At 41.0% G+C, this 72,089-nt stretch overlaps 1 protein-coding gene across 1 annotated transcript; it reads right to left on the bottom strand.

Annotated features, from left to right (window-relative positions):
* Positions 1-15,456: 15,456 nt before the first annotated feature.
* On the bottom strand, positions 15,457-62,242 carry tox3 (TOX high mobility group box family member 3). Its single transcript, XM_033630627.2, has 7 exons — positions 61,438-62,242; positions 35,715-35,780; positions 25,303-25,554; positions 18,716-18,979; positions 18,380-18,610; positions 18,120-18,200; positions 15,457-17,874 (listed from the first exon to the last, which is right to left on the bottom strand). The coding sequence occupies exons 1-7, from the start codon at positions 61,537-61,539 to the stop codon at positions 17,074-17,076; spliced, it is 1,797 nt and encodes a 598-aa protein (XP_033486518.1). The 5' UTR covers positions 61,540-62,242; the 3' UTR covers positions 15,457-17,073.
* Positions 62,243-72,089: the final 9,847 nt, after the last annotated feature.

The raw sequence follows: 72,089 nt of genomic DNA, 5'->3' as shown, positions 1-72,089 counted from the left end.
GTCATAAGCTGCGTCTTGGTGTAGCAATAACAAGCAGTAGCACAGCACAAACAGAGGCATGAATTATGTATTTACATGTGCGCACACATGCCCCTCACACACACATGCAGTACGGCACGCGCAGACGTGCGTGTGCACACACACACACACACACACACACACACACACACAAAACAAATCACGTCAAATAAATGCTTGATTATAATGTATGAAATGTTTCTGATCAGTCAGCTGAAAAACTAATTCCATTTTCTCATTAGAAGTCTCTGCCTGAGGCTCATTCTCATGTCAGTGTTTATTACTCTGAAAACAGAAAATTAAAATCATCAGCTTGGTCAGAATCCTGAGCTGTGAATCACTATTTACGACTGAGAGAGAGGAAGAGAGAGAGAAAAGGAGTAAAAAAATATTAAAGACTGGACAACAATTGAAAGAAACCATCTCATTTTACTGAGGCAGTGGATACATAGCCCACATGACCTTTCCTTCTCCAGAGATTTGTTGCCATGCAGTCGTCCATCGTGTTTCTAATTTGGCAGGTAGCTACAGTATAGGTTAGTGAATAGTTCCCATTAAGGTGGTGAGTATATTTTGGCAGGTTGATGAATGGGTTTTAGTAACGAAGTGATAGCAGAAAATGACCATTTTTATGACCAGCTAAAAATAAAGCCATTTGTGTTCTTTAGGAGTCTCAAATGCAACTGAATGTATTTGCACATCAACATAACTCATCATTAACACATAGATTAACTTCAGCCGTTATAAACCAAACCAAACCACCTCTGTGTAACTGTATTGTCAGGAGACCAGAAACATTACAGAAAAAACACAAGTTTATAAATTCCAAACTACAGAGATTAGCATTAGCAGGAAGGGAACCATAATTGCAGCATATTTACAAAATTCAGAGCACGGTCTTTCTTAAAAGTCATCGAATTCTGGCGCTTAGGTAGTGACTTGCGGCACCAGAAAACGCAACAGTACAAGGACGAAAGATAAGATGGCGAAAGTCTGAGTGGAGCGGGTGGAAGGGGTGGTGGATGGGCCTAAGAAACACCAACTTTCACACTAGAGAGCGGTGATCACGTCCCCTAAGATTCTAAAGCCAAACCCTGTTCTTTTTTCCTTAACCTAACCACTTGTTTGTTGTTGAAGGGAAAAAAAATGTCAATTCACGGTGTTGTACTGACGTAGCGTTTATTTTGAAAGAGACTGTATGTAAGTGTTAAATTTCCTGTGAAAACGGGAAGTGTATTTTGAAAGAAGGCAATGCATGTAACAGGCAGAACTTGACATGGTATCCCAGAACGTCAACAACCAACACACCAGGGTACGTTACACGTTGTATGTGAACGTACGGGACGAGGTCAGAGTGAGAATGTGTGAGAATGTGTTAAAATTCCAGGCAGAAATATGCAAAAAAAAAAAAAAAAACTCAACTAATTACATATAATGTGTAAGTGGTCTCTCCTCTTTGCTACCACAGAATACAGTTTCTCTGTGAACCTGATGGTGAATACTGGACTTACATTCATCATCGTTTCTTGCCTTAAAAGTTGCTGGAAACACAATGACAGGTTGCTACAAAACACCCAACACCCATGTTTGGTGTTAAAAAAGCCACTGGAAACACAGAGATGTCTCGCTAAATCACAACCGGGTTTGTTGTTTGTGCTCTGTGGTCTGCAGTTTGGCAGCTGTCTCGACATGCTGTCATGTCATTCACCACCCCTCAAACTCCCAATGCCAAAGTCAGCACATACACTACCTCACTTTAGAAAATGGATATTATGGGTATAAAACATGCACATGTAAAGTATTCATGGTATGCAGAAACATACAATGCCAAGATTTTTGTGCAACACATTCTCACTCCGACCTCGTCAAATATCGGCATTCCACAAACTTTCCATGTTGAGATATGATGTCCAAGGCAGGGGTCGCGTTAACTGGATATTCTCGGCCATTGACCGTTTTTTACAACAATGACCGGAAAATCTGAAGGCCGTCTGTCATTTTGACCGGTTGCAATTACCACCCCTGCCCACTAGTGTTTTCACACTACAGAGAAAAAGCGTTGCGTTGTAGCGTTGTTGTTGTTGACATAACGCCCTGGACACACCGGACGCGGAACCAAAGCGCAGCACCCAGCAGCGGAGGCAGTTTTCAGTCAGCGCCCATGTTAACCTATTTGACTGTCCGCACAGGCCGCTGAGCAGAGCGGAGCGCCCGCGGAGTAGAGGCAGCGCTTCAGTTCGGCGTCTGGTCTATTTTTCATGCGAGCTGCGAGCGCGTCTGTCAAGCTGGATAGAGCGGATCATACCAAACAGGAAGTCGGATACAGAAAAGACGAGAGAATCCGGCCAATTTTCAAAATAAAATAACAGCTCGCACTGAGTGAGGAACGTGAGGAGGAAATACCGTGTTTATAATTTAAAAAAACACAACAGTGCATAACCGAACACATTTTTCAATACCCTAATCACTTCATTACAATTTTGATTTTGTGTCACCGAGCCTACAGGCATAACTACATAACGCCCTGGACAGCCCGGACGCGTTAGTGCCGTCCGGGCTGTCCAGGGCAAAGCCTAATGGCACGGGTTTGTGGATGTCTGTTCATCTTTTCGTTCATGTCCTTATTAATGCACACTTTATAACTTGCTTGTTGGATTTATTAAAAACGAACGAATGAAAACTAAATGTCTTTGAATATCTTTACTATCATTTAAAAACAAAAATTAAAATGGCCGGTAAAAATAGATTATGACTGGATTTTTATGACCCTCTCGGTCAAAATGACCGGCGACGAAAAAGTCTAGCACAACGTCTGGTCCAAGGTACCCTGGGTGCTTTGGTTGATGACGCCATGTCAGCCTGTTACATGCATTGTCTGTTTTCAAAATACACCTCCATTTTCATAGGAAATATACAGTTTGCATATAGTCTCTTTCAAAATAAATGCACTATGTATGTACAACACTGCCAATTGACGTTTTTTTCCCCTTCAACAACAAACGAATGTGGTTACTTTTTGCCTACACACACATACGTGGTTGGGTTTAGGAAAAAAGAACAGGGTTTGGCTTTACATACACACAGGAAGTGAATACTGGCCTACTGGCCTCCCAGGTGAAAGTCAGTGGTTGCTGGACCTGTCCACCACCCCTCCAACCTGCCCTACTCGGACTTTCTCCATCTTAACTGTTGTTGCTGCCGCACCTTGTTTCCCCCTGTCATCACTGGGTTCCGTTAAACAACAATGTTTACCAGCCGTGTATCATGGTGACATGAAAGGATGGCTTTTTTCATCGGTTTCTGAGGCAAAGGTCACTGACCATGCACCAGGTTTTGAAGACTTTGGAATGAGACCAGGTTGTTTTGGTGACTGGGCTGCAAGTTAGTGCTATATTTCTTTGTGTGTCCTTGATAAGTAAATTAGTAACTGTTTACTAACAAGTCATAGGTTATATATCACAGCTGTACTGCCCTTAAGTGGTCAAAAAATAAATGAATTCAGGTTTTAAGCTAGTTGCTTTTGTTTAAAAAAAAAAGTGTAATTATGCATTAAACCACTTTATAAAATAGGTGTCATTTTCATTAAAATGATGCACGTATAATTTTGGAAGTCTAGTCTTCATACATTCATCAAAGGCCACAAACCTTGGCTGGTATTTTTATCCCCCTCCCTTCGGATCTCTGCACATAAAACAGACTCCAATTTCCATTTGTGCCCAACACTGTGCCTCAGTGGTGTGAACTACTGCAACAGTTACAATACAGACCCACATCCGTCAGGCATATGGTGTTGTCTTTTAAGGATGTCATTTTTTTTTCTTTTCTTTTGGGAAGGGGGTAACAGTAGCTTTGGATGAAAGGTTTTCCTCCAGACACCTCAAGCCTCCCAAATCATTGATTGATAAAGATCTAATCATGCCTTCCTTCAATTGTGGCTGACCTTACACACCAAAAACTGCACAGGTGTACTTTTAAATGCTTATCTTGGTCTATGGTGACATTGCTGTTAGTGCTACAGTAGTTATAGGATGCAAAATTGACATTTATACAGAGATGAATCAAACAGTCCAAAATCAATTAAGCTCTGTCTGAGTTACAGTAGGTTGAAAGAATCAGGCTTCTCTCCACTGAGGGACGTGTCTGCACTGTCCTCCCCTGAATATACTGCCTCTGATGCACACTCATTATTGATAGCTCAGTTTCCTTATGCAAAACTCTGGTTAGTCATACACATTGCCGTCTGTTACAGTGCCTCTAATTATTGCACCCGAGGCGGTCATACTTAACAAATCGCCTCTTGATTTTTTCTCTCGTCTCATTAACAATGCAAGCAATGGTAAGTGAAATGTAAACTGCACAGGTATAAACCAGCGCAGGATCATAGCCCCTCTTCCAACATTTATGAGTATAAATCCACTGATGTTGGTCATATCTGATGAAATATAAAATAAAGCCAAGAGTCAATGCTTAGAATATTTCAGCTGTGTAAGTCAATATTTCCAGCCTTATCTCATCAACCACAGGATGTTTTACACATTCCTAAGGCGTAATCATATGGTGTATGCAGAAAATACCTCACTGAGACTGAATAAGACTTGATTTGTTGAGGATTCTTTGTATTGAGGTGCAGCCAGCCAAACCTTGCTATAAACAGACTTTATTCCACATCACAGAAACATGTGTCCTGACCTTTCCACCAAGACCTTTCATTTATTTTCTAATACAGTTCCTCTTGTGAGTTACTCTGTTCTCATAGTCATAGAAAAGGTCAAAGCAAGCACTCATGTCTGATGTCTGCCTGCTGAATTAGCTGTGTCACCTTTAATTTCTCCAGAATCAGAGCGTGTGTTCAGTATTCATGCCGTATTATGCATAGTGATTGTGCTATATATATGAATATGAATATTACTAAAAAAAATCTTAATTTAATGCTTACAGCTGGTCCCAACCTCAAGTGAATGAATAAAGCTCACAAATATGAAGACATTTGGATCCTTGCATTGAGTGGGCACCAAAAATAGTCATCCTGTTTCACTCTCTGCTTCTTTCAGTGGGTAAAATAGACATAAAAGAAGTGCAGAGAGGTGCATCTCTTGTAGAAACCCCATTTATCCCAAAAACAGACGTGTCCTTTAATAACCAAAAAAGAATGAGGGGATGTGATTTTCCATTAATCAACAATGGCAGAGCAAACTCATTTGTATTGTTCCGGAGTGAAATTGTGAATTTAGGACATTGTAAAGAAATGACCCCTTTATGCATGAGAACAGCCTCTGAGAGAGGAGGCGGCTGGGGGTGCGGGTGGTGAGGGGCGCTGTCAAAGCAAAGTTGATCGATGATGCTGCCTCAGATTATGAACACAGAATTAGCACATTAGGACTTGTATGATAAATAGACCAACCAGCGGCCAGTCCCCAAATCACCTAAAAGAGCAGCGGGACAATTTGACTGCACCCACTGCTTAAGCTGATTTCAGCAGCGTGTGTTTGCATAGAATCTCTAGCTCAGCTCTTCAGGGCTGCCCAACTGTCCACAGTGTCGAGTTAGGCAACACTGGAGCCTGAAGGCGAGGACTGACCCAACTGCATAAAGTATTACTCTGACAGCGGCAAAAGTTTGCCACAAAATAATTTAATTTCAACAGAGTTTCTGCGATTAGTGATTCGAGGTGACAAACTAATGTTTCAAGTTTAACTTTAGCCGTTTTGACAGTGCTGACCTTTGAGGGAACGGACAGCTGGAGTTTTCTAAATGGAGGAAGCTAGCTTATTAGCTGTGTGCACCATCCAGTTTTATTTAACCCACCTCTGTCTGACTATAAACTTCTCCACAAAAGATGAGAATAGTTTACGGACAGTTATGTGAAAGAGGACTCTGGCACAAATACATCTTTTGATAAACTGTGTGACCTTATTGTTCAAATAGCAACTGAGCTAACAAGTTTCCCTGCAGACAGTAAGCAATTAAATTTGGCAATTATCTAGCTGGTTTTCCATGTTTCTTTCTGTAGAAAAAAAACTTTTTATTGAATGAAATGATGTACAATCTCGAGAACAAAATGGCAAGATGGAGTAAATGTCCAAGATTAGATTAGATAGAGTACTTTAATAATCCGGTGGGAAATCTTACTGTTACAGCATCTTAGAGCAAAAAAGACAAATATAAAGAGTAAAAAAAGATACAATACTGATTAAATTATGAGCAAATAAACTATACAATACTAATAAAAATCAAGTACAATTGAAATAGGAAGAAGCTCTAGTGACTGGTTGGCTAGCATTAGCTCCGCAGCGACAGTGCTGTGACCAGGCCCTTAGGTTTCTGACCTTAAGTACTGTTATCTTTGAAGTTAATTTACAGTAGTCTGCCCAACTTGTTGTTTATTTAGCTCAAAGTCCCTGCACAGCTTTGTCCCAAGCACAGAGGTGTTTCACATTTTTGTATAATTAGACCTCTTCCTCAGACTCTGCGGGTACAGACGTGGTTCGATTGACATCTCCCTCACTTGTTTATTAGTTTGTTGCACCTGTTAAGGGCGGCACAGCTTCAGGTGTAATCAGCCAGAATAACTGAAAACACATTTGTGAGAGTAACTAGTCTTTACGTTAGATTTTATTAAAGTATAAGTTAGAGATTCACACTTTACAGATGCAGTTCAGCCTGTGGATGTGTTTTTACGACGTCAACCTTTCAGCATTTATTTTGTGCAGTTCTTAAGTTTGTAAAGTGTGTATATCTAGCTGCCATTAACCTCCTTGAGTTAATGAGCCACGGCAATTGAAGTTTGTCTGGCATGATGAGATGAACATGATCTGATCTATTGTCGTCAATATTGCGGCAGTAAACTTGGCCAAGACACAAAGTGCCTTGAAGCAAACACTGAAAAGGTTTTATGTGAGGAGTTTATACTACTCCAGTGTGCAAAATGAGGATAATTGGCTGTACACCCACAAACAGACACAGACACTGGCTGAGATAAGGCTGGAAATAGGAAGCTTTTAAATAGCTGACTGACATGAGCCATTTGTGATCTGTTTCTCTAATTAGTGATAAGAAGATGTGACTTGATATGGACATTCATAACTCTCACCGCTACTGCTGCTATTAATAATAATAGCATTTTTTTACCAGTATAATCTGTAAATGAAACCTTTGTCTGTACCTAGTGTAGTGGGGTTGATCAGGTGACTGTGCCACTTTGCCACTGTATGAGTGTTCATACTAAACTAACAAGGCAGCTAAATCGTGCTGTGCAGAGACTGGTTAGAACCTTGCAAATGAAAATGAAACTAACGTTAAAGACATTAGCTTTAAACACCTATTAATGCTCTAACAATGAAGACAAAGGGACAATTTAAGAACAGAGTTAAGGCCAATGGAGGAGCTGGAAAACAGATCACCTGTCACCACTTTATTTCACTAACTGCAGAGTGTGATCTTCAAAAGGTGGCTTAAAGTGCTTTTAAAAAAAATTCTGATACATACAATACTAAGCCCAGTGACTGATTTAATTACATTATTATACATTTTGTGCATCAAGATAAACGGTTGGGTTTTATTAACAGTTTATAACTGCAGAAGAAAAGCACACAACAACATGATGTGGTTAAAAGAGCGCCAGACAAACATCACAGAAGAAAAATAATATGGATAAAACATGTCCACTTTGACATAAACCGAGTTCAACTTTTTGAACGCAGCAGCGCGCACCACTTGTCACATGACGAGGAAAAACCAATCACAGTCAACAGATTTCTTTCCCTTCTTCCATAAATATCAGTCTGTAATAAATATAGAGAAGTTGATCATTTTAAAGCAGGGCTGCCAGAGCTTTACATCTGTCCCACGGACAATAAGCCTACACACTTATTAAAAGCACCTGGAAGAAGATCAGCTCTGCACTCAGGATTTCATGTAAACGGGCTATGGTCCTGTGCTTGTTGAGGTTGTTTAGCAACCTCTGATGCAACCTACCGCTGCGCTCCTGAAAGCTGAAACAAAAAAGGCACAAAAGTAGTGCCCAGCACCCAACCTCACCTATCCATGCGGTTTAAGACGCAGCGTGTGTACGGCCCCTTACAGTCTAGAGCGAGATAGTCTAAGAATGGTTCTCAACATGGAGGTGGCTGAGCCAGCTTGTATGAGTATAAGCAAAGTGCAAAGTGGCGTTGGCCTATGGGACACAATCACAGAGACTCACGTGCACGAACATGCACAGTTGGCAGGCACGACAACCAACAGAGAAGCTCGGATGACAACACACACAGAGGAAGTGTGACTTTAGTCTCTGGTCAGGATGCCATTACTGCACTACATCTTTACATAACAAAAAGTTGTTTGCTGCTTAATTAATGCTCTGAATGTTGCTTACCGCTCCTTTAGAACTATGTATAAAAACAGGTGGATGGAAATGCACCAAATTTAAAAGTATGCGGGATCAACATCAGGAGAACATAGAACCTCCGCCCAGAAATGTGGAACTTGGAGCCACCATAAAACCTTTCAGTGCTTCACAGCAAATATGGACTAAACTGCCGCTACCTGATGAGATGAAAATGACAAATTCATCACATTGATAACTGAGAAGTTATCTTTTGCATCTCTAAGGATTAACCTTTTAATCTACTGAAGGTTTAATGGTTCTGTTGATTAAAAGCTGCAAGAAGGCAAATTCCACAACTGCAAATATGGCTGTGAAATATTGGATCTGTCTGATACAGGGCTGACCCTTCCTCAACCCTCTGCTGCTCCTCCATGTTAATGTCTCTGCAATTTAGATCAAACTTTTACATAAATAGAGTACCAGTATGCTTTTCAAACACTTTTATACCCTCTAAGTAGCCTCACAATAAGACAAAAAACACATAGCTGACCTGCTCTTTTCTATTGTGCCTGCCTGGATGCAAAGAAAGTGTCAGTATTTTAAATATTTCAGCTGCATATGGCAAATCCTGACCTGTAATGTAAGTCTGAAGTGCAGTGTATTCAGCGTGTGTGAGTGCTAAAAACACTGGTACACATAAATAAAAATTAGGCTGCATGGCCTTTTAGGGCTAAAAGGACTGTAGGTGAGAATGTGTTGAGGGTAAGTGCAGACCCCTGGCACCCGGCGAGACCCCAGATCTGCTCCTTCCCTCCCCTTTAGCTGGCCCCTTCTCTCTCTGCAGGCACTGAACAAAGAGAGGACCCAAACAATGGATCACTCTGAGAGCTGAATGGCTTTGCGGGTCAAGCACTAACCCCCCTCCCTCTTTGACAGAAACACAACCCACACTTGTTCTGCTGAAGAGAGGCTGACCCTCCCGGCAAAGAAATAATGAACGTTGCCTGGGCATTAAACTGATAAAACTACTGGGACTGGGATCAGTTTGGCAGACAAATCACCTCTAATGGCGTGAGGCTGGAGCCTGTCTTCTGTCCTGTCTCTCCCCTCTTCATTACAAGTCTACTGTACACTGTCCAGGCATCCACACAGCCATGTTGAGCTGCTCGGCAGAGTTCATAGCTCAGGACGTGACCTTAAAGAGCAGCTGTCCGCTCTTTCTCCAAGCATCACTCATTTTTTTTTGTAAATAATTTATTTCATTCCTGTTTCGGTTCAAGTTTGCTTGAAATGGTGTCACAAACAAAGAGGCCACCATGTGCAGCCAACTGAAAATGTGTTGGAGAGTTATTTGTTAGGCAAATTGACTGATCAACTGCCACAGGAGCTGCTGTTTATAAATAAAAGCCCCACCTATGAAATCTCTTGCAGCATCGAGGTCCGACCGGGATATTTGCATGTTTCATAGTCAAATTGGTTAAAAATACATTTGCAAATCATCTCTAACATTAATTATATTGCTCCTTCCTGCAGTGTCATAGCATCTGGAAATTCAGGTGATGTCTCTCAGGTTATCAATCACACCACAGAAACATGACCAATTTATTTTCTGCTACTTTTCTGTGATTGTCTGAAGCTTCACTTGCAAATTCAGTTGTTTTATGGCTGCAAAACACACCCCGCCATCTGGTACTGTGAGGTTAAGAAATTATTATAATGTTATGAATTATGCCAAAATGCAATTAGATCCAGCTCTGTTCATAGTCAGCATAAGGTACGATAAGATAAAACTTAATTATCCCCATGGGGACAATGGGTAAGATCATCATCATTTACTGATCTCTCCCTCCTCTTCTTCTTCTTCCTCCACTTTAACTTTGTTCCTCCTCAGACCGCTGTTTAACCGCCGTATTGTATATCAGGTGCATTTGACTTCCTGTCGGCTTTGTGTATGGACGTTTGTGTGGCTCAAACAGTGGTTTTACAGCTCACCGTCTGTATGGGCAGCTGAGGTCTAGAGGCATGCAAGCTGTTCGGTCTTTCACCTTCGCTCGTGGCCCCTCCCCCAGGTCAGCGGCCACACATTAGATCAAGCTAGGCCTCACGGGGTCGAGGAATGGGTGCCAATCACATCACAATGCAGCATAAAGTAGGGGTGAGCGGAAACTATAAGCCTTGCCAAAGTGACGTCACATGATTTTGTATCATTTATTTCAGGCCTTTATTTCTTTTCCTGGCTGTTGTTAATTATATACAGTTTTTGCCAACAAAGCAGGTATCTGAAATTATTGTCATTAAAATTTCCTGTTTGCAAATGACTAATTGAGATTATTTGAATAATCTCCTTTAATCTGACTACTTAAAAGCACTAAAAGCCTACTATTAATAATGTAAATTTGGATGGAAACCCCAGTGTTTGTATTTTTGCCGGCATGCCATTGTGGAGTGGAGCATAAAAAACAGTACGGCTGAAACAATTAGTCAGTCTATAGATCAGTTCATTGGAAATTGACTAGCAACAAACTAGCTTCTCCAAAGTAAATATTTTTTGGCTTTCTTAGTCGTTTATGATAAGAATCCAGCTGTGGAAAGCACATTTACCTAAGTACTAAGTATCATTCAAGTAGTAGTAGTAGTAGTAGTAGTAGTAGTACTATTTTCTGATATTTCAAAAACAGCAGATTAAATGATAAGAAAACATAATGATTAGTTTCAACCATAAAAATATATAATAACCTTCCAGTGCAAACAGGTGTTACAGTATAAGGAATGGCAGCATGCTGCTCCTGGACAGCCTGTGTGTATCTATATTTGCATGCACTTCAGACAGCAGTCATACACTGAGAGGAGACTCTATGGCTCATTTGCCTCTGCTTCTGCACCCTGAGAATTGACTGTGTAAAAGAATCATCCTCAGCTTGAATCTATTATCACCTGATCCTGTACTGTTTCAAGTCTGCCAAGCCTGCAGATTGAACGCCTCACGTTTAACCCTTTCCCCGTCGCTCTGCTGGATGGCATCCCATTTCCCTGACTATTACCAAGAGTAAATGTTTTCCTTCGCCCTCTCCAATGAGTAATTTTTGGTGTCGAACTTGTCTCTAACCTTTTCCTACCCCCTTTTGTTTGGCTTTTGTTTGGCAACAGCTGTTATCATGGATTCTTTTTTTTTTTTTTTTTTTTTTTTGGTCAGCTGTGATTGCTCCGGGCAAAACAGGAGCAGATGGTGTTTTGCTATGCATGAATGGAGCGTTAGAGGAGTTGGACTGAATAGGCCAAGTTTTGAATGGTGTCTACACAGCACCTGCCTCTTGTAGCAGCAGGGACATCCTAGTGGCATGATCTGTCTTGGCTTCGCTGCCATCGTAAGGGATGAAAGAAAGAAACAGAGGGGGAACCTTGTTGGGTACCGTCCATATTTATTGATTTTCCTGCGAGTCGTGGCATAATGTGGTGTACAGTCAGTTTGAGTTAATTGGATGTGACACAGCGTGCACGTGTAATCTATCACTCCAGTCTCCTGGTACACTTTATCAGTTTTGTTGCCATAGAAACATGTTGGCTCTGTAATAGCCTATATTAACAGGCTAAGTAAGTTGCAATAAAAGGCAATTTCAGAGTTGGGATCCTCTGCTGAACACAAAGCCTATAAAATACTGATGAAATAAAATCGGCGGCAGTGGGGGGAGAGCGAGCTGGGTTTTTACATTCTTAAACCAAGCAAGTCCAAATAAAAAGAGACTGCAATCGTTTCCATACAATGCAGGGACATCTGTCAACCTCTGGGGCATGATGATCTGTCACAATAAAGAAAGCTTTCTCAAATCACTGACAGCTTGCTGTGCATTTTGTTTTGTTTTTTTAGAGCGACTGTATAACTCAACGGAGAATAAATGCTCCAGATGCATTTGGTCCACAAAATACTGACAATGCACAATAACATTCTGAGTGAACCATAATACTCTGAAACAAACCAGCTCCTCATATGCTCACTGCTGTTATTGTTACGGTGACAACTGCTTCCAATAAACAGTTTTTCTTTGGGCTTTAGATGTTTATTCCATGACCTTTATGACGTTGACAGCAGGATGATGGCGGTTAGCTTATCTGCCCTCATTCTAGCTTCAGCCCAACTGCACAATACACATGCAAATATGTGTAAAGCATTGGTATTAGCATGGAAAAATCCTGGTATTTGAGTGTGATTGGAGCATTTCAAAACAATCATGAGGCAGGTAGTTTCATTTTAAGGATGTCTTTACTGTCATCACTTCAACAGCAGTTTTTCCCTTCACTGCAACATTTAGATGTGGTGATTTATTAGGTAACAGCTGATGTGTCATTCCTCTGATTGTGATTACATACTGTTAATCATTACAGGAAACAGGCTAATTCACAGTCAGCAAGAGCCGCACCACTTCCTGTGAGAATATTAAACATTTAAGTGCAGTATCAATCCTTGTAGTGTATCGTTTTCTGTATGTTTAAAAGGTTGTATCAGAGTTCAGCAGTGCACAGGCTGACACAGGTCAAAAGACTGGCAGATCCAACTTACCATAACAGAACTCAACAAAAGAGGAGGGGTAAGACTAATGGCTGAATCACTGCATCACCAAGGCAACATCATCAAGCAGAAATACAAGGATGGAAAATGTGTGTATGTGTGAGTTTGCATTTTGGGTGTGCATGCATGTGGCTGCACGAGATGAAAAACAAGGAGAGGGAACAAAAGAGTGCACATGATTATTTGTGCTCGGGCTCATATTTTCTGCAGAATAGCACATTTCCCCAATACTTCATAACAATAAGCACTGTATTAATTCTTTTTATCAAATTAGGATTAATGTGCTAAATTAACTCAGCAAATTAATGATAAATAGGATTAAACTCAAAGATTTAGACATGATTCTCAGAAAGGTTGTGCGAGGGTATCATAATATTTATACTAGCCCCCCTGAATATACCATTAGCTTTGCTCGGAGGCATCGTCTACGGCGCTCCTTCAGTCTGGCAGGTCAAAAGTTCTCTAAACAAATGTTACCATTGGTCAGGGATGTCAACAGTCCAGCCAGCCAACAGAGCAGCCAACATCCCCCCAAACAAAGTTCACTATTCATCTCAGAGGTCAATAGTTCTCTTCACAAAGCTCATCATCGCAAGGTCAAGAATGCCTCCAAGAAACAAAGTCAGCCGTTTGACTGGAAGCTGACTCTCTCCCTGTAAACAGGGACTTGCCTTGGACTTGTAGGGTCAGCTGTCTGTGCACTTCTCTGAACCAGGTCTTAACAGAAAAAAAGTCCTGTTTTGTTTTTTTTGTGTGTTTTTTTAAGGAGGCAAAGTTTCGTGTCAGAGCAGAGTGGCAGGTCCTACATCTGCGACCTGAGTCCAGACTGTGAGATTGGCTGCAGCGTGGGTCTGATGGTCAGATGGTCAGTGTCAGCAGGGCTTTTGTTGCGCTCACATTGTATCTGTGCGATGAACGGGAAAACAACAAAAGAGCCAAATAAATCATTAAAATACAGAATCCCTTAGCTTCCACATCTGACTCCTTAGTCATCCTCGGCACAGTGCCGAGCGACTGACCTCAGTGGGGAGGAGGAGGACAATTAGGTCACCTCATGATTGCATTACTCAAATGACATATTAATGTCATAGTGCCCTTCATGCATTTCATCAGCGCTAGTTAATGATGAGGACAGAAAGAAAGAAGAGAGGGTGTTATTGACTGCTTCATGCTTCTATGATCCTATCACATTACACTCTGGAAAAAAAATATTTATCTTGGAGGAACAACAAGGTCTACAGCATGAAGCAGGTGAAATTTATTTATTCACCTCTTCAAATCAAACCAATCCCCATTATAGGAGGAGCAGTGTATTATCCTTGTAAATTATGTGTGTGTGTGTATGTGTGTGTGTATATAGCGGTGTTTTGAAAATATCTGTAACCTTTTTATTGCAGAGTCCCATAACTCCAGCCCTAGCTGTGAGATATTTGTACACACAGTGACCGCAGTACTGAGGGGTTATGGAATAACAAGGAGCTCCATGCATTATTAATGGGCTCTGCTGTGAATCTGTTCAGAATAATAACGGCGATTTCCCAGAGCCTCATTACTGTGTGTTTTTAAAGCATGTGTTTGGTATCCATGGACACCCGCTCTCACATTCTCCTCTTCTCCCCCTGCGTTGAGATTCAGGTCATGCACGGCACTTGCTGTTTTTAATTTTCATTTCATCATAAGCACTTTAAGACTGTTGCCAGCGCTTATTTGCAGTTTTCCTGCAGACCTCTTCACTCGGGCTTCTGACAGGACAGATGCTGCAATTAATCACGGCAGAGAAATGGGCATCGTTTCCATACCGAGCTGAAGAGCCAATCACCGCAGCAGCAGCGACGGCAGGGCCTCGGCCCAAATTACAAATGCTTTCCTAAAACTAACTAATTGAAAACAAACCAAAATTTGAAAATTCTATCAAGCCGCTATCACAGAAGCACAGGAGCAGATTCTCTCTCCTAATTTGTAACTAACATTAACCCATGTCTAAAATGTCTCAGCTGCCTTTGGAATAAAAAGGCCCTTCCCTGGGCCAGTGGATTCACAGCCTATTGTGAAGATATGATAATTATTGTTTGCCTGCCTTCCCTCCCCCGCTCGCCATTTTATTCAAGGGAGCTCAGCAAACCCCTGGGGATGTCTTGGAAATGAAGCGATTTTGAAGGGAGTAAGAAAGAGGCAGAATCCAGTGCACTGGTGTGTGAGAAGGGGACTGTTATTGAGACAAGTACCAGTTACATGCTGACCTTGTCCAGTATCAACACTATTTTTACACACAGTTACAATGGACTTCCATTCAAATCACTGGGAAACAGCACACACTATAATAATGCCAACATGGATGCTCATATACCCCTGCAAAGTATTTTTTCCCTTATAGAATTACTCCATATAAAACATACAAATTTGTTTTTTGAATATCTCATAAAGAAGTGAGTGCTATGGATATTTATCAGTTTATTGATTTTCAATAGCTAACAAGGAGACGTGAAGAAATACCTCATAGAAATTATGGCTGATAAAGCTTTTGAAATAAACCGATTCCTTCAAATAAATATTTGTGATTGATAGTTTAATTTTGAACAGAGACACAAAGAAATATATAATACTTCATACAAAATTATGGCTACTATCATATTAGTGATGGAATGTCTCTGGATTCGTCTTCATGGCCGAGCACAAACTCAAACATTAAATTACTTTTTTTTCCTACCGTGAGCTGAAAACAACCTTTCAAGAACTCCATACCGATATGCATTTATTCTATGGACAGTTTTCAAAAGCAGTTGGTTTGTAAGCAAAATACAAACAAAATTAATCGCTGCTATTGTAACTCATAAAAAAGTATAAAAGAGCAGAAATGCACTATGTGATATAGCAATCCACAGGTCGTTTAACAATGTTTTAATTAAAGCCTCACATATTAAAACTTTACAACAGGTGATATGAAAAATGTACAACATTTTCTTTTTTTTTTTTTTTTTTTTTTTAATCGGGGACTTCTGTACAGCTGGCAAAAATACCTCCGATGCCTTTTCAGTTGGCTTTGGCAGTGCAACAAACTGGCTCTGCTAGTTTTCTTTTTTTTCTTTTTTAAAACAATGACGTATCAAGGAGCAGAGTAAAAATACATCAATCCCCAAACCATCTGCCTTGATCCGGACATTTGTATTTACCATAAAATATCCCCTTTGTTACACAAAATAAAAACATAATTTAATTGTTAAACATCTGAAGTAAAAACAAATAGATTAAAGAAGTTTTTTGGGGGGGCATGGGGTGGGGGGTGCCAGTTACACGCTTTTGGGCAAATCATCTGAAGGGTAGATTACTGGATACAGGAGGTCTCTCCCCACTCTACAAAACATGTACAGCAGATTACAGCTACAGTTTGATGATGTGATGAAATAAATGATTTATGGCAGTTTCTGTCTCAGTCTGTTCATCCAGAGATCTGCGTCCCAAGACTTTTTCCTTTTCAGTTCCCCTTATTCTGCGAGACATTGTCTGCATTTGTGACGTGATTACAATGTGTTCAGATATCACCGAGCCTTCCTCGTGTGATGATTTGATCAGTCGTTTCCTCCGCCCCATTGTTGAACAGTTACCTCTGCGAGAGCGATGGGTGAAAGACAAAGGTTGGAGTAAAGAAAGTCTTGCTATATACTGGCCAGTGTGTGAACAAAGACTGGTGTGTGGGTTACTGGTTTCCAGCAAGGATCCTGTGAGTCACTCAGTCCAGGCGAGAGCTGATAGAAATGCTTTTGTTGAAACGCATTCAAAATGTCCCTTTGCTGCGCTGAACTGACAACTCTGGCCTCATAAATAAAGCTTTATTGTTAAATAAAAACAATGAAAGACACACGTCTCTCAACATATTGTGTGCCCGGTCAGTTTAAATTGATAACTGAAAGACCTCACAAACAAACAAATAAACAATCACTGGGCGCTCGCCCTAACAGGCTTCTGTCAAAGCTCAGCCTATTTTATAGACAAAAACCCAGTTAACATGTCCACCCCCTGTACACGTGTGTGCATATCCGTCTATAACAATGGACAAGTTCTTTGTATAACATTCTAAATCTTACACACTTCTTAAGTGCAACTTAGAAAAGCAACATGGAATGATGCTTTTATTCTATTCCTGTTCTTTGAGATAGAATTTCCATTTGGCTCAGTAAATGCTGACCTGGGACAGGACCTGGGCGTGGGCCTGGATTTGGGAGGGGTGTGGTTGCTGCTGTGGGGCTGGCTGGGGGCTGCCGAGCGATGCAGAGCCACCCACTGAATGGGGGGTACCAGGAGAGTGCTGGGGTGGGGAACACTGGGACTGGTGCTGCTGTTGCTGCTGTTGCTGTTGCTGCTGGAGATGTTGAATCTGAAGCTGATGCTGCATCTGCATGTGCTGCAGCTGCATCTGCTGTTGCTGCTGCTGCTGCTGTTGTTGTTGTTGCTGCTGCTGCATGTGGTGCTGCTGCAGCTGCTGCTGGAGGTGGTGTTGGAAATGCTGATGCTGCATCTGCTGCTGGATCTGCTGGTGATGCATCTGCTGCTGCTGCATCTGATGGTGCTGGAGGTGCTGCTGCATCTGCTGCTGCTGCTGGAGCTGCTGCATCGCATGCTGCTGAACCGGTTGCATCGGCGGGCTCATCTGAGACACCGCTGTGGACTGGGCACCCGCCACCATGCCCCCTCCGGCACCCATCTGGCCGAGCATCTGCGGCGGCATCCCGGAGGACATGTTCTGGTGGGAGACTGTAACCGAGGTCACGATCTGACTGCCCCCTAGTCTCATCTGCAGAGGTTTTGGGGCAATGGCCCGCGGTAGGGCTTGTTGGAGGGCCTGGGAAGCCGCTGACATGGAGGGGTGCTGGTTGAGAGGTGATGGCAGCACCAGGCCTGGGGACAGGCTGGTGGAGGCCAGGGTCTGCTGTACTGAACGAATAGTCTGGGCCTCGGCTGATTCTGCTGCCGCCTGGATGAGTGGAAAAAAAATGATCTACTAAGCCACAATTTTCCCCTGTGAAGAATACAATTTCTTCTATCTATAGATATATCGTATAGCTTCTAGACCTCAAATTGCTTCTGTTGTTTTAGTCATTACAAGAGTATTCTACAACTTCTCAGTGCACAATGTAACACAAGTAATTCTCAGAAATTTAATTAAATTTCTGTCAAACTCACACATTTTTCAGGTGAAAGGAAGGAACAGTTTCTCACCTTTGAAACCAGGCTAGCACGGTATGCTGCGAGGGCTTTTAAATATTCTTTCTTGGCAGCTTCTGTTTTGCTTTTATAAACCTGTGATGACGCAAAGGTACGTGTAAATGGACAACTACAGCTTCTTTATAATTAGAGATCATTCCTATCACTACAGAGAGTACATTACACAGATCAAATACTATTTGTTTCATGCCTGACTCTGGATCTTTGATTATGCGATTTTCTGTAATTCCTGTTAACTGCTCGAGATGTAGTACCTGCTTCTGCTCCTCTCCCAGACCGTCCCACATGGAGGCCACAATCTTGGAAACCTCTCCAAAGGTGGCATTAGGATTCTGACCCTTAATAGCAGCCTGGGTGTCTCTGAAGAACAGGGCATAAGCCGACACCGGCTTCTGAGGCTCATTGGGATCCTTCTTCTTCTTCTTCTTAGGAGTCTTGGGTTTCTTTGTGGGATCGATGGGAGCTGGTCGCTTCTCTCCAATGACCTGCAATGATTAAAATTGATTGAGTTAAAGAAAGTATTTTACATCAGCAGGTTAATTCCCTCGAATTGTAATACAGTCATCTAAATGATTTCGGACTTTGCTCACCCTGTTGCCTTCGTCCTGGTCATCTTCGTTGATGGAGCTGGAGGGAGACGGTGTTGCGGACTTGCTAGCAGGCGGTGATGGCGAAGTATGGGTGATGTTGGGGCCAGCCATGTTTAGGCTCAGCTGTGCGTTGAGCTGGGACTGGTTTATGGTGGTCAGCTGATTCCTTGATAACATCCCACTGGGGCTGTTCATGCTGATGATGGACTTCATCACCATGGCTGGGTTGGGCGGGTACTGGCGAAGATGGCCTGGTCCAACATTCTGTAAAGAAGAAAGAGGCTTGTTAAGACAATAATTAACAAATGTAATATTTTATTGATCCCTTTCCCTGTGCTTCCTGCCCTTGAGGTTGTGGCTGCCAAGACTTGCACCTCATTCCTCGAGCTCAAAGATATCTCTGCACTCCCCCGCTGCCCAGCGCACAAAGCTCATGAAGCTGTATCTCTGTACCAGAGCGGAAATCGGGTCATTGGATTCTGCGGATTGTTATGTGGCAGATCACATGTCACTATGTCCTGGGTCTTAAATGTCTCTATTACAGGCCATGATAAATTATCTTGACACCCGAGGAGCCAACTTTATAAGCCAGTAACAGATGGCTACACAGCTCAGTTGATTCATTTCAAAACTCTATTGTATGGAAATCTGTGACACAGCTTTTGACTGCCCGGTCCCTTGAGGGGAACAGTGGACTCAGTTGTCTGGCGCTGTGGTACATAACTTCAAATGCCACAATAAAAAGACTGTTCGAGTCACAGTTTGTATGCATGCATGCACCTACATGTCAGTTTAGTTTGAGGCAGCCACAAGCCTATATGCTTTAAGGTTATAACTCTGTGAAAGAGGCACCTTTCATAGATCATGTTTGACTGCCAGAGTGGGGAAAACAATACTTCTCTATAATCAACTCCATAAATTAACTGGCTGAAGGTATGAAGCTTAAGGGCTTTGGACAGCTCCCCTCCCTTCTCCCGTCCAGGGTACAACATAATAACATTTTCCAAAATCTCTTTCACTTTTTTTTCCTGGTAAAACATTTGGTTCTTGAAAGAGTCTTGTAGAAGGTGCATGCAACATGTTTGGATTGATTGTGGTGAGGATGAAATTACAAGGACTGCCAGCTCCCCAGAGGGAAGACTGATCAGAGAGCCAGCAGAGCTGACATGGAACAGAGGAGAGGACGTGAACACAACAGAAAAGGTGATTTGTTCTCCCTGGGTACATCCATCTGGTATTCAGCAGCACAAACTCAATCTCACCCAACATCAACACATCATATACCCACAGACCTGGCTTTATTGAAAGAACCTTATGAATGCCTGTCTTCAAAAACAATATTGTAACACCATTTCAGACAGAAACATATTGGATCTACAATCCATTTCTTTCTCATATGCCATGTCGACTGCTTATCATAAATACAATCTATGAAGTGAGAGCGGATTTATATTTACATGTGCGAGGAAGATTCTGCAAAAGGTGAGGTGAAGGTAGGGGAGAAATTGAAGACATATTGTTGCGATGCTTCAAATATGGAAGCTTTCAGTTTCCTCGCGAATAAAAGCTGCAATAAACAAGCCTGTGACCAAATGACTGTGATTTACATATCTGCAACCCGCCATGTTCCAAGTGCTATTGTCATCTTCATTACTGAGAACACGATGGCTCGCAGTTTGCTCTCTGCTCGCTGCGAACATCAAAGACGCACACACTGAGCTCATTAGTCGTGGCCATCTGTATAATAACACTTTTGCCCAATCGCAATGATGCAGTTTTGACTTAGAGCAATGGCCCATTCTGCCATTTGTTTGGAATATGGTGATTTCCTCTGAATGGCCTTTGGATGTTGTGCATTTAAAAAAAAATATGCACTGATGACCACAGTTAAACACTTAGTCATATCACATTCAACAGCCTGCTAAATGTCTTATTTTATCGCATATTATAGCAATAACTGGAGTAGCTGCAATTGTGCCTTCCACTCTGTGCAACAAAAGAGCGATGACAGTTATGTCAGTGAAACGCCAGCCTTAGCACATCTGATTTGAATGAAAAGATAACAGCTAATAACACAGAGAGAGAAATCATCTTAAGTAACAGTCGCCTTGATTGTGAATATGAATCTGGTACCAGGATATTTATTTATGTCCCTCTGCCTTCTCATTTGCATTTTGATTGCAGTATTGTCAGCAGTCACAGCAGACATCTAACTAGATATTTTGATAGTCATCGTAAATCTGCACACGAGTCCTTATCTTGAGTACACAGTGGCCAGATGTGCCCTCCTTAGTCAGGTCTGTGTGTGTGGAGGTGTGCTGTCTGCCTGTGTTTGTACGGTCAAACACTAACAAGCTGAAATCTACTCCCCAATCAATAAAGGCCTTTTTTTTCTTATGTTAATTCATTTTGTAATATTCTCCATTGTGTTGCTTTTAATGTGACGGCTGAAAAAGCTGGCAACAACATAATGCTGTCAACAATATGCTGCAAAAAAGGAAGGAAAATAGCTTGTTTTGTACATTATTGTTGGCCTCTTCCACACTTAACACAGCAAACACTCTACACAGAGCCACATAAAGCGTTTGGAAAACTAGCAGATGAGAAAAAAAAAACAAACAAAAAAAAACAACAACACTGTTGACAATGTGTGAAACCCTTTCCACAATAAACGCAGGCCAATAAACACAGCAGCTGGACACAAAATGCAACATTATGCATTCACCAAGTGATAAAAATCTCAACACTGATGTCATTGAAAGCAGGCTCCAGTCTGTTCTTTAAGATATTGGAAATCAGAATTTGGGGGGAATTTATGAACAGTGGCACCATGTACTGAGCTGTAACAGGCTGAAAAGAATGTTAACAAGTTCAATTTCCATTCAATCAATGCCAGAGCTCTTGGAAATGTTCCATGGCAGGAGAGGGGTAAAATCATCTATATGGTAATTATAAGGATGAATCCCCCAGTAACTTTCGCCAGCATGAAAGGTCAGTCCTATTAAAGATAGTTTATCAGTGCTCTGCACATATTCCTTTACTCGCCTTCTAAACGGGTACATCATTTTATTTTTTTTCCCCTCCATTTTCAGCAACCTGCTGAAGTCTGTGCTTAAGCCAAATGAGAAAAATGGAATTTTGAATGCCGGTAAAGGCTATAATAGCATGAAGATAAATTGTTTTTCTTTCCCCTGCCCTGTCTCAGTCAAACACACTTCTCTCTCTTTCTCTCTCTGTGGTGTGCAAACTCAGTCCATCTATCTCCCCAACCCCTAACCCCCACTTAAAAACAAATCTCTCTCCCCCCTCAGACTGCGGGGCCAGTAGGTTCCCTCCCCCTGGTCCGGTACAGCCGCTGACCCGTACCCCTTTCCACCAGTCCTCCTGATGCATTATGGGTATTTAAAACTTGTCCAACATGACATCATTTCATTTTGAGAGCTGCCTGAGAAAAGTAAATTACAGAATCAATCATGCAGAAGGTCAAGCTGAGACTTCATTACAAGTATTGCATGCCTGCATGAATATCTTTCATTTCTGACTGACCCAATATGTCACAATAGCTGTCTGTCGAGGGAGAAAAGAAAAAAGAAACGGAGCGAGAGAAAAAAAAAATCCACTCTCTTAAATTGATGTACAACTCATGTCAGTGCTTCTTGGCTTGGAAGGGAGATAAGAGGGAAGTGTAGAAAAACATGCTTTCTGCAACAGTGCTCACATTTTCCATTTGATTCGGGATATAGTGGTTTTTGACCAGTCAAAACCCAGGGTATTATACTCACTGGCAATCTACACAATATCAAGGCATATCAAATCATGTGAACAACAAACTACAAATCTCTTCTTTCAGACCCACTTTCATCTAACATGATGCATGTGGTCCAAACACTATTTGGTGTTAGACATTAGCATATCTTTGCCGCTGTAAAGCTAATGATATGTGAAACAGCTAGTTGCTAATGAAAAATATATAATGCATCACCACATGGTGGTAAATGTAATAAGACAGCAGGGCTCATATCTCCTAAATATTTTTCATTTTAACATTTAATACAACTAGTCGACCATTGTAGGTTTCGAATCCAGACGTGGGGGACATTTCGGTACATGCTTACATGTGTCAAGAAAAGCCTAAAGTGTGGTGAAGGCACCAGGTGTTTTTTGAAATAGAACCCAGAGACCCTCGCTGTGCAGCAGGGAGAAAATCGAGAAGAAATTGTGAATAAAGCAATACTGGCAGCTCTAACTCCAGTACTATTTGGCACTATTGAGATTCAATCACAAATCAGGAGGACACATGCTGGGAGACAAAAATGAGAGTCAGAAGCTTGTTAGGAGAGCAGATTAAATAAATAATGACTTCAGATTCAGGGCTTGCCAGGCATATTGCAGCTGAGAAAATGTATTTCTCTTTGTAGAAGCCCAGCATCTGTGGCCAATTTGCAAGACATACGCTGAACATTATGGGGAGAGGAATTAGCAGAACACTTGGCAATGCAATGACATGGAAGAAGCTTTTGAAAATAGCCCAGGTATATTCACTGGTTGGGTGTCTCATTAAGTTCTGATAAGAGACAGGTTTCCACACGCACTAAATATTCACCACCAGTAAGCTTGTATACAGAAAGAAAACCAAGACAAGTGTTTGGGAAATATGAGCATGGTGGCTTGATGAAAAATGTAATTGCAATAGTGCACGGTTTATTTGTTTGCCCCTGCAGCCATAACAAATAACACAGAATGTAATCATGTATATAAGGTTGTCATTCCTTTATCAGTGTGCTGACAAAATGACAAAACACCCCTCTTAGGGCCTTCGTAAATCATTGTCTCTGTATATAGAATGCACCGCGAACGGCGCTGTTACTTATCTCATTTAAAAGTTGCGTTCTCTTTTCAAGGCGAAGATAAAACCGTAGATGAATAGAATTTCTATAGGCATTGTCACGAGACTTTTGGGGATCAATCCCATTTACAGGAAAAATGAAGGGCCACCACGAGCCTTCCTGCGGTACAATGTGTGATGACTGATAACGAGTGAGTAGTGTGCCGACGACAAAGCCACGAGGCAAGGAGCAGAAACCCACATTCTCCCCTCAGTTTTTAATAGAGTCTCCGCACAATCAGAGACATGAGCCATGCAAATGGTGTTAAAGAGGAATAATGTTTGAGAATCAAATCTAATCCTCCAGCAAGTCGTGAGAACAGTCAGGAATGTAATTGTGTCAAGGTTCCGTTTCTTCCAGATGTAGAAAGCTTAACTGACCATGAAATGAAAATTCTTTAGGCAAAAGCCTTCTGGGGCTCACTTACTGTATGCGGCGGAGATATTTTAAAAGCCGCAATTATTTTACATGCCAGAAGCATGGAAGCAGGGAAAAGAGCTGTAAAATTTTATAGCCCCCTCCCTACATGGAATGTAAATAAATATCTCTAATATCAGTGTGATTCAACAAATGTGTTGCAGAGAGAGGAGGGGAGCAGGGGGTCGGAAACACATTTCATTTATTCACACAGTTATAATGATCATGGCACCTCATCTCAATGTGTTTTGTGGTTCACAAAGCAAATTCAGCATCAACATCATCATCTCTCCGCTCATGCCTTTGTCCTTTCATTTCTTTTCTCCTAAATGAATCTTCCATTTTTGTAATAGGTCTGTAAGACAAACTAGTCAGCCAGTGACATTTCCATTTTTCCTCCTCAATGCTTCTATGATTGTGGCATTTGAAAATGCCTTTCCACCCTAAGACAACAATCTCACAATCTACAGCACATAGCAGTATCAACATACGATGATTATTTCGTCGACTGTTCCATGTTTGACCATCCGTATGAGAGGAACGGAGGATTAAGCTGAAAGTGGGTTCATGAAGTCCTTTTTTAGGGTAATTCTCTACAACACAAAGACAAAGCTGATCCTTAACTCCAAACACAGCATGTGTCTTTTCTGAAGACCTCGTGTGACATTGGACAGAAGCATGCATCAGCATTTACAACAGGAAAAAAAAGGCTTCTGGAGGCAACATGAATTAAATATGAGCATGTGAAACTGTGGCACTTTTGGGTCCCATTTTCACTGTCCTTCTGGGACTGAATGTGCTTTGTACTTTAACACCTGTGATCTATTCACATCTGCTCACCTTACAGAGGGGGATCATCCACACTGTGCGCTTTTTTAAAAAAAATCCTCACAGTAAGTAACATAATATCATGACATTTACTCAATGTGATCATATACCTCCTGTGTTGTAAACAAGGCCAGATGCTGTGCCAGATGCACTGACAACAGGAGGCGTACAAAAACTGTGAAGGTGACATTACGGTTCAGTAAAAGGCCTCATTTAAGGACTTTATGCTTCTGATATCAGGGGTGTCCAGTAGTATATACTTATAAATCATATCTTTTAGTTTGGATACACCATCAAAAACCACATCTGGAGCTGCAGCCACAAGTAGGACAGACACTGAAGGAGCGCCAGTGCAGGATTTCTGTGTGTTGACAGATGAGGATAACATTTCTCCAGACGCAGAAAATAAATAGACATCGTGATTTACTGGTGGTGTGTATGCATAGCAGGGCTCACCACAGGTTGGCCGTTGTTGACAGACACCCCTTCCTGGTCCATCATGTTGCGTGAGATGGTAATAGAGGGCAGATCCAGGCTTTGAGGGGGAAACTGGGGGATTAAGGGACCCCTGTGAGGAACTGGGGGCTCCGGCATTGCTGGGTAAGGTGAGTCCACTTCCGACAGACCCAGGCCAGACTCTGTCTCAGGTGGAGGTGTAATGGGAGGAATCTCAAACTCCTCATCTCCCAAGCTGGGTGTATGAAAAGTCTGCAAGGAAAGAGGGAAATCATGAAATCCAGCAACACAATACAGCCAGGAAGCATTCGCTGAGGTGGGCCTTATCTAACATGCTGGAAGGAAACCTTCAGGGATTAAATCAGACAACTTTGTCTAAGAGAGGGAGTGTTTTAGTAGAGTGGTAATACACTTGTCTGTAAGTGCACTAAGATGTAACATTTCCTAAACCTATTAAAGTCCACTTTGAGGAAAAGAAGGAAAAAGGCGAGTGCAGAGGAAGACGTCAAAAGCAAAAATATCAAGCAGCAATCACGGGAGAGAGAGGATACATGATAAAAGCCCTTAATCTTAGGGATGGAAGATGTTGGGTTGAAGTGCAGTGAAAATACACGTCACAGGGAGATGGGTTTAAAGAACATTTTCAAAGATTATTACGCTTGGCCAGAAGTGTTTCTTTTTGTTCCCCTTGCCTGCACCCTTAAATCTGCTCATCAAACAGCCTAATCCTTCTGCCTTTCGAATTAAAGCTTTTGGTCACACTTAATTTGCTTATGTGCCTTCTTGGAGATGGGACTGTTCACCTACTTGGGTCTTGTTTTCATCTGCGCATTGCATTAAGCTACTCTCTGGAAAGCCAATATATTCATATCCTCACAATGACCACACTGCAGGTCCACATGCATGCAGCTGAACACAGAGCCTAACAGCACGCTATAGCTGCTGCTGAGTTACTGAAAGCCTCTCCGAAGCACTGGTCTCCTGCTACAAGTGACATGATTTTAACTGCTGGCACCTGCCACGAAAGCGTAGTGGCATAGTGCTAAAATCATGCTAAACTCCCAGCATTATTGGATGTGTTGAGCAGCATGCAAATTGTAATGAAAAGAAGCCAGCTCTGCATCAAGTGCTGCAGGTAGATCCCAAACACTACTTTTCTTGGTCACTTTTAGAGCACTGTTTAAGACTTGCCTCCAGCGAGCTCATCAACTACTTGAAATTTGTCAGACAATCCTGGCATGAAAATAATTGGCTGAGGAGGCCAAAAAACTGAAGTAGATAGGCATTCATACCAATTCGAATGGGCACTGATGAGACTGCCGCATGCCTTTTTTTCCCACACACCTGCATTTCATTTCCAGCAGGATTGTGCGTCCTCCTGGAGATGATCAGGCCGCCCTTTTTGAGATAAACCCTGCGTCTTTGAAAGGGGAGCTGGTTTTTCTCAGTCTTTGGTGCCTCTCTCTTAACAAAATGTGACAGCATTACATTTAGGCACATGTAAAGCATCATTGCATGGCTTGTCCTATGGGACTCAAACTCCTACCCCAACAGAGGTGGATATCTACTAACCTCAAATTAGGTCTGGGCAGTATATTGATATTATATTGGGAAAAGTGATATGAGACTAGACACTGTCTTAGATTTCTGATGTGGTAATATTGGAAAGGGTTTTCTTTTCCTGGTTTTAAAAGGAAAACACCACTTAATTCCGAGAATTCCAATATGTTAGTTCAATCAGTATTTGTGAACATGAGCTACTCTCTCTCAAAGCCAGAAACCAGGGAGGTAACTCTCAAACATGTGATGCCATAGGTATAAAGTCTAGAGATGCTCCATAGACAATGAACGGGAACCTGATTTTATGGGCCTATGACTGTTTTACCCAAGTGAGCTTTATTCTATGTAGTTTTCTTGGTTATGAAGCAGAAATCCTACTTCAGGCCTCAGGCAACCTGCGGTCCCGGAGCCGTATGCAGCTCTTTAGCCCCTCTCCAGTGGCTCGCTGTGGCTTTGACAAAAAATTATATGAAAATGAACGATTATTTTTTAATACTTAAATTTTCAATTTATCATTGTTGTATGCTGATTTTTAAAAAACTGTTCCAAGATTTCATGGACTAAAATGTGCGCCATATATCTATGGCCCGTCACCTTTTCCTCTAAATGTTGCCAAACCTCGGTAGCAGTGGCTACTATGGAGTTTCCCTTGCTAGGCTAGCTGTGGATTCCAAATCCAAAATAACGAAAAGTCTCAGATGAAAATAGAGAATTAAATAGTGTGTGGATAGATGTGCTTTCACTGCAATGCTGCAAAATTGAAGTATAAAATAACATCCACCTTGTCACAAAACATATTACTGAATGCTCATTTAGACCTATTAATAATGTTGATGTTAATGTTGGCTAATTTAGTCTTAATGGGCTGTTTTACCTTCATTATAAGGCTCAAATATGTGACAGATTTTTATTTATTTATCTATTTTTCTGGCCAAAAATGGCTGTTTTGAAAGGAAAGGATGCTGACCCCTGCCCTGGGTGCTCTCAGTGCCTTCTTTCAAGCATCTTTTCCAATTCATTGTCTATGGAGCAGGTCCAGACTTGATAACATCTTGAATTTGAGTTTCAGCACTCTAGTTGTTGGATTTGAGAGACAGTATGGATGTTCAATAATATTTTTTGGCTCTCTTAGACCATAGGAATAACATGTATGAATTTTAAAAATGGGTGTAGTTTCCCTTTAAATGCTGCATTACAGTAAAGTGATGTTATTTTCTGAACTTATCAGACTATAACATCACTTTGCTGCATTACAGTAAAGTGATGTTATTTTCTGAACTTATCAGACTGTTCTTACTATTCTGTTATTTGCCTTTACCCACATTTTCATTATATCCACATTACTGATGATTATTTAGCAAAAATCTTATTGTGTCATTATTTGTGAAAGCACCAATAGTCAACCCTAAAATATCGACGCATATCAGTATCAAGGTATTTGGTCGTAAATGTGATATTTGATTTCCTCCATATCGGCTAGATCTACCTCTAACCCCATAAACCTGATAATAAGAGCTGCATGACCTGCCAGCAGAGCTCACTACAGCCAACAACAAAGCTAACCAGGCATGTCTTCCCTGTCTTCCTCAGCTCTGTCTTTCTGTCTCCGGTAGGGGATAGAATAACAGGAGGGAGACAACGGAGAGAATATGCCAACACAGCCCTTGATTAGGGAGTATTAATGTTCCCCTTGCTTGCTTTAGCACACAGACACTTGAAACTAATTCATTGCCTACTCAGGGCAGCTGTCTTGACAAGCACTGATGAATTCCAGTGGCAGAGGCAGCTAATAGAGTTTTCATTCCTTCCTTTCCCCCTCTCTCTTCCTGCTCCCTACCACTGTTTCACTTTTCAGTGCTTGTTTCACAGCGAGAGAATCAGTTCTCCTTTCAGAAGGAGCTAAGGTCATATTCATCACAGCCCTGGCCTCTGGCTCACAGAGTACAGAATAAATCACGCACACCTTCAGTAGGAACCATTTACTCTGAGTCCTCTGCTGTCATATTATGCTTCTGTCCACTCAAAAAACCCTCCAAAACTTAGTTCACGATATTGTCTGTTCAGCAGCATGAGAATCAAAACGCAGCGTGTTTGTAAAAAAACAAAGCAAAACTGTCATGAGTCATGAATAAAAAGTTACAGTAGCACATGGAAAGGATCAGAGATCGTTCATCATTGTGGTCTTCATTCATCTTTTTCAATGTCCCCAGTGGCGCGGGGCCAATCACCACAGCAGCCTTGAGATATATGGCCCAAGTTTCATCTGTATCATATCATGAAGCAATCTGAAAACACTGGCACACTATTATAATGTCTGTGACAGTAAAGTATCAGCCCTGTCCTCTTGCCTGGTTGAGGACAGTCAGATACACTGCACAGGGTGTGATACTTTGACCACATTTTATCCACATGAGCTCTTGCAGGAATGCTTTTAAGGAAGGAAAGGAAACATATCACATACATTTTTGCTCTTGCTCTACTATGGATACTTTTTGCTGATGTAAGTCAGTTTCCTGTGGCGTTACACCTTATAAGGTAAATCAGGGCACAGCTATATAGGCCAGTGGATCCTATAGGCTGGTGCTTTGTGGCCTGAATTACAGAGCCAACCCTGAGATTTGAGATGTCAAAGAAGAAGGTTGGCTGAGGTGAGCTCAACTTTTGTAGGAGAACAGCACGAGCATGACTGTGACCTTTAAGCAAAACACAGACGTACTTGGAGGAGAGGAATGCTGGTGTTTAGTGTCTGCTAAACAGAATGGAAGTAGAGGAAAGAAAAAGAAAAAAAACTGTGGGGGAGGGAAGACAGAGCTAGATCAGTATCAAAGACCATGCTTGTGTGCATCGCTTCTCTTTGTTAATGATGATACGAATTAACATCTGCACCAGGGGCACTGATAATGGAGACATGGCGTTTGTGTCTCATTTGGGGGGGTATGGAAGATGTCAGCTGTCTGTGAAGAAAAGGCCCTCTCCCCGGGGAAGAGGAGCCAGATTTTACTGGAACCCACAGAGTGTTACAGTGTTGCACACTGTCTAGTGTCATTTCACATAAAGCCAGTCTAATTCTGCACCAGGAGCAGCTTAGGGGGCTCTGATCGGAGATTAAGAGATGCACAATCCACTTTCTTCGCATCACCAGCCTGATTATCCATTTAAATTGTTCTGAAAGGCTCAGCAGAGCCAAGTGCCAAGCCAGATGCTGGCTTGGGATGTGCAGGCATGTACATGTTAAAGGGTGGGCAGGGGAGAGCACAACAGAGAGAAAGGGAAACAGTAGTGTGTGTGTGTGTGTCTTTCCACTGGCAGACACAGGGTCCAGTAGTATGAGGGCAGAGCAGGGCTTGTAACCGAGAGGCCTGATGTACCCAGCATGAGCGTCCTGAGCAGGTGTCTGGAAAATCTCCTGTCCTCAGTGCCTATTGAAGGTGGTTAACCTGGACCACACTATATTGCACTGCAAATCATTGTCAACAGCTATTATATTCTGCCTGAAAAAAAAGCATACAGTGGGGTTTATCTAGTCTACAGTAATACATTTATAATCATCAGAATTACTTGATTATGCACGGCAGTTAATACAACACAACAAATGCAAAGTAAAGATTATTTTTTTGGGCTTTTTGCCTTTAACATACAGGACAGTGTGAAATGGGGAGACAGAGAGAGTGGGGGGGACGACATGCAGCAAAGGGTTGCAAGCCAGAGTCGAACTCGCAACCCCTTGCAGCGAGGTATCACCTCTATACATGGGGCGCCAGCACTATCCACTAAGCTACCGATGCCCCCACAACAAATGCAAAGTAAAATGTTACCAAATACTGAGACAAAATTATGCAAAGCTAAGAGTATGCAGCCACAGAAGTGGCTCTGTGCACAGCAGTGCTTTGAGCTAAATGCTACCGCCAGCAAGCTAACCTGCAAACAACGACAATAAATGGGTTTACATCCAAATCTAGTGCAAATTTTTACTTTCAGAAAATTGGCAAAGAAATTTGAAAATATATGTGCTTTTCCATACTGTTCTGCAAATACTGGGAGTTGATTCATCAAGATAAGCTGAAGGTGACGCCAATTCTCCGGTCAGGTGCTATCATACCACTGCAGAACAGGGCACAATGAGATGACCTAATCAAAAGAGCGCAAGTTAAACCTCAAATGAAGGAAGACAATGGATGTGTAATAACAGAGAGAAACACTGGATGATGGAAATGGAGAGTTTCAGACAACTAATATTACATCTATATATCTTGGGAGAGTTCCAGAAACAGCCCTGCATACAGCGTGTTAAAAGCCACCCAGAGACGACAAAGACAGCTTGTGGTTGCCTCTGTAGTGATGACTGTATGTCATCATTTATTCACTGAATCTGTTTCTATCGCATTTAGTTGCATTTACCTTTCATTGACAGACAAACTTTTCCACCCCCATGCATACAAAATATTTTGCATTATTTTGTGAGCATTTTTTTTTTAATTTTTGGTGTTTCCACTCAGGTTTTTTCATGCACAGATTTAAAAAATGCACATAACAAGGAGGATGGATACACACCTAATGCTAACATGCTGATGTTTAATAGGATTTTCACCATCTTGGTTGGTGCATTAGTAGAATTCTAACACTTGATAATAAGCACAAAACACAAAGTACAGCTGAGGGGACTGATTTTAGTTTTGCAAGTATTTTATCATAAAAGTACTGAACAAATAAAATGTTGACTTGATGGTGGTGCTTGGTGGAAAGTCAGAGAAGTTATTACAAATCATCCTGACGGGGTGATGAATGTCTGTTAAATCTATTGAACCATTGAAGAGACATTTTACTACAAAATAAGTTGATGGATCATCAAAGTCATATTCATCTTCTGTGAACCATAAATGTCAGTACAACATTTTCTGCCAATCCTTCAGTCAGACTTTGACGTATTTTAAGAGAAATGTGAAAACTTATCCATAACATCTCCTGTAATATCCTGAAGGCACTGGATGAAAAGTAAGGGGATCACCAGAGTCAGTTGGCTCATCCTCTGAGGAACAATAATGTCTAGTTGATATATTTCAGTCTGGACCAAAGTGGTGGAACTACCGGCCGACAAATATTTCCATCCCTTGAGCCATGTCACTAGCATCACTAAAAGTGACTTTAGTGCAAAGGGTCTACAAATCTTGTGATAAACCTAGTTATGTGCTACTTTATATTAAGTACATGCACATTGTTTTAACTACATCTAACAAATGAAGCATCAAAACAATGTTTACGACAATAGAAACATACAGGGAGGTGACTAGGAGATGTGTATCAGTGAATTTTCTCTTCCGATGTTTTATCCCTGTGCTGCCATGGTGCTCTTTCAATATCAGGACAAAGAGCAAGAGAAAGCTTTTCGGGCAATATTCCCAGCCCTTCAATAAACGTAGTAATGCAATTCACAGATGCAATAACCAAGACTTGTTAAAGGCAGCAGCATGCAATTACTGCATATAATAGGCCTCAGAATCAATAGAGGCAGGATTGAGGATCCAGTTTCAAATATCTAGACAGGCAGAGTGCAGCTACTCAAATGACAACATCAGCCATGGCACCCCTAATCAACATTATTTCAAATTTGGATCATTTGTAGTCCATTTCTACATATTTATAGTTCATTACACGTCTCTAATTTGATTGGGAAAGAAAAGTGATACATCTGAGTGGAACACAATCTCAGTGTACGGTATCCTTTTCCCTGAGGGAAGCAGTCAAGCTTTCCCTGCTAGGATGTATGCTTTACCAGGCACAGCAAGGTCATCTTATCTCATCCTCTAAGTGCATAAGGTAAATGATACACCAGCCATCTAAACTGCAAATACAGGTCTGCCGTTCTGATGTAGAAGCATTCTGCCTTGAGCACAATACATACTGTAATTTTAAATATACTGTACAATATGTGTTAGGCTGACAAATAGGTGCTGGATGTAAGCAGGTTTCTATGTAGCTTTGAGGCATTTGCAGTGATGCTTATAGCACAAAAACAACTGCCTTCCCTGAACCAAGAGTCAAATCCCTCACGGCAATAAAATTCTCAGCAGAGACAACGAACATGAAAGCTATATGTACCCGAATATATATTAAAGTTAAACTTCATTCTTCTTTCTATTGAAAGAACACATTCTTGTTCTTATAAATAAAAAGCTTCATAAGCAATAAAAAATTGAGGTTTTGCTGCAACATTTTTACTTAGCCTGGCACTGATATGACCAGAAGCTTGTGGTGATTAATGTTAACTAATGTTAGCAAACCTTAGTTAGGTGTAGCTTAGTTATTGCTAAGGGCCCAGTGCACTGACTTAATCACTCTACTTGTTATGTTACTGTTACACTGTCTTAACATTTACCATTATCCCCAAATTGCCTGTGGCCACAGTGGCAGCTGTTAGCAGAATTTAGGTAGGTAAAACAATTGGACACTCGCATTGCAATTTCCTCCTGTAAAACAACAGGTGGTCGGAAAACAAAAGGACTGCAAAGCTGTCAACTATTGTTCAAACAATCAAATTCCATTAGGTTGAAACTAAGCAATGATACTAACTTACAAACGGTCTTAGATGACAACTATTGCCAGAAAACAAGAAATCTTGTTACAATAAGAGATATGTCCTAACACTGAAAATGCACCAAGCAGTGGTGAGGTGCAGCCTATGGCGAGCTGCCATGCACTATCTATGGAAAGCTGTGGTGGTTTGATTCTGAGGCAAAGTGCGGCCAAACTAAAAGTTGGGGATAATTTAACTCTTGGTGGTGAATTGTGGCCAGAGAAAAACCTGCAGCCAATCAGTAAAAAAAAGTCCTGTGACTCCACTGACATGTTGACCTATGTCCAAAAATTTCCTCTTGCCTGAATCACATGAACACACCTCCCGGCCATGGAGAAATGTAATTATTGCGGCAAGCCACACTTGGCTGCTGCTTGGTGTATTTTTGGTGTAAGAGAGATCAATTTTGAAGTTTAAAATAGAAAAAAAAAACATTTAGAGAATTTATGTGAGACTACGCAAACACAAGTTATAGCCTTGCTAAATATGAAATCTCTTTAAATGAGCATTAGTCCAATTAATAACTCAAGGGACATCTTACTTGAGTGAAAGGTGTGGCTATGGACAAAGTAGGAGTGACCTGCCATAACATGCAGACAGGGTGCATCTGTTTTATGCAACATCTCTTTGGTTTGATTTGAAAACAATAGCTAACCAAATGTGGTGGCATAAATTTAGCCTCATGTCAAACTCTGCTGTTCATCATGGAGCCTTCGTAATGGACACTTCCTTTCCCACTGTACCCTCAGCCCAAGGCAGACACATTAAGTAGATTAATATAGCATTACAGTGGAGATAGTGTGAGACCTCAAAGTGGAAGTCGCATTAATCTTACTTTAGCTCAGATTGCAGCAAACAATAGTTTGGACACTCCAAGAAGAAAAACCTATGCTTAAGACTTCTTCTCCCCCCTCCCTCTCTCTCCTAAGCACAATACCATCTGTGCCCTAACACTGGAAACAGTTGTTCCTTTTGATGAAATGCAAATGAGCTGGGCTGTTTTTATCAAGGAGTCCCCCCCTCCCTCGGCCCATCCCCCCCATTCCCTGACTGCCACAGTGGGCCCTCACAGCTGGAGGCTGAACGCTCTCCAAGCAGCTTGTGTCGGCGTGGTCCCTGCTGCAGTGGGCCTCAGCAGCCAGTGGATACAGAGGATGCACCCACTCAGCGTAAATGTGGGGGAAAATTAAACTTCTTCCATAACACTCTGTGGCTTTGTAAAGCAGCCACTTTATGTACATGAGGTCACACGCACTCAAAACACTCCTGCCAGAGCTTGAATGTCACAATTGCATCCCAACTGCCTAAGTGACACGAGTGAAAACAATAACAGTGACATCCATCTCACTATTTTGGAGCTGTGTGATGATGCTTTGCTGTGGGTTTTGAAGCCAGATCAATCTCCCCTGCTAAACTGGATGAGATTGGCCCGTTTGAACCACAGAGGATGACGGGTATTTTTGGTGCACTTGTCTCTAATGACAGGGCAGCGGAGTGGGTGGAGGGGGAATAGAACGGGTAAATTTAGCACACTGTTAGGACTACTATGGCTCAGAGAGGCAGTTTATACCTCCAGAGAAACAACTACTCCTTTCTCTCTTTCAATGCAACAGTACAGTACACAGAGTTATCCCAGCACTCACATTGTTGGTGATATTTCACTTTTTGCAAGTGCTAGCAGACAGACAGTGACGAGGTATACAACCTCTGTGGGCTCATTCATTATGTCTTTAAGAAGAAGAAGAAAACAGGTGTTTATAACCTCAGCTTTCTGGGATATCACATTATCTTAAACAGAGTGCAGCCAAGAGAATCAGATCACAACAGCAGCAGCTCTCACAAGTTACTACGAGACAATATAGAGTGCGCCTAGCTCATCTGTCTTTAAGCTTAATGTCTTATGTGCGTCTTAGGACAGGCAGCATTTGAGCAGGCGGCATTTCAAGCAATAAAATAATGTTACCTGTGACAAAGATGGAGAAATTAAAACTAATAAAACATAGGGCTTATGCTTTTGATATTAACTTCTACTGTTGCAAACTTTGCCCACTTACATTTTGTTAAAACAGTGAATCGTGAACTACAGAGAAATATTAAAAGAGAGGTATCATTTATATACATGTCACCTATGAAAAGGCCAAACTAAATGAAAAATCTATTTAGATATTACTTGAAGAAATGACACTCCACTTCACTGCTTTTGTATTGGAGAGTATGTGTGCATATAATTTGCCATGTTCAAAAGACCTTCTGAAATGGAAACAAAGTAAAGTATACTCACATCACCAGCAGCGAGCAGGGCACCATTGGCCTCCGCCATGTTCATGTAGTTGTTGTTATTCTGGAACTGCAAATGAAGACAAAAAACACAATCAGGCTACAAGCCTTCAGATAACATCCTGCGCAACTCGAGCTCTCCCCTTTCATAATGGACACCTGTCACTCAAACGGATTGTCACACTTGGCTCCGAATGTTTACACACGGAGTTAACCCCTTTCTCTACATGCGCCAGCGCATTCTGCCGCCCTGCTATTATTGCGGCATGACGAGAGGCATGTGAGAGGCCCAGGCCAATTCAAACCGGGGTAATGAGAATCTGGTCTGGCTATTCAGCTCATATGGGATGGCAATTAAGGATATGTTTGCATCACAAAGCCAAGTATCAAGATGCAGTGGCAGGTTATTAACTTCAAATAAACTAGTGGAGAGATACTGAGGGGAAATAAGGAGGTGCAGAGTGTTTTTAATATGGCTGGAGTACATTTTCTTGTAGTGCATTTCTTGGTTAATGGAAGCTGGGTTTTACGATTTATCTCACCAGTGTGAATCAGACCATCCAATCCATCCTCTGATTTCAACGAGAATGTATTTTCAGTCTTTTCTGTTTAAGTGCAACAAACAAAAGTGCATCCTACTCAAGCTGCTGCTATCAGAGTTGATGTCAGAGTAATAAGTAGTGGTGATTAAATTGCGAGTGCCACACCGTAAAGACACATTAGTGTGTAAGACAGTTGATAAGCTATTAAAACACTGTACTTTGGTAAGAAATAACATGTTTTCACAACATACCCCGCCCCTCCCAACCCACACATAGCCTGCTGGCAAAATGGCAGCCACTTCCTTTCTTTGGAGACACAATCATGCTGACAGGTAGGAACAATGGGACATAGAATGAAGAATTATGGGCTAGCAGCTGGGCCCAGGAGCACAATGCACCTCTCTGTGAGTGAGTGAGCGCAAAACCCAGCCTACACGGCACGCAGGAGAAAGAGTCACAGCGCGTTTGCGTCTTCATGAGGTTCCACTGAGAACACATTTTCAACAAAGCTCGGCAGTAATCTCTTTTGTGTGTTTATTACAAAGTCACTCTCTTAAAACATTATGAGAGACGAAGAGCTCCAATAGAAAGAGAGAGTGAAAGAGAGAGAAAATGGCTTCTTATCCTAGCAGAAACCAAACAATAGTGGAAACAAATTAAGATCAGAGCGAACTGAGAAGTGCATTAATATATTTTCTAGCCCTTTGTGTTTTTTTTTTTCCCTTCTCCTTTTCTTCTGAGTGGTTAGTATGCGAATGTAATTACCGAAAGAACTGCTGCTAATCAACTGCGAATGGTATCCATTAATTAGTCTATGCCCTGGAGAGAGAGTAGGGAATCAGCAGCAATGTTAACAGTGTTACGCACCAATGAGAAAGGGAGCCACAAGCTCTGCTAGCAGTTGCTGAAGCAGGTGGTTTGTGCTGTTTAGGCCTCTGGTGCCGTCTTACCTGGAGCTGCCCCACTAAACTATATCTTACTGGAGCACTGGGGGTTTACATGTTTGCTCAAATGCACACACACAAATGTATAAAGACACACACACATACCTCAAATGAGAAACATCTGTCAATAGCCAGCACTCCTTCACTTCCCAGCTGTGTGTAACTTTGAGACATGACATGGATGGGTTACGTCAGCCACTCAGCTGGTAATTAACCTTATGCTGGGCTTATCTCGGAAGTGTTACTCCATCCCTCTTCTGCTTTTAGATAACAAATTGAAGTCTCAGAGATATCCTTCTCTATTCAAGCACTAGGAACATTGTTCTGATTGCGGGGGGAGATAGGGCTTCGTGCAGTGCTGTCTCTGTTTCTTCCATCCCTGTGTCTCTCTGGATGTGAATAAGATTTTAAGAGCGAGCACACAACTGCTCTTCTTTGTAAATACTTCTCTGAGAATTCAGGAGAACCCCAGAGGAATACACAGATCTGAAATCATTATACTACTTTAAATATAGATGCTTGTATACTTTCCTGCCTGTTGTGTGACAGAAAACAAGCCAAGAAGTGTTTCTGAGCAGCTTTGTCTCAGGTTCCATGCAAACTTCCTGGTGGCCTGTCTTGGTCACACATTTTCAACTCGATTACTTGTCACGCTGCGCATCACTGGTTAATGTGGATGACCACTTCACAAGCATGTAAGTGTTTATAAATCAGGAAGCGATGTGTCGTTAAAACAAACATGGCACTATGAGGTATGGTTGAAATACATACTGTAAGCACAGACATTAAGTGAATCACATTAGCTCCATTAGAGAAACCACAATCAAGTTAAGTCCAAGTGCTAATTAGTGGTGTGAAACTCCCTGGGCTCTGTCTCTGTGAGTCATGTTTTATTGTGTTTCCAGGGCCCTTTAAGAGCAGTTCCATATCTCCTCCGAGAACTGTGACTAACATCCCAAGAAACGTCCCCAGCCACCGGTATCAATCTTCACCATTAAAAGCTGTACCATGTCGAGGCGCAGCCCAGGCCGGAGGCCCCGACGGACGACCAGAGCAGGGAGGAGATTATTATTGTTATTCCCAATTCATTTTTTGGGGGGAAGGCATTCGCCACTCATGTTCGCAGCAGTGCCGATTGAGTCAAATGCCAGATGAAATTAAGTGTGATTGGAGGGACCACGCAGCTGACGGTAAGGCGCCGCGCTAAAATGGGTCAGCGCAGACAATGAAGGCTCTGTAATTAAAATGATGTGACGAGCTAGACGGGAGCTGCCATGTGAGGGGCCAAACAACCCAGTGTGTGTGTGTGTGTGTGTGTGTGTGTGTGTGTGTGTGTGTGTGTGTGTGCACAGAAAAGCATTTCAGCATCAAGAGATGTCACATAAATGAGAAGTTGAGGTAACCTGAGAATCGGTCTACCTTGATTTTTGTCCAATAAATGCTTCTAAAACACAATAAACTGGCCTTAAATGTCTGGTGGAGCACTATAGCAACATCTCAAGTGGTGATGTTACATGCAGTCAAGAAAGCAGCATCTCACTTCTTCACATTTCCAAAAAGCAGTCATGTACTACAGCAAGGGACCCAAAGGGAAGCCACAGAAAAGAGTGCTTTAAAGTAGCTGTGGGGTAGAAGGCTTTATTAAAAGAGTGAATTCACGGTTAAAGGTGCTCTGTAATATGAGGCGCACTAAGAGCCAGACATGGCTACATGGCAGAGCAAACACTGGGCACTCAGTGTTTTTATTTCTCCTTCTGCACCACCAGCACATTTCTTCAATAACTGTTTAACAGGAGAGAATTAAGAGCTTACATGGACCCTGATCCTAACGTGAAAAGACTCTAGTGTCTGCATGATCGCAGGCAGACAGAAAACCAAGCGACCTTGCAGTGAATGGGATGAATATGAATTTCTAGGTTTTGCTGTAAATGCACAGTACTGCCTTTCTTTCCATTCTAAGCCAAGACAATACTTAAAAGATACTCGAATGAATCATTGTGAAAGCTTCATTTCAAAACAGTTACAATCAGATTCTAAACAACAAACAACAGCATGCAAACTGCTCTTTTTTATTTCTCTGACTGCAGCCTGTGTAATTTTGATGCTTGATTCCCCCCCCACCCCCCACATTTTAAATCCCAGTGCAAGAATATTTGTATGAAAGGATGTCCAGTGGGAAATAAGGTGTTTTACAGCTATTATAGCAAACAAAATTATTTCAACCTCAGGGTGAACACAATATTGCACCAACATGACCCCATCTCACCCCCAATATGATGGAGTAACCACACAGATCCTATCAGTAAACATGAACTGGACAACCAAGATCCACAGAATACACGGCTGAAGAGCCTCTGATAGCACAGCTGCCATCTCCGCATGCATACAAATGGAAAATAAACATGCTCTAGCCCATACCTTCTCATCTGGACACTGAATACTGCTTTCTCAGTGGTGATTAAATGATAAAAAACGGCTAGGAGAGATGTGAGATGACACAGCATTTTACCCTAAAAAAGAATAAAAATTAGGTACATCTGCTTTTTCTAATGATCCTCAGAGGACTGTTCCTTGGTTTAAAAGTACAATCAAAAAGTCACAACATCAGTGCCGTCTGTCAGCAGGTAACCAAATTGGACACATTCTTCCTCCCTGCTGAAAACCACCAAACTAATTCAATCAAGAGCCCTGGCTTTTCCAGAAACATATCAACTGCTGACAAGCGATTTTACAGTTCAGCTTGAGCTCAGTAATCACAGCCTAGCATGTGTTCTCTGTAACATGACACTTGTGCTAATATGTTCTCCAGTGGTCTCCATAAAACACAGCAAAAACACCACAGTTAAAACTCAACCTCCAATCCTGAGAAACCCGCAGTAATTTGCTGTGTATTATTTTATGCAATTTCCTTTAAAGCTCGGCCCACCACCAGGTTTGAGCCTCACATTCAGTGATCGGAGGCGCAAAAAAGCAGCACTGTTTCCTTTCCTGCAATCCTGGTCAGGCCTTGCTGCAGCCTCTGGAAAACTTATCTTCTCATTCCCGAGGTCCTCCTCAGCAAATAATACATGCTCATTTACAACCCAATTCAGCATAAACACTCTGCAGCTGCCTCTCTGGTGATCAGAAGGCCTATTCACGCCCAGCAGGCCGTCGCACATGCAGCGCTGAGCTGACATATATAGATATATTTCCTCCTATGTGTGCAGCAGTCAATTTGTAAAGCGACTCCACAACACAGCATGTCCACGCAGTCGGCTCGCAACCTGTGTTCTGATCTGCAGGCCGAATCGATTGGTAATTCAGTTTAAAGCTAAAATCATTACTCCCCCAGCCCAGCACTGTCTTCCACCATTAAGACTGCAAGTCCTCAACTACATAAGGTAGCATTGAGGGGAAGTTCATTGTAAGCATCTCACTCTTCCTCTGCCTCTCAGTGTGAGTACCACCGCAGTAGTGCAGAGGATTCGGCGTGAGAAAAAGTCAAGGTCTTATCTGGGATCTGATTCAAGCTGATGACAGTTTTGTTCGGGCTGTGTGCTGATTATCTCCTCTCTCACACCACGCTGACCACTGTGGCCTGAACTAGTGTCATCACAGCTTGCTTTGCTTTAGTAAACAAAGACCTGGGCAGGCCTTATAACTTTAAACCCTTGCGGAGATATCAAACCTGCCACAAAAGGCCATGTTTCCTGGTACGTGTTACAAGAACAATCAGGGCCTCTGGTCAAACAAGATGCTACCTTTCTTTAATGTTAAACATGTATGCTATTCAGGTTGAAATTTGGACCTTTAACTTTCAAAAGACGTCATCACTAAGGTCTGTAAAATGTGCGAGCAAGAATTTTCTGATGGATGTTGTCATGAGCAAACCCAAAAGCAGAAACCCTGTTCTTCAAATTACTGTACATGGTACAGTCACGGGGCATGAAACTAAGTTTGCATATCCAACCAAAATGACAAGCTTAACTATCAAAATAAAGGAAAAACTTAAAGCGATTTCACAGCTCAGCAAATATGTATTATGTTTTTTCAAGCTACCCAGTCATTATGGCAGTGTTGAAAGACAGTAAAAGGCAAGCTATAGTTGGTGCATTCAGCATGTTCCTCAGGGCTAAATTTATATTCAGCACAGACGCACAGTGTGCAAGAGTGATAACACGGAGACACAAACAGACCAGGAAGAAACGGCCTTTATAAGATCTTTGAATTTATTCTAAAATATTTAAGAACGAGATTAGTTGTATTTAATGCATCAATGCGCATGTTAGTTAAGGCAGAAAAGCTGTCCATCACAGGAATGCCAACCTCTGGCACACACTATGTTGTTGGAAACCACCAATACTTTATAACAAGTTAAAACACATGCTGTAAATTTTCAAAACACTCTTTCACTCATGTTTGCCCAAACAGTGCCAAACCACTTTGGTTATTGCACTGAATAAAAAAAGAGCATTATACCAAAGTGACATATACAGTCAGGTCCATAATTATTTGGACAATGATACAGTTGTCATCATTTTGGCTCTGTGCACCACCACAATGGGTTTTAAATGAAACAATGAATACCTGCTTAAAGTGCAGACTCTCAGCTTTCATTTAAGGGTTTTTTTCAAAAATGTAGTATGAACCATGTAGGAATTACAACCATTTCTTCACACAGTCCCCCAACTTTAAGGGCTCATAAGTATTTGGACAAACTAACATAATCATTAATTAAACAGTCAGTTTTAATACTTGGTTGCAAATCCTTTACAGTCAATGACTGCCTGAAGTGTTGGACACATAGACATCATCAGATGCTGGGTTTCTTCCCTGGTGATGCTCTGCCAGCCCTTTACTGCAGCCGTCTGCACTTCCTGTTTGTGTTTTGGGTGTTTTGCCCTCAGTTTTGGCTTCAGCAAGAGAAACGCATGCTCAGTTGGATTCAGGTCAGATGATATGACTTGACCATTGCAGAACATTCCACTTCTTTGCCTTAAAAATGTCTTTGGTTGCTTTTGCAATATGCTTCAGGTCATTGTCCAACTGCACTGTGAAGCATCGTCCAATGAGTTTTGAAGCATTTGGTTGAATCTGAGCAGATAATGGTGCCCCAAACACTTCAGCTTTCATCCTGCTGCTCTTGTAAGCAAGACAAGACTTCACTAGAATAAATACAGAGGGTTTATCACAAGATGCAAACCATTGGTTAGCCTTAAAAATGGAAGGCCAGATTAGAGTTTGTCAAAAACCATCTAAAAAGCCTGTACAGTTGTGGAACAGCATACTATGGACAGATAAAACAAAGATCAACTACCAGAATGATGGGAAGACAAGAGAAGGAAGAAGGGAAGGAACTGCTCATGATCCAAAGCACACCACCTCATCAGTGAAGCATGGTGGAGGTACTGTTATGTCATGGCCATGTATGGCTGCCAGTGGAACTGGTTCTCCTGTATTTATTGATGATGTGACTGCTGACAAGAGCAGCAGGATGAAAGCTGAAGTGTTTGGGGCTCCATTATCTGCTCAGATTCAACCAAATGTTTCAAAACTCATTGGATGATGCTTCACAGTGCAGTTGGACAATGACCTGAAGCATACTGCAAAAGCAACCAAAGACATTTTTAAGGCAAAGAAGTGGAATGTTCTGCAATGGCCAAGTCATATCATCTGACCTGAATCCAACTGAGCATGCGTTTCTCTTGCTGAAGCCAAAACTGAGGGCAAAACACCCAAAACACAAGCAGGAAGTGCAGACGGCTGCAGTAAAGGGCTGGCAGAGCATCACCAGGGAAGAAGCCCAGCATCTGATGATGCCTATGTGTCCAACACTTCAGGCAGTCATTGACTGTAAATGATTTGCAACCAAGTATTAAAACTGACTGTTTAATTGATGATTTTGTTAGTTTGTCCAAATACTTATGAGCCCTTAAAGTCGGGGGACTGTGTGAAGAAATGGTTGTAATTCCTACACGGTTCATACTACATTTTTGAAAAAACCCTTAAATGAAAGCTGAGAGTCTGCACTTTCAGCAGGTATTCATTGTTTCATTTAAAACCCATTGTGGTGGTGTACAGAGCCAAAATGACGACAACTGTATCATTGTCCAAATAATTATGGACCTAACTGTATGTTGTAAGTTGATATCTGGTGTGTCAATTTAGAAGCAAAATTACAGCCAAGCTTGCAGCTCTGTGAAGCCAAACATAGGCTCAGCTGTGCATTGAGCAAAATGCTTGTGCACCATAGGAACACATACTGACGTTTAGCAGATGATGTTTGACCATGAATCAAATAGTTATTGGAAATAGAGCTATTTCAGTGTGGACCAAAGTGGGGCTGTCCCCAGTATCGACAGTAGTAAATCGTCATATTCAAAATATTCAAAGCTTCAGGTGATACTGAACATGACTCAGGAAGGACTCAGCCAGACGTTTCTCTGTCTAGAATGAGATTAATTCCAAGAGATTTGGTTTGTTTTATGTATGTCTGAAATCCAGAGGGGTGTGGCTGAAATTAAGTCCTATCTATGCACTTTTTGTGACAGATGATGGATATAGACCTAAATAAATGCTCATTTTACAGGTTCTGAATCTGAGATGCTTGGCAAAGGACTGTGAAAACAAACAAACAAAAAAGAATATCCGAATCCCAAAATTGAAAACCGAGTACCTAGCCAATGAATATCAAAGTCGAATATCTAGGTCCAGCCCTAGACCAAAGTGTTGGACCGACCAACAGGCCATTCCTAGAGCTACACTGCTAGCGTAGCTAAGAAAAAGACAACCCTTATTTTGAATTGTAACTTCCCTTTTTTTTTTAAAAAAATATCATTGTGTTTTTAATTAGTTCTAACATTCTAGGTTTCTCTGCCATCATGTTTTATGTGTGCACGTTGATTTTAAGCCTCAACAGTGACAATACAGTAACACTTTAACATCATTTTGTAGCATGGCCACATCCAACACCACGTTACACAATGGCACTAAAATACACTGAGGTTCACCATAGCTATGTTTTCTCTGAGGCCTGGGACTTGGAAATGCTGCCAAAACAAAGATGGTCTTAGCATTTGTCATAATGGATCCATAGCCTGAGCCCAGAAGTCTCAATACTGTGCAGGTCAACATCCAACATCCCGTTTTTTTTTCCCTAGCTGTTGAGTCTGCTCTGTACTCTCAAGAGCAAATCCTAAAAGAAAGCGCGAGCTAAATGGGGTTCCATCTTTGATCTGGCGGGGTGCAAAGCCATTGGCCCACAGCCACAAAGGAGCTTAGGCAATGGAGAGGGCCTCAGAAACATGGTGTAGCTTTCTCACAATGGCTGCTGTTGCATGGACACACAGCTCTTGAGGAAGCAACATGAGAAAGGCTTGGCTTGGTGGTGTTGTCTTGCTTTTACTGCTAAGCCATGTCTCAGGGCTGTTTACTCTCAACAGCTTTGAAGCAACTCCAACTCAAGATGGTATCAGAGGTGTGGATTTTAACCAAGCTTACTCTGCTCTGCTTGCCATTCTTTACTACAGAGCAAGAGGTTGCTGAGGGGTTCAGGGAGCTAATAACTAAAAATTACATGGTTAAATGTCATACAGGAGAAAAACTGCTCTCTGCCACTGGAAATAGGGTTGTTTTTGGTGACACTAATGGTGATGGTTGTGCTACTTCTCTTGGTTTGTCGGACGGCTATGAGCTCTGGTACTTGGATTCCCATAAAGCTCTATTGAAAGCTGCTGGGAGTTGAGTCCTCTCTTATTGCTCTAGCAGTGCAGATGCATTTTTCTATTCCCTGTACTGCCGTTACTGGCTAATACACTCATTATAACCGGCTTTGGGAATGTGCACAGTCAAGAGCTTTTAGTGATGGTCTCCACACAATCCTCTATTTCTTACCTAGTAATGCCAGAAAAGGGAAATATTTGAGCTAAAATAGGTGAGATATCATGTATTAAAATCAAAGTATTGAAAGCAACAACATCAAAATATTCAAATCGGTTAAGGGCTTAATGTGTAGTAGCATCCTTTTGGACAGCTTGGCTTAGTGGCTTCTGGATAACTTTGTTTTTGTTTCATTTATTTCAAGTTCAATTTTATCAGATGCTAAAAAACAACAACAACAACCAGGCTGCAAAATGAAGACTCCATTTCTAGGGGCTGTGATATTTGAAACAGTTATCTGAAATCCTTACAATCCTAGAAACATACCTTTAAAAAGACATAGTTAAATAAATTGTCATTTGTAGCTTTGAATGCAGCCAGTTGGATTGTTAATCTCAAGTTTTTTGTCTCTTCCACTTCCTTGCTGATCAGAATTCTTGAGTAAAGATTTTAAAACCTTGCTGTGTATACAGCAACAATACCTTCCAAGTAGGTGTGCAACCTGTGTCTTTTCTGTTATTCTTACCATAAGCCCACAGTAAGCACAAACCGACCAGTTGTTCAATCTCTATAAATCTGAAAAACACAAACTGCTGAGCGGTGACTCATATATCAGTCTATTATATACTACAGGGCTGACTGTATTAAACAAATGGCTAGGCCTGCAGCTGGAAAAGAGAGGCAATATAGAGAGAGCAGAGGTTATTGTCTAATTTAAATCTTGGCTGCTTTCCCAGAGCTGTACCACATTCCAATTTGTGGCTGTGTTGCTTGGCGCTACTGACAGAGGTCCGGCTGCAAATACTCTCGGGCTCCTCTCCAGAAATGTGTCTCCAAACTGACAATCAACAAGTTGGCAGAGATTAACGATTAATGGCGGGGGCATATTAGGTGAAAATAATGAAGATGCACACGTATAGATGTTGTGTTTTGAGCCGTTTCTGCACGTGCCTTCTTCTCCTCCCTCTGTGGTTGCAATAATGTATCTATAATCATTATGACTTGATGTGTTACAACAAAGGCTCATAAAGAAAGCCAGTGCATTGCGTCTGTAATGTCTTTGAGTTCCATAATGAAATAGCAGCTGGAAAAGACATCTGTGAACACGTAGTAGTTACAGAATGGTTGAACGGGCTCTTAGAAGCAATTAGCTATTTCAAGCATTTTCTCCTTGGCATACTATTGTCCGTTCATCTGCTAGATTGACAGCACACCAGGACATCATTAGCAAACCTGACGGCTGTTGAGTCGCAGACATTGTTTTTCTTGTGACAGCAACCATCAGGCTAAGTGCTTCACTAATGTTTTTAACAGTATTTAAACTCAAAATGTCACTTTAACATTTCCTACTTCAAAAGCAGTGCGAGATTAAGATACCAGCTTTGAATAATTACAAACACTAAGCTTCAACTTTGATTCCATATCATTGCGCTGACATTTAAAGAGATTTGGAACAAAGACACACTACACATCTTTTAGTCGTAACGCAAAAAAAATAAAATTATTTCTTTCCTCTTTGTGAAATGACAGGTTGGAGATCAAAGGCACACGGAAACCTGGAGGTCTGCTGTGTATTGAAGTGGTGCTTTTTTAGGAGAACAAGGTAAGTTAGCAAAGTGTTCACACACAGAAAAAAAAGTAAAAAAACTCCATGCAAAAATATTTTCTGTTCTTGTCAGTGTGTGTGTGGCCAATCAAATGCAGCCATTCTCTCCTGACTGAATTTCCCTACTGACACTACCAGGCAAACTAGTGAGAATCCATTTGTCACACAGATCGTACACTTGCATTTTATACACACTGCAGTTAAAGAAAAAGACGACTGTAAATCAAAAATAATGCACACAAATACATGGGTTAGTCTTGTCCTGAAGATGTGGTTTTGACCTGTTCATCCAACATAACTGCACATGAAAGCGTGCAAGAAAATAACCTTGAATTTGTCTCTTTTTACAATTGAAAATAACCATAGATGTTGTATTTGTACAACCCTTCTTTTACAGCTGTATTGATTTCCTCCTTTGGCCACAGCTCCCTCCGAGCACTTTTATCCCATTTCTCCAGTGTAGGCAGCTAAAAAAGGGGTCAGTGACATTTTCTGTATTTGAGCCTTGACCTCTATTTTAGGACCATGCTGTGAGTTTCTCCACTAAAATAAATGAGAGCAGGGCACAGTCTGCTCTGCGCTCGCACCTTCCCGTGCACATGTTCTCCCATCACTCTTCATTTGTCTTCATTAGGCCTGTGTTTGACCCGCTTCTACAATTCTCTGCCAGTATATATAGTCTGCAGAGAGCATCACAACGTGCAATACTGTATCCTTCAGGTATGCTGTTGTTGAGTAACTTATAACTGGTCAAACCAAATCTTTTACAGTCTAAAATTAATGTAAAAGATCCACGATTGATCCCATTAATCAATATATAAACAAAGCCTGTAATGGCAACATGAGTGATTTCAACAGGGGGCGCCATGCTGGAAACACTGAGCGCAGCGTTAAGTGAGAAACAGAATTCCCACCGACAACTTGTCATCAGCTAATTCACCTGGAGCCAGAGGGGGAGATTCTCTGGACACATAGGGAGAGTTAATCTCTTCATTCATCTTTGCTAAAGAGATCGACCCAATTAGCTTGCCACATTGACTGACAGCCTTTGTGTTTGCTTTTCTCCCTCCACTTTTTCCCCCTTCTTAAATCAGGAGTTATGCAGTTTATGCTGGTTACGGCTGAAGGCCTCTGAAATTATTCGAGGGAACTGTACAACAGTGAAATAATCATGATGTCTTTATTCAAATCTGTCGAGTCTGAAATATTCACCACTGCAATTTGCTGTGACTGATTAGCCAATGGAAGGGTTGCTTGGGGATAGCTCTCCAGAGTTCTGTAATTGAGCCGATTTGACTTGGGAGAGTTTTTTTTCTGCTGATAACTACACACATTCCCCTTTTTTAATGTACTTTTCTTTTTTTAGCCTTTCCTAAGAGCCAGTGCACATCGGAATTATGACGCTTGCAGAAACAGCAGTATGTAGGGCAGTTCATGTTTCGATTGCTGTCCCTAGAAAATGTGATTCCACATCGTGTTTTATCTGATGATTTACTGAAGTGTCTCTGGCTGTAGCCCAGGGACCAGTCAGTGTCAGTTGGCCTGGTCACTGCAGGACTGTCAGATCTAGAAACTCAAAGATCGGGGACAATGGCCCCGAGGACTGCAAAAGTGGCCTCTGACATCCCACTATATGCACAATACAGAGAATGTTAATGCAGATGTCTGTGAGCTACTACTGATTCGTATTAGAAGATAATTTGTGTGGATATTTTACGAAATATTACATGCATTTCACAATTTCTTTTGTACTAGCCATGTACAGTCTTATTTGAAAGTGAGACTACAAAGTTCATTAATCTCATCGCTGCACAATTTAACGCCCTTAAATATAATTTTGCTAAAACAGCCTAGTCTGGTACGACCAGTAGCTTGTGGTGGCTAATGTTAGCAAGATTCGGATAGACCTTGTTCTTTAACTGATAAATTAGATTGTTAAATGTATGCCTTCTTCTGTCTACTAATTGTATGCCTTTTAACTAGGGCCGTAACGGTACATGTATTTGTGTCGAACTGTTCGGTACGCGACTTTCGGTTCGGCACAACCCTGTACCGAATTATTGGGCGCAGGATATTATTTTATTTTATTTTGTTTTATTTTAATTCCCTTTATTTTAATCATTTAAAATATCTAGTTCCCCGACGGACATAACTGAGTGACGGACTGAGTCCGACCATAAATCTCCGCTTTCACTTAGTGCAGCGCATTCTCGCATTTTTTTTTTTTTTTTTTTTGCATTCTCGCATTTTTGACAACATGGCAAGTGAGCCTGACAAACCTGAAGACCCACCCGCAAACCTTAAGGAGTTTGAACGTTAACCGGCATGACTAGAAAAAGCAATCTGGTGCAAACTATGATATCGTTGTCGATTAAAAAGAGAGAGCGTTTCCCTGACCATCGCGCTAAAGAAATAACCAGCACCATTGGAGTTGAGTAAAATTGTTTAAGCTGCACTTTAGATACAAGCATGTTTTGTTTACTGCACTTTAACAAAGTGGGAAAGCTAAGTAAGTTCCTAGTAAAACTGAATCTGAGCAGGCTTTAAAGTTGACCAGCTGCACTATTCTTTTTATTTTAATAGAGTAAAATTGTTTAAGCAGAAATTTATATTTATATTTTCATTCAAAAAATGTGTTAAATAAACAGCAGGATTTTATTTTTCACTTTTATATTTCTATTTTCAATGTGAAAAAGCAGGATTTTATATATATATTTGTTTCGTTCAAAAATGGTGTAAAAAGAGTTAACTGCTGTGGTGGTATGTTTTAATAAGGTTACCAATAAGTAAAAGATATTTAATAGTTGTCTATTTTTTTCATTACTGTACCGAAAAAAAACGAACCGTGACTTGTGTACCGAGGTACGTACCTAACCGAGATTTTTGTGTACCGTTACACCCCTACTTTTAACGTGTACCATTATTTTGTAATTTTCTTAGCTGCCATAATTGTAGCTGTTTAAAAAAAGCTGCACATGATCACTTTAAATAGCTGAGGTAACATTATTAATATTACCCCCTTCCTTACACAACACAGACCCAATATACAGTATAAATTGATTAGTGGTTACTTGTGACAGTTAAACAAAGGAATGGCTATATTCTTTAGCTGGCACATACATGTAAGGGATTGCGAGGCTTATAAAGGGATGATATACAGTGCACTGAAAAGGGTAAGCCATCAAATAATGTCTAATAATGAGCTGGTTCATTATAATCCTGTATGGGTAATTATGAGATTAATATGTCAGTGCTGGTTTTGGCAGGTTCCTCAGCCAGGAGAGGCTATATTTACCACAGTCCTTGTGCCACAATACACTGCAAACAGCTTCCTTTCACATTAAATCTCATTTATATTGTACAGCAAAAAAGAGAGATGCTGTTATTCTTTTCCAAAATACACCACTAATGCTCTGGGGCATGATTTGTCATTGTTATTCAGTGCTCGCTCACCTACACTTAAAACATGATCCTTCTGGATTTTAATTAAGCACCAAGGTACCTCCCAAGGGGTTCTGGCTTGGCAAAGGAAACTACTTTGATTTATGTACTACTTTGTTGTTCCTGCTTGAAGCTTGCCTGTTATGAGAGACTGTGATGATGAATGAAAGAGCCGGGCAATTATTCTTATTTGTTAATTAGTTCCTGTTAGGGATGTTTTCTTCTGAAAATATCAATACCAACCAATAGTGAAGCAGAACATAGAGCTGTATCTTTACATGTCATCCCCTCACCTCACAACAATCAAATATAAACCAGTGACTATGCTAGAACTGGGTAAACTGGAAATCTTACTGTAAGCTGGGTACATGTTGATACATGTACAGCTTAATTTGGTGACAATCCACTGCTAAATCAACAAAAGCTGATAGGAATTTGCTTCAGAGTGTTCAGCATACCAACAGCATTATACATCTCGTTATGCATTTACATCTATTCCCCATACTCTCCCCCCTACAGCAGCAAACAGCACAAATCAGCAAATCACTAAGTAATTTACACAGCACTATGGGATGCCATTTCAAAAGCATTTCTATCCAAACAGAATTTACAGGCTGTTAAATCAGTAATTATCAGCAAACACTGTGGCAGTTTAACACAATTTCTAAACCAGAAGTGTACATATTTGTCTATTATCAATATGCCTCGCAGTCTTCTAGGTATGATGTTTAGTATTCTATTATAAATTAGTATGATTTCATGATTAGACATGTCAACACACAAGGCACAACAATAAACCACATAAAAAACATAGAAGTACAAGTAGTGTACGGTGGTTCATGAGAAAACAACCCTTTTTTAATCTTCTCAGATAGATGGCAGGCAGAGTTCACAGGTGCTGTAACATCCCCAAAGATTTGTGCCTGTTAGCCAAAGCTAATATTGTTGTTTCTCTTTCTAGATAGGTATTACTTATTCAGTAACCGTATAGCGTGGACAGCAGCCAGTTTTCAATATGAAACTTTAAGTATTGGCAGGAGTATAATCCAGACTACCCAGGTGTGCAATACGCAGCTGTTAGTAATAAAAGGCCACATGCCCTGCAATAACAGATGACAAATACTCGTAAGTGATGTAATATTGTTCAGATACTAATCTTTTTTTTTATGCAACCTGGTTACAAAAGCACCATTGCTGCTGAATGTGTAATGGTGTCTTTCTCTTTATTAATCTGAGTTTCTGTGGATGTGTGTCAGCTGTCTGACTTTATTGTAAAACATTATGTTAACTTCATATGGGCCTGCTGTGCCACATATTCACATTGGCAAATCAGTAGCTCAAGATAAAAGTGAAGACGGCCAGCCCCCTCAGTGACACAAGAATAGTTACAGAGACAGACCTTGTACGAAGTCTGCTCTCCTAGATGCGTATCAGAAGGTAATGGAGTCTCGAAACTACAGGGGTGCTGCAGGAATCGCTACGATTAGCTAGTGGAACTGCTGAAGGTCACCACTGCTGAGCTGAGCAGCCACAAGCTCTCATAAAACCATGCAGCGTATCATTATTTTCAAAGTGTTTCATTATGGACGGTTAACCTTGGCTAACTCCGACCTAACACTTTAATCAGCTGCCTGTAATGCCTTTGAAACAGTGTAATCATTCAGCTTCTCTTCTTGTTTATCAGCAGGAGAGACACAAATGTAGTGGAGCCTATTTAAAAAAAAAAAAAAAAGCAGAGAAATCCCTTTCCCTAGTCTGTGCAGGTATTTGAAAAGTTACACCGTGAGTCAGAACCTCCAAAGATGAAGACCTAGATCAGTTTCCTTGGAAGGAATGTCATTTGAAAGAATCGTCAGTGGTAGTCCAGGGAGGGAAACCCAGCCAAGGCTGAGGCCTCGCAGACCTTAATCTTGTTTCTACCTCTGCCATCCCGCACTATGACCACATGTGAGAGTCCACAAGCCAGCAGAAACACACACATCACAATAAACAAGGACATGCTGTGAATGAGCCTCAACTTCAACCCCAAAATATCTGAAGTCGGCTCAAGAATTCCATGGACCCCATTCATGATCCCAGTCGAGGTTTCAGGGACTGGACCTTTATTACATGGCTGGAGCTTTTACTGAGGCTGTGTCCATTGTGCCTTTTGATCATGTAACCGAATAAAAACTAGACAGATTCATGAATACTGCATGATTTTCATCTAACTGGCAATCTGACGGACATAAAGAATCCTCAAAGCAGTGATACTTAAGTAACATGTTGAGAGCTTTGCTCGTTCAAATGAAGATAATTGTTGGTCAATTATAGCCAAAAGAATGATGTAAGAGTGATGTAATGACTCAAGAGGGGTCTCTGAAAATTGTATTCTTTGCAGAACATCTTTGATTTGTCTTCTCTACGGCATCCAGCCCTGGCAACTTGAGCATGATTAACATTTTTATGGTTGTGTTAAGCAACTCAAAGCTCCTGGTTAAGGGTTAGGAAAAGATTATAATCTTAGATCAATATTGGAAAAGGTCAGTGCATCCTGTCTCATGCTTCATGTCAGGTTTCCAGCTGCACAAAGACAAAGTTCTTTGTAGTGAGAAATTGTGAAAATGTTTGCAAAAATGTGTGATAAATTAGTGACTCAGCAAGAGCGAAACAATTAAAGTAAATTAGAGGGCAGAAATAAAAAGAAAAACATAAATTAGTAAAATGTTGTTGTGTTTAACTGCTTACAGAAGGGTCTTTTACATAAACTTGTTCTCTAAGATGGATGCAAAGCCATTTCTGATAAAGTATAGGGAAGACATAAAGGGCAAACATATTCCTCCAAGAGCAGCTGTTTTATTTCCCTCCGGGACTTTACGGGACAGCGAGACAATCCTCCATCAGTGCACTCGATTGAGCTCTTGATATCATCATGAACATGAATTACGGCAAAAAACAAAAGTATACACGCCAGAGAATATCAGTCTAATGCATGTATATCAAAGATCCAATCAAACTGTGGCACGGTGAGATGGCAGTTCTCCAATTCGAGGAGACTATTATGGCTCATTTAGATGGGGAAGCAGGTTTATAGGCTGCAGTATTATTGCTATGGTAGAGTAACTGCTGTGATAGACATTAACATTATCCAACTGCCACAAACAGACTTTGTGTTTGACAATCACAACCATCTAGAAGACACCGATCTAGTATGTTCAAGCAAAAAAGGGAACATAACAGTGCCTGTGAGCAGCAGATACATTGGTCTATTTTTTAAAAGTTATGTTTTTAAGTGATTCCTATATGTTTTGTTGTTTCATAAACAGGTTAGTCTTTCTTGAACTCTGCGTCCCTTGGCTCCAGCATGCCGTCTATTTGACCATTCAAATGAAACTTTTATTTACCCCCATTATTTGAGCTCTTTGTTCATCGGGTCTGAGGGATATTTGCACACCTGCTGCTATTGTCAGTCCTTTTAGTGCAACCTGGTAACACGCTGCATTATGGGAATGTGTCATGTGTGTGTGTGGGGGGGGGGTGGGGGGGTGGGGGGGCAGGTGAAAAAGGGTGGATTAATTACACTGCCTAACATGTCATACTACACACACCTGCAGCCCATACACCTCTAATGAGAAATATATTCACAGTCAACCTGATGCATGAACAATTGCTGTAACAGTGACTAATATTTCTATGAGTAGGTGTATGCTTTAGTCAGAATGGTCACAGCTAAATTGGAGTATAGAGAGAAATCCTATACCCGACAAAAATTATTGTTTGGTTGACAGGAGTAATTTATGGGTTGCGGGAGTTATATCTATATTTTGAAAATGTGATATCCTACATTTACCGGATTGGAAGCTGACTTTAAAAATAAATAGCAGAAACAGTTGGAGGAAAGAAGTCTAATATAGAGATAGTGATGAACTCAACTAGTCCAGCTGAGAAAATATTCCCCATAACAGACAGAGGACATTCATCAGTGGCCTATGCTCCTTGAAAAGAGCTTAGGAGAAGGGCTTAAGTCAAGCAAGTCAAGTTAAAAGGAAAACAGCTGAATGTTTTGATAGAGTCTGTGAGCCCATTAAGAGAATTGGACATTAGATCTATGAAACATGGAATGGCTGCTTCTCTGGAAAGCTTTAAAAATGAATGTGTCTTAACAGCGAGGCTAACCACTAAAGGGACACAACAATTATTGAATCAGCCAACCAGAAGTGATTGACTGGTCCTTTAGAAAACTGCTTAATTCATGGTAACAGCAGTTTTCTGGGGTGCTGGGAGTTTTTCCCTTCCTTTTAATAAGTCAGCAAGGTTGAGGCTGTCAAAGATGTAGTGAGCCAAAACCAGATTAAAACAGTTTATCACGGTGGAAAAATATCTCTTGTGGGGGCCCTGCTTTGACTCAAAGGGGCACAGCGTTCAAACAAATATAAGAAGACTCCTTCAGACTCCTACAGGAGGTTAATTTTACCTTTGACCTTATGAGATAGACTAACCTTATCAGTCGATTTACTATTTTTCATGTCAGTGACATATATACAACTCAGCAAAATGCGAGTAACTGAAGTACTTTTGGTACTTGAGTCAAGTGGTGTCTCAGTCTTAAGATCATCCAGTCCTAAAACTTACTCTCTCACTGACCTTGACAGCGTCATCTACTCTTCTTCTATAGAGGCTGCAGGTAAGGTTAACGACTTTCACATAGATGAGTTCAGTCTGGTTTTGGAGTGGGCTTAGCTTTTGTAGCTTTGCAAATCTCCTCTAAAAAAACACTTATGTTACGATAGTTTGTGTCACACAGCTTTGCAACTGAGCTGGGTGTGGATTTCTCTTTTATGGTATATATGGTTTAATCACCATCAAAATAAATGAAACATCGAATTTATTACTGTGTCATGTTTCGTTTGCACCAAACTGATGCATCAAATAATTACACATTTTGGAGAGAAGTAATAGCAAGGCAGTTTTGAGTAACAGATTGTGCCGTATCCTCCGAACTCTCTATTGTGAAAGTGATGATCAACAATTTGGGAAAAAAATGTGAAAGCAATTAGAAAAATAACTAGTATTTATTTACAGTACATTTAAATCACCAGACAACACTTTTCCTCAGGCACTTACATGGCTTGATGAACTATGTAGTGATTACAGCTGGGCAACTGGATGAATATATCTGCTATCAGCAATTACCTGAGTACATAGGCAGTTTTTTTGGCCAATTTTTTGTAATTTTATTTTGCTGATTCAATGGTCAGCCTCTGAAAAAAGAGTGAGAGCTGCTGCTCAGCGGGAAGTGTGGAGGTAGGTCTGGCTATGTGAGACTACACAGTGACAGACTCTTATTTAGCAAACTAACCCAGTAGCACAAGGAGGCCAGCAACAAGCAAGCATTATTTTATATCTAACTCTGTGAATTAAGGGTTTATTTCAAACACACAAGAGCTGGTAATTGTTGGAACAGTGGAAAGACTAACCAAGATGGTTTGTGCAAATTTTATTTTGCTCCTGTCAAATTTGAAAGAAATGCACTTTTTGAGTTAAAAAGGCAGTTATGCTAGTTTTAGTTTGGCGAAAGAGACGAACGTGAATTCAGATGGTCTAAAGTTCATCTTCCGAGTTTGTTTATTTATTAGACTAAGAAAGCAAAGAGAGCTTGTGGCATGTAGCAAACTTGTAGCTACACACCTGCATGAATGTATCAGCATTTGCAGGTTGCTAGGCTGATGATGGCTGGTTGGAGAATTTTAAGATACTGCCCAACCCTAGTAGAAATATTGTGTGTATGATCAAACAAGATAACAAATGTGCCTCTCCTGTGGATTCAACCTCTATGTATCACTAAAATAGATGTTTCTGAAACAGCCATGCAGCTACAAGCAGTGGAGATGATCACTGCCAGTGTTAATCCTAAAGGAAAATTTTAAATGTATGCATCCATGGTTGGCCTACTCTGTAAAGACATTCAACATGTGAGCCTGGAATTTTCATTGTTTTAACCCTGGAGGTCCAATTTGTCCCCGTCCAGACAACGCAACCTGAGGCCAACTCAGTACAGCAAGATGTTTTTTGTCTACAAGCCATGTCAGGACATATGATGCCCTCTGGGTCCACAACCCACCACTTGAGAAACAACTTAAGAATGTGAGGTCTGTCTAAATGAACCATGCTAAGTAATGTACACAGGGATGTAATGAAGTGGATTTATGAGCAGTGATGGCAGGATTACAGAAGGTCTTTACGAGTGCTGATCTGGGTAATGGCCTATGTCTGTCTAAGATTTCAGAGCCTTTCTCATATCCACCTCATAAACACGGCAGACAACCTGGTCTTATGTTTCCCACAGGTTCAGACTGTTGGTTCAATCATCAGATTATACTTGTAAAGCAAGTTAAAATGAACAGACACAAACTCATACGTGCCATATGTCAACATCTCAACGTGATCAACAAAATAAAGATAGTGGCAGCTATGATAATGGGGTGCCACTGGAATCAGAAACTATCAGGCTCATAGTTTAATACAGGTTGCCATAGCTCTAGTTTGGGTTGCTTCAAAGTCAGTGTTCATAAGCATTATATATGTCTCCATTGCTACCGCATCTGTGCATGCTATCATCAGCTCTGTGCAGCAGTAATGAGTGCTAAGACATCCTGCAGGAAGTGAAGAGCTGTGCATTAACAAATGTTAACATCTGCCCTGTGGAGACATATGTGTAGTGCAGTTAGTCAGACAGAGCAGTCATTCTTAGAGGCAGGAACTCCAAGTACAGTGTGTCTTCGAGCAGGCGGACTAAAAATAACACTGTCTAATCTCAGTGGGAAAATTAGGTGTTTAATAAATCTGTTGAACTACATCTCCTGACAAGCTACAATTAAAAGACTCAGCAAAACACATCAGCTATTCACTTCTTGGATGTTTAAACATTTAGCATGCACCTTGAAGTCATATCCATCAACTGCTGAGTTTGACAAAGCAGACAGCCTCTGAGGTTACACCCCACCCCCCCACCACACACAAACACACACACACACACACACACACACACACACACACACACACACACACATGCATTTAAAGCTGTGTTTGGATATGTTTAGAATGTGTGTGATGAAATGGCACCAGCTGTGTACACTGGAGAGATGCACAAGGCCCCCTGGTTGAGCAGAGTGTTAACCCCTTCCCTCCCCATGAAGCAGAGAGGACAGCAAAGACAAAAGAGGCCTGCCCCACTATGGTTTGGACCCAATGAGAGCTTATTACCCAAGGGTTTGTTGTTGTGGATGCATATAAATTCACTGAGGTTCACCACTCAGTTCTTTACAGCTTTGTTGTTTTTAGTTTCTCTACACATGCATGGGTCAGTAGGGCCCACATGAACCATGAGCAGGCTTCTGTTTTACCTACAGCACATTTTACAGGCTCAATAAAGTCCTCTAATAATTGCAGCTGCAGCCCTACATCATCATGTCAAGTCTTACTGTCTGAACAACGTCCTAATTATTGTTTTTACAGCACAGTTAGTCTTTCATATCGTAGGTGAGTGGATGATAACATCCAAAGTAAATGGTAAATAATCACTGTTCAGTTTAAAAAGGGGAAGACAAGTAGACTATACGCAACAATGTCGGATTTGTCTTATTATAAAGTACTTCAAGTTGCAATACTTAAAATTTCGACCAGGTTGATTTGATGACATCTATGGTTACTATGGTAACAGCAAGTACGGTTTAACAAAACACCTTGAGCAGCTACTTTGTCAGAAATACAACAGGAGAGCAAGTTGTGTATGTGTTTACAACCACCAACCAAACCTATTAAAAGTTGTTTTAATAAAGAAGTCAGTCAATAATAATTACAGCCGCAATCCAGTTTTGTGCCGACCATGGTGCAAGTCATTTTCCACAATAGCAGGGCACAGCAAAGTTGGTTACCTTGCTGTCACCTGCAACTTGCTATTGAAAATGACCATTGCTTTTATTTATTTATTGTAGATGCATTTTGAGGGTATTTCACTGCGGGTATGGCAGACCCCACCACTGCAAAAAAACAGGGCTTGAATCTAAATGCAATGAATGTCTTTTGCACTAAAAAAGACAACCAGAAATTGTGCAAAAAACAGGGCCTGATTTTGACATAACTCTAAGGGAGTTTTAGCTTTATGTCAAATGAAGCTTTCACTGGTTAGACATTTGATAATCTGCCCTTGCCCGTTGAAATGTTTTACTAAGCACAAAAGTTGTTTGTCCCCTTACAGCGCTCAACATCAACAGTAATGGAGTAGGTCACACAGAATGACTTTAGTTTGCACATCTCCATATACAATGCCCTATGAAGCTACTTTATGTTTTTCTGTATGCTCCTCAATAGTCCTATTAAAATGATGTGATGTACGGTCAATCCCGAAAGGATTATGATGTCTCAGTGGTGCTGCTTTTGCAAATAAACCTCAAGTGTTAGCACCAGTGCAGGTGAAGAGTTTGTATTAACATCTGTTGGTAATTTCAGTCTCTCTGTGCCTGGAGGTAATGAAAACCCACGCTAAATGGATACTGTATCTGAAACATTATTAAACCTTAAAAATAGACCAGATGGCCATAAATATGGGAATAACACTGAGTCCCTTTCATGAAACCATTAAAGTCAATCACATTTGACTTTTACAAATACCAAAAAGAGTCGAATCCAAACAGCTCCTTGTCTTAAGTTGATGCTACGCATGGCTGAGGAGCTTGCCCAGAAAAACCACATAACTTTAACTGTCTCACATCACTGGCATCACCCAAAAAAAGGAATTGGACAAATGAGAACTAGATGCCGATGTATTCATGTTAAGTTTTCTAAACTTTAAAAGGCAGCTCTTATATGTTTTACTGACTACAACCAGGTGTTCCAAACACAAGCCAAAGAGCCAGTAAAACTAAGAATCTTTATCACAGATAACATGAGAACAACGCAACTTGAAGTAACAACCAATCAGTAAAAGTAGGGGCCATGGCAGGTGTGCCCTTGAGCATAGCTGATAAGTGTTCAACCTTAAGTAAAGGTAGTTAAAGAAAAGCAGACCCTGCTGTGACAGCCCTGTCTCCTGCCTGAACCATCTGCATTTAATGCTAAAAACTAACAGAAATAAACCTTTAGATTTGCTCTGAGGAGAGTTTTGACAAAAGAACTGTTTAATTCCTCCAGATTGCAGCGATTTTTCTTGAATTTATTTTGTGACTATTCAGCTGTGTGAAGTTGTGGCATGTTTCTCTTCAGCACCGCTGTTTCTCCTTCATCTCAGTGCCAAAAAAACATGCAGCTTCATTAGTCATGACTGCAGCACCTAATTAAGTTTGTGCCACTCGTTTGGATTTTTCTGTAAATTTAAAAGAATCTCTGATGTTTCAAAGTGCCTCTGGGCCCTTCTGTCTCTGTTGTCATTAAAATTGAACATTTCCTGTGCCAGCATTTTGAGAGGGTATTGCCTGTTTTCAAATCAAAACTGTGAATCTAGTGGAAGTTTTGCTGTTTGCAAAAAGGTGCTGTGACAGCCTATAAATAGATTAAAGAAGTAATGCCTCAGTTCTGTGGGACTTGTAAGCATGCCACATCTTTTGGATGACTAACCGCTCTGCATTGTGCTACCTTTCAGCGAGCTGATTCAAATAAATTGGAGGCTTATTTGAAAGATGCATGCGAAAGAGCCTATTTGTTCACCATGAAAAGGCATTGTAATTAGCATGAAATGCATGCTTTGTACTCTCCCTCTCTCTCTCTACAACATAACTGGTGGAGATACTGGATAAGCACCTTCTCACCACCCTCCCTCTAGCTCTCTGCCTCCTTTTGCATTGTGGCCAATTACTGTTACAGATGGAAAATTTCACTTGACCTGGGGAATTTATGAGCAGGAATAAAATCGCACTTCGACTCTTACACCAATTCAAAGCAATGTAGTTAAAATTTCTCAAGGCTGATGAAGACATGATGAAATTGGGCACATATGACAACTTGGCCACATGACAAAGAGCTGATGAAACAGTGAGACAAACCTGGTAACTGTGTGGAGCAGCATCAGATTGCAAGGGCAAACAGCACTATAGGGTTGAATAATTTGGGAGGGGGTGGTGTGCGCCTCTGTGTGTGTGCGTGTGTGTGTGTGTGTGTGTGTGTAAGGAGGGGTGGGGGATGTCGGGGCTACCATTGTTTAAACTTTGTAAAAACAGCATGCTGCAGTTGTGTCATTAGGCTGTCAAAGTGATGTTCCCTCTTGCTGGGGTGCATGGGAGTCAAGCTCCTGATGGATGACGGGCTGAACAGTTCAAGTGTTACATCAGTGAGAAAACATCACAAACTATCATCTGTGTTTTACATAACCTCTGCCTTGCGTTAGAGGGTTAATAAAGTTGTCATACCTCAGCAATGCTCTTATTCACACCTTGGAAACAGAGCGGCTTGTGTACAGATGCAGGCAAGTGAATAAACCAACTTGTAAACAATGCAGAAAAATAGGCTGTCTAAGCTGAGAGCTGGCAGATAAAACTGTGTTGTACATCATGTGGCAGCCTCTATTAGTCAGACAGTCTTTTACAGGGTTTACTCATGCCATGTTTGACATGAGTGCAAAATGCTGACAATGAATGCATTCATACTGCACAGATAAAGTGTGCTATCTGTATAGTTGTTTCTATAAAGCATCTCCTAGAGCTATCATCACCATCACTGATGTGCTGCTAGTTAAATAAAGTTGTAACACATCAGCATGCCAAAGGGTAAACAAGTGTTTGTCCAGCGTGGTATTTAACTGCATTGTTGAAGGTCTTATAACAGGATCACAGTCCAGCACAGCATTTTGACACTCGATCCACTGGGTCTCACTTTCATTACATTGAAATGCATGCACTGTAATGCAGACTGCTGATGCAATGATCCATCACTGATGTTTAGGAACATGTAACTGTATATAGCCAACAGTGCCCAATGTCTGTGGATCACATCACTCTGGTGAGAGTTTAGCAGTGCATGTGTCCGGGCTGAGCTGGACAAAAGTAACACTGTGCAACTACACTTGACTTGTGCTCTCATTTCCATTACTCATAGCCTACACAACAGCAAAGTTTGCAGCAGCAGAGGAGAGTATTAATTAGGAAGCTTGAGAAAGAGTCACGATTAGTAGTTGAGGTGAAGGGGGGGGGTGAAACAAGTGGAGGCAACTAGGAAAATGAAAATATCATTAGTTTTAATCCAGTTTAATTTGGGGACAGATTTTCACTCATTAAAGATGGAGCAGCCCGGAGTTGCGGCGCACCAGCGTGGTCACACAGCAGCACCAAACTAGACTCCAGCACAAAAAGCAGAGGGGTTTCTCACCTTATTGAAGTTGTAATAGCCCAAACAGTGGGCAAAATCCAGGTTTGGTGGTTCTCCTGGAATAGAATTCCCACCAGCAGTCGGATAAAATCTTACATCCATGATGTGTGAGGGAGCCGCGCAGCTGTAGCCTGCTCTGCACGGAGATCAATTTGTTTCTGCCGTTTACAATCCCAGCGCACACACACACAGACACGGAGAAAGAGAGGCGGTGAAACTGACCCAAGCTTTGTTGGGGTGAATGAGACACTGCGGTGAGAGGGGAAAAAGGTTCGGGTAAAGTTTTGGTATTCCTCTTCTACACCTGGTTCAGCCGGTTCATCTCTGAGGAAGCCCACACGAAGGTAGGACTGAGCCGAGGAAGCTGTCCGTCAAGCGGCAGTAGACGCTGTGTGCCCATGCATTTACACACAGCTGCTGCTGTATACAAAGAAGCCACGAGACCGGCGACTGAGCGTGGGTCCACCTCCTTTTCCTCCCCCTTCAGACGCAGGAAACAAAAAAAAAAAAAAGAAAAATGAAAACTGTAACAAAGTGGCAGTGATAACCACCAAGTAAGTCCGCGCATGAAAACAGTGCCGTCAGTAATGTGTCCGTATCCTCCGCTGTGTCTCTCACAAGTTTATCTCTCCAACTTAGGAAACTAGTTGTTGGAGCAGTTTGAGGAAGCTAGCTCGGCCGCACGAGCCCATCTGCTAAATACAGCGAGTGGTGGGTTTGTAAAACAAGCAAAACAACATTCCACAGATGGTGCAATTAGTGGATATGATGTAGTACACTGGAGTGTTTGAGTTCAGCCCTCGGCTCTGCCTGTCGTAGTGATGAACAAGGCGAAATGTGTGAACACGCCAGCCACTCCCCAAACACACCAAGCCACTCCCATACAAAACACTGCATTTAAGTCCATGTGACATGTTGGCATATGATAATTACTGTTACACCACTCTGTTTTCTTTTCATGTTTATGTGCGTTTTTTAATTATTATTATTATAAACCACATGTAGGCTATATTGTAACTCTATATCTTGTCTGAGCATCAACTTTAAGGTCCAGTGTGTAGGATTTAGGGGGACATATTGTCAGAAATGGAATACAATATAATAAGTAGGTGTAGGTATGTTTTCTTTAGTGCATTATCACCCGAAAATAAGAACTGACCTTTTGCCAAGCCCCGCCCCATTCTGATGGTCCATCAAGTTGAGTAAAGGGGAATTTGTAATTGTGCTGCAGACCCTATGCACATGGCCTATGCCATTGTGAGCATATATACTTGTGTGGTGGTGTGTCCATGTCACTCTGCAGTTACACCTCCAAAACACTAGTTGGCAGTGGAGGTTACTGTGAAGTGCTGTGCAGTTAAGTACACAAATGAGTTTCACTACATTCTCGGAACCCATTGGCTGTATTCGGCGTCTGACTTCCGGCAGACAGCGAATACAGCCTCTGGGGGCAGACCCCCGATTTTTTGGCATTCCGGTTTGATTTGGGCAGAGGAGGCAAATTTCCGTTTCCGACTTCCGTTTATATATAAGTAAATATGCTGAACCATTGCGATGGATTCAGAGTTTGCAGTGATGCCAATTATGTTCGGCCTCGTTAGTTCACTGCACGGACCGTTTAACCTGGCAACAACTGCAGTCGGCTCAAACGTGATTGATCAATATCACGCGTATTGCAAACAGCCTACAACCGGAAACCAGGGCTCTTCTGCTCTTCTTCCGGATGCAAGATCCCTGGGGTTTGCCTACAGACTCTACATTCACTGAATGTAGAGTCTGTATATAGAGACTAGTTTCACTATGTCAATCAATCAATCAATCAATCAATCAATTTTATTTATAAAGCCTGATATCACAAATCACAATTTGCCTCACAGGGCTTTACAACATATATCTCACATCATTCACAGACAGAGAACCTGTCTTTTGTGGGACACATTTCCCCCACAAATACAACATGCTAATGTTTTTAGCACAAACCTATGGCATTTTACATTGTATAAATTAGCCTAGTGGCTAGCGGACTTTTCCTCTTCTCATATGAAGCCAGGGACAACAGCAACATCTCACAAAGTTCACTGACAAAACAACTGTCTTATACTAAACATGTTTTCCAAACAAATATAAGATGCTAATGTTATTAGCACAAGTCTGTAGCATTTTACATTGTACAACGCAGAAGTATAAGTTCCGCCGAAGCATGGATCCCACGCTGTAACTAACTTCACTCCCTGAGGAAAAATTAGCGTATTTTCGGGAAAATTAAACCGTGATTCCAGAGAGAAGCAGACAGAGGGGTCTGCAGTCTGTGTTTGAAGGATATATCCAGGATGTCAAACTGATTCAGCAGCAACAACAGGTTAAAAAGACAAAGATTGTTAGAAGCTAAAGCCGAACTACAGGCTACAGATCACGGTGTAAAAGTGAACCACCACATCACTGCTGATCGCCACAGAAGACAATGAATATAAAGGGAAACTTTGCCTATGTTGAACCAACTGTGTGGCATTGCTGTGTGTGCAGATGAACAGTGTTTGGCTTCGCCCCCGTGCCGCTGCCAGCACCCGGACTACCACCACCCGATGAGCAGGGATCTCTGGGGGAAGTCAAACAACATTCATCTGCACACACTGTGATGACACACAGCTGGTTGAATATCAGCTTCACTTCACTGGTTCCTGTACAGCAGGGTCGGTCTTTTTTTCAGGCAAATGCAGCATGTGTATACATTCAGTAGGCTATATCTTCAGTAGCTAGCTAGCTAACCCTACACTTTTCAGGGTCTGATTTTGGTTTTGGAACAGGGAAGAAACATATATCTTTTTCCAACCTCTCCAGGTAACGAGTATCATTAATAGACGACGTGCCCCAGGCACAACATTTAGCTCCAAATCCACAAAACCAGCCTGAAAATGAAGGAAATCTGAAATGATTGCACTAGAGTCAATGGAGCACAGCTGTGTTGGTGTCAGACTTTGGTCTGAGCCGGCCTGATGCTATATTATGATTGGCCAGTCTGCAAAGGGTCAGTTGTCGTGTTTTCACTACCTTGGAACGAGCCATTTATATCTACATAAGGAACGGGTCCTCGCCCTTGGGGTCCACCATGTTGCACTGCCATGTCTCTACAGTCACCAGTAACGGACAAACTAAACACTGGCTCCAGACAGGATCATTCACCTTTTCGCATCCACAACCTTAGTTAGCAGCCCCTCTGCACTAGCAAAGCAGTGTCGGAAAAACACTGATTTTTAACATGAAACTGCTCTATTCAGTGTTTTTACCTGTTTAAGTCATCGGATCTGCTTGTTTTGGAGAGGAAAGAACCCCTGTGGATAATTTGGCTTCTGCTTAAAACCTCTTGAATGTCTGGATTTTAACAATCTCAACTTGTTGCAATCTGCTGTCCTCACTGCTAGACTCCACTAAATCCTTTACACTGCTCCTTTAAAGTGAGTGTTGTCTTCAATGGTGAATGACAGTAGGGTTTTAAAAAGTATGTTATCTAAAAAAATACTCTTACATCCTTTGCATTATGGCTATTAATACATATTCAGTGACAGGTTATAGGCTATGACAGTAAAACTTTACATATTATTCCATTTTTACATGCATCATCAAATGCTAATGCTAATAGTATTTGATGATGCAAGACATCTACTTTTCTGGGAATACACCTGCCAGCCTTTTGAATTTCACAGTGTTTTTCTTTTCATTTTGTGAATTGTCATCTGGCTTTATTCACATTTGACCACTGGCATGTTTTTTTTAGTTCATGTATATTCATACATGCAGATTATTGGCTTCCCATCAGGTTTAGGATTCATTTTAAGGTGCTTGTTCTCATGTATAGTCCTTCATGGTGCTCTCCCGTGCTCTAGACTGAAAACAAAAGGTGATCGTGACTTTGAAGTAGTGGCTCCAATACTATAGGACTCTCTTCCATTAGGCATTAGGCATCTGCAGTCTCCCTAGAAGCCTTTAAAAAGCAACTGAAGACCTATCTTTTCAAAATGGCATTTGTCCCACCCTAAGATGTCTGGTGCTTGCTCCTTGGTGTTTTTCATTTGAGTTCCTCAGTTGCCTGTGCTTTTAGTCTGTTTTATGGTCTTTTACTTTTATCTTGTGGCTTGTGTTTTTATTGTTGTATGCTTTTTTTCCCACTTCTTCTTCCTTTGTGAGGCACTTTGGGAATTTTATTTCTGTGGTAAGTGCTACACCAAAAATATTACTATTATTAATTATCATCAACCTCAGATAGCTAACGTGCTGGCTTCATTTTGGCTGTAACTAGCCCAGTTGTGTGTATGTGAGAGTTGAGTGTGTAACTCTGTCCAAAAACGTACCACAGACTGGTTCTTTCTGTTGTTTTCACCCAGTCTCTCTGTCTCTTTTTCTCCTGTTTCCATATGTTCATGAATTGGAGTCATAAGGCTCCAGAATAATTGAAACATTTTCAACTTGTGCAGACGCGTCTTCACCTCAAGGCAAACTCACGACTGTTCACATTAACTCACATCTTTGTATTGAGTTTTGCACCACCTCTAGAATTCACTCCATAATACATCTTAAGAATAAGACCGCCATCATGGACGAGGTTCTCAATGTCAAGACAATCCTAACTTTTACTGCAGCCTATCCCTGAATTCCTTTATGTCCACATCTATACAAGTATACATACGTACATAGGATAGAAGCAATTTTAGAGTAACCAACTTCAAAAAAGTTATTAATTTGTACAATTTTAATTGCAGTATTTGCACTTTCACTAGTCTTTATGAACAAATATTCAGCTGTGTTACCTTTCTCACAGTAAGACAATGTAATCATTTGAATTATTCACCTCTCCCTTTGAAATACAGGTTGCACACAGTTTGAAGTTATGGCAAGCTTGTGCTCTAGATTGCAGAGACTATTAATTTAACAATTTTCCACAAACCAGACATCAGTTAGGAATCTGCCCTGGCTACAACCCTGTTTCAGACCCCATATAAAAACAATGGTCAGATGCAATGATAATAGCAATAGGCTATTAAGTAATTGTGAAAAAATAAGAAGCAAAGAAAAATATGAGAAACCACAGCTAATGGGCGGAGGTGGTGGTGCTCAGAGGCCACTGGGAAAACAATACATCCTGCTCGTGTTATCCTCATACCAAAGTCCTCATACCAAAACGTGGGTAAGTTTTGTTTTTTTTATAAAACAATCTCTAAAATGGACTCCTGAAAAGCCCCATTATTAATGTATTGTTAAGTTTGGGCAACTGGAAATTCAGTGTACATAATCCACCTTTCATTTGTTCTCTTTTAAAAGACACAAGATGTATTGAATTGGTTCATCTTAACTGCCATCTACAGCTACAGAGTCAGTCCCAGTGGGCTTAAATGGGGGATATGATTCTTCCAGTGTCACCTTTTGATCACAGCAGATATAAGATAACAGAAAAAACAAGTTACAATTTTCCCAAGCATAATTTTCCCCTCTTGAAAGTGTCTGTATACAGATGTCTACCTTCCTCTCTTTGAGATTGAATTTGAGCTTTACTATTGCAGCTGATAACTGAAGCAACTATTCAACCAGGCAACCAAGTTTCATCCCTGCCCCAATGTCGCAAATGCTTGAGTATCCAACTTTTATTCTGTCTATGAAAGTACCGAATAGCACTTATGTATCCCTGGCCACCTGGCACATCCATGCACACTTCACCACTCTGTTGTTTTATTGTATAAGCTCACCCTGTGCATGCAGTCTGTGTACAATTTTCCCAACACTCAGTTTTCTTCTCAGTTTCTGAGTCAGACACAAGACAAGCTTGTACAAGTGTTACTTTAGGCCGCTGCTGGAAACAGTTATTTCCAGACAAGTAGATCAGAGATATTATTTTTGAGTAGAAGTACTTCACAGCACTGGGTGAGAATAGATGTACACCAGGGATCCATAGAAGCCCACCTACTGTAAGACTGTCTGATCAGGTTTTTAGGTAGCTATACTGTATGTGTGTGGGGGGGGGGAAACAAGTAAAAATAGCTTATTGTTTACTGGTGAAACAGTTGAAAGGTTTGTATAAAAAGAACGTCATAAAGAAAGCAAAGACCCTTAAGTAAAACTGGATGCAGTAAAAATACTGACATCGTGTTGAAGGAAATGTGTTGTTACTGAAGAGCTTCAGACAAATAGGAAGTTGTTTTCACTGGAAATTGCTTAGCTGTTTGCGTTGCAATACAACCTTCACTATATTGTGTGAATATCAGAAAAGGTGAGTAGTTCATTAGTGGGACTTAAAAGGGATAATCCACCCAAAATCTATATATAGCAAAGCCCTTTTCATTGCAGACATTTTGACTTGGCATGGCAGGAAAAGAACAGGTGCAATTAATAACATTAATGATGGCTGTGTTACATTAAAGTGTCCTAGTAAGTCAGTCAGACAGCATACACAATACCTTGGAACATGCACACCTAAATGGAGCACCGCCATAATTAATGCTATTAATTACACCTGTGCTTTTCCTGCTACAACATATCAAAATGAAATGGATTTTTTTTAAAGGCCATTATTATTACCATGACATGTACACTGTGAATGTCAAATACAAACTGTCATATCAATTTAAAAATACCAGAAACCAGAATTTCACAAACAAAGAGATGAATACATTAAGAACTGGTGGATTTGATGCTCACTGCACTCCTGGTTGTGCGGCAAGCACACAAAAAGAGTCTTTTCATTCACCTGTCACATTCAGCTCTCCAGAGTGGAAAGAAGAGGTCAGAATAAACATGAAAATCAATGCTATCGGCCATGAGAATACATAAGCAAAGCTTTGCAGTTATGTCATATTTGTCCACAAATGTCAGATTTTCTTTATTTACCATTAAATCTCTTTAAATCTTGAAATATGTCAAAATGTGTTTTTTGTACAGACAGACATACAGACATTCTGTTAAAGCAAACATCCACTACTGTTTAATCATAACTATTCTACCATTCAGTAATCTTGTGATATCACAACCTTAGCGTCACCTCTTCTTCTTTGTCTGCAGGACGTACCTGGGTCTATATTTTAAAGTAACAAGTTATTTTTAATTGGATACAGTTGGCAGGCTGCTTTTAATATTACTTTGTACCTCCTGCTCTCTAATACAATCACACTGTGAAAGTTGTTTCACATTGTGAAAGTTAAAATGTGCTTCAGTAGAGCTCCAAAAAATATTATGTTGCTATAGCCTTTGCTGCATGTGTGTTTTCTGTGTTAATGTGTGTACAAAATGTTCACTTTATGTATCTCACTTATTGCATTCACAGTTTGAAGTTGTTGTGGCCGAACGTGTTGATATTTCAGTGCATCATGGGAGCATTTACACCAAATTCGAATGCTTTTGTACCATCTCATTATAATACAGTCATCAAGGACTTGCCATTTTAGGTATCACCATGAATTAAAATGTTGTTTGTATCCTGAATTGCCCTTTAGCTGCAGCTGATATACCCTTGGCTAAAGTTTAAATAGAATGTACACAACTTCTACTTCTCGTTTTGCCCCTTTTCAGTCTGTGCCTGTGAAGTCAAGTTACCCTTTAACATACCCTTTAACAATTATCATACAAAGTCAGCAGATATAAAGCCTCTGAATGTTGCTGCACCAGATAACTATGAATTACATGTATACTTTACACACAGACTGATTGAGTGATGTTTAACACCCTATATAATATCAATAGCAAGTATTTTCATTTTGTATATAATAAATCATACTATATTTGTTTACTTTTTACATAATATGGATGTTTGTCTATCCTATATGAGGGTGCTTTTAAGCACTTGTTATGAGACAGAAGAAAACACTATGCAAGTGGGATGTGCGTTGGCATGTAATATACGCAAGCTTAATCAATGACATACAGTGCTAAACTCTGCTGTGCTGTGCTGGAGGAGATAATCCTCATTTGAACGCTCTCCAGTGCTTGCTTAGAGATGGTCAACAATCCATGATAGTCACCAAGAAATCTACTTTGTAATTATGGACACATTGATGCATATGCAAACCATTTTTCGTCATGTTCCTGTTTGATAGTGGCTCTTGCATGCATAACGAAGCAATGCCTTCACATACTACACACACTGATACGCCCACCCAATCAAATCTCATTCACTCTTGCACATACAGACATAAAAAAAACCCACGCAGTCTCCCACACACCACATATCAGATAAGCGAGCTCCTCTACATTCCCAATTCAGCCTGGTTATTGGATGTTTGGTTTTCAATATGACACAAGTGTGGTGTATGTGTGTGTGTGTGTGTATTTCGGCTGCTGTTGTTGTTATTTATTCCTGTTTTTAATGTTGTTTGGCTGTGCAGCCAGGGAGCGGAATTAATTTCTTTTCTGATGGTTGGGTATCAGTGTCTCAGCCAGATGAATTATGCTTTTCTACCATATGTCATTTCCTCTCAGCCTGGCAACACTGGAACCATTTGGTAACGTGAAAACAAATTATCTTCTGCTGGCTTCTGCTCAGATTCAATTAAAGCGGTGCAGAGTAATTATATGGAGGTACAAAAGAGTAATAAATGCAAAATAATTAATTAACCTAATAATCTTTATTTACTGTACAGTCCCCTTCATATTAAGTGTGTGATTCTGTCAATGTGCGCCACCTTCACAAATAGCTGCAGTCTGATGTTTGTCACTGAAGCTCCACTGAAGACAATTTTGCGTATTTAAATCATGTTTAATTTGATGCGCAGGTAGCCTGCTTGTTATGCTCAGAGCTATTGTGATTACTATCACCAGCACCCATGGAGAAAATATGCATGCTACAGCTAAAAGAGGTGTTTAATTTATGGGCAGACACTTATTGAGACAGTGACATGCATACATACATGGTGTGACAACAAACAACAACAAGCATATAGGAAGAGATTAGTCCATAAACAGTGGGTTATTGTGTAGTAATGTGTCAACCAAAGCTGATGTATCACTAGAATGAAAGAAATTAAAAGAAACAATTCAAACTGCAAAAGGCTAAATTCTCTGGAGAAAAAAAGTGTGCTGAAATCTGCTGTAACATTAAAATAGCAGAAACACAGAGTGACTTTGAACTGACAGTCAAAATCCAATTAGTAAAAGAATTGGAAATAGCAATGAACAGTGCTAAAAGAAGTTGATGTTTCAGTCTTGGTGCACTAAATAAAGTGGAAGTATTCATTTAAATGTAAATGTAAGTGAAGTGAAAGTGTTGAAAGTAACTGACCCTTTGTTTTCACATGTCAATATGATGTTTCCAAAGGAGATTATAGGACATTTCTGGAATAAGAGTTCTAAAATATCAGAAAATAGATATCGATGTCGGTGGAGTATTGTGAATGAAGAGGGCATTAAAATCAAGGGGAGGGCTGACCAGGATTTATATTTATTGCATTGAATCGCCGTAGCCTACGCCATAGCCTGATGTACACCTTCCCAGAAATGTAACCACATGATGTGGCGAAGCAGACCTCCTGTCTGTTTTTGTAAGCTGAAAACCATTTCCCTCAGTGGAAACAAAGCTTTTATTTACTTTTATTCCACAGATAAGAAACAATAAATTGACAATAAAGCTTTCACAAAATAGCATCTTGTGTGTGATTTATCCTGGCTTCATATGAGTTGAGGAAATCTCCGCTAGTCGCAAGGCTAATTTCTACAATGTAAACAATGCAATAAGCTTGTGCTAATAATGTTAGCATGTTATATTTGTTTGGAAAACGTGTTTAGTATAAGACAGTTATTTTGTCAGTGAGCCAGTGAATTGTAATGGAACCTAATTTTGTAATGTTACCTTTGTTAAATGTTGCTGTTGTACCTGGCTTCATATGAGTAGAGGAAAAGGCTGCTAGCTGCTAGGCTAATTTATACAATGTAAAATGCCATAGGCTTATGCTAAAAACATTAGCCTGTTGTATTTGTGGGGAAATAATGTCCAGAAAAAGACTTTGTCTGTGAATACTACAAGTTTTAGTGAAGCCGATTTGTGCACTTGTAATTGAAGTTTTCGCTATTAAGCCATGTTTAATGTGTGTTTTGAATCTTGAAGCATTTCACAGAAACCCAGCCACCAACTAGTGTTTTGGAGGTGTAACTGCAGAGTGACACAGACACACCACTGCACAACGTGTGTACGCTACAAAGTAGGCTCTTCATAGAGCTGATGCGCAAGTATAAATCTGCCTTTAGGGAGGGGCTTAGTGAAGGTTCAGTTGAAGACTCAGTGGAAGTTCAAGCTCTGAAAGGATCTGCAATCTTGATACATAGAGCTGTTAGTGTCAGCGGAAGTGTAATCACTGAAAGCAGATAAACTCAGTTAAACAAAGAGAGATTAAAGCAGTGGACCTGTAGTCACTGAAAGTAGTTGTATTGTAAATTGAAAAGTGAGCGATGAAAGCAGTTGAAATGTCAGCTGAAGAGAAAGAAATGAAGGAAATTTAAATTGACATGTGACCACCAAAAGCCCTTGAAATGTCAGTTGAATGTCACTGGAAGTAGTCGTGTCAGGTGCTACGCACACAGTAGTCTAGCATCTGTTGAAATGCCAGTTAAAGTAGCTGAACTGTTAGTGTAAGAGTGAAAATTAGTTTGTGAATTGAAGGTGAAGACAATATGATTTTCAG

The sequence above is a fragment of the Epinephelus lanceolatus genome, chromosome 2 (genome assembly GCF_041903045.1).
Source record: "Epinephelus lanceolatus isolate andai-2023 chromosome 2, ASM4190304v1, whole genome shotgun sequence".
Taxonomy (NCBI): domain Eukaryota; kingdom Metazoa; phylum Chordata; class Actinopteri; order Perciformes; family Serranidae; genus Epinephelus; species Epinephelus lanceolatus.
This window is presented reverse-complemented; position numbering and strand designations above follow the sequence as displayed.

What these genes read in the sequence shown, in the direction of transcription:
- tox3 (XM_033630627.2), bottom strand. Translation starts at nt 61,539, where the DNA reads ATGGATGTAAGATTTTATCCGACTGCTGGTGGGAATTCTATTCCAGGA. An exon ending in ACCAGGACGAAGGCAACAGG is followed by an intron (nt 18,611 to 18,715) that starts GTGAGCAAAGTC and finishes TAATCATTGCAG; the next exon opens with GTCATTGGAGAGAAGCGACC. An exon ending in GTGCTAGCCTGGTTTCAAAG is followed by an intron (nt 17,875 to 18,119) that starts GTGAGAAACTGT and finishes CCACTCATCCAG; the next exon opens with GCGGCAGCAGAATCAGCCGA.